Here is a 72,089-nt window from a genome sequence, read left to right as displayed (position 1 = left end):
TTGCCGAAACATATCAGATCCTGCCCTTCACGCTGTTGTGAGCCATGCTTCTCATCCGTGCGGATCCTTTCCAGAAGCAGCAATATCAAAGCCAGAGAACTCATTGAAGCGTTCTATATTGCCACGTATCATTGTAGTGTTTGTTCCATCGTGGAGGCCTCTTCTATGAATTCCGCCACGGTTTTCGGTGGGTTCCGTACGAGGCCGGCAAAGAGTTGTTCTTTAACTCCTCGCATAAGCAGCTTGACCTTTTCTTCTTCCTTCATGTTCGAGTCGGCACGCCAGAAGAGACGCTTCATCTCCTCAGTGTACACTGCAACGGTCTCGTTTGGGTGTTGTATGCGAGACTGTAGCAGCTGCTGGGCTCTCTCCTTTCTCACGACGTTTGTGAAAGTCTTGAGAAGCTGCTCTTTGAAGGTTTCCCAATTCGCGAGGCTGGCTTCCTCATTCTCAAACCAGACTCTTGCTGGTCCCTCCAGGGCAAAGAAGACGTACCTAAGTTTCGTGGCATCGTCCCAGTTGTTGAAGATAGCCACACGGTCGAACTGCTCCAGCCATTCCTCGGGGTCGGCGCCAGGCGAAGCGTCGAAGGTTGGTGGCACCCGGGGCTGGTGAAGAATGATTGGAGTCGTCGTCTGGGGCAAGCTCATGGTAGACGTTGCGGCTGGCTTCCGCTTCCGGGTAGGGTCCGGCAGATTCCCGAACTCTGGTGCGTCCCCTTGAAGGCGTCGGCTAGCGCGGTGGACTGGACTCAGGTCCTGCGGTTGATGACTCAGAGGGCTGGTGTCACGGCTTGTAGGGGGTGTCCGGAACATGGGAGGCTACCCAGCACCTCCACCAGATGTCACGTTGTAGTGACGGCAGTGTAGCGGTCAGGAAGACACCAGAAATACTTGCAAACGAAGCTCTTTATTTGGGCTGACTTGCGCCCGCAAAAGAACTGACTCACTCGGTGGCGGCGTAAGCAACAAGCGTGCTCGTCAATCGTCGAACTACGAATGCCCGCTGCTCGTGGCATCGTTCAATTTAAAGCCGGCTAGGAAACTTCGAGATAACAGGTCGAGATCATCTAGAGTAATCTAGAAACACGTAGGCGAAGCTGTTCATGGCTGTGAACAATCGAGATTAGTCCGGTCGCTTCTCGCGTCAGGAACAAAAATAATAACAGCCCTTTCCTGCAGTCTTGAGCGTGAACGAACAAACACTACAATGATACGTGGCAATATCAGTAAGAAAGGCAGTTCGTGTATCAGCGAAGCATCTGTATCTTTGTATCAGGCGGAAAAAAGCTTTTTGAGCGTTCGTTATCATGTAGACATTGATGCGTAAATTTGTTCCTTGCGCAGTCGTTGGTTAAGTGTATATATTCAACAGCCTAGCAAGAAAACAGCAGTTCGCTATTGATGGCACGGTGCTGGAAGTAGTAAGAGGATTGTCTATTTAGGGCAGGTAGTGACAGCTGATCCGGATCATGAGAGGGAAATAACTAGAAAAATAAGAATGGGGTAAAGCGCATATGTCAGGTTCTCTCAGATCATGAATGGCAGTTTACCAATATCCCTCAAGAGAAAAGTATACAACTGCTGTATCTTAGCGGCACTCACCTATGGGGCAGAAATATGGAGGCTAACAAAGAGGGTTCAGCTTAAGTTAAAGACAACGCAGCGAGCTATGGAAAGAAAAATGACAGGTGTAACGTTAAGAGATCGGAAGCAGGCGGAGTTGGTGACAGCACAAACGTGGGTTAATAACATCCTAGTTGAAATCTGGAGGAAGAAGTGGGCTTGAGCAGGGCATGTAATGCGAAGGCAAGATAACCGCTGGTCCTTAAGGGTAACGGAGTGGATTCCAAGAGACAGCAAGCGTAGCAGGGGGCGGCAGAAAGTTAGATGGGCGGATGAGATTGATAAATTTGCGGGAATACGGTGGCCACAACTGGCGGAGGACAGGGTTAATTGGAGAGACATGGGAGAGGCCTTTGCCCTGCAGTGGGCGTAGTCAGGCTGATTATGATGATGATGATGTATCTGGGCTCTGCAAAATAAACTAGTTGTGAGTGGCGCTCTGTCTCGTTCTCTTGTCTTGTGTGTGTGTGTGTGGGTTTTGGTGCCTTTACTTTACAATGAATTACCAACTAGCCCAGCAAGAAGTTCTCTTAAGTGTATGTTTACGAAGGAGGCACACATCGATGTAGAGCTACTCATCGTATGAATAGTTTTGAGGCGTGTGCGCTCGGTAATAAGCATTCAGTCATGGTTAAACGTCGAGGAGCTCCCACGAAGCGGCTACCTACAGCTCCTCAACAGCCCTGATATACCATTTCTGGTGTGCTGTAACTTTCAGGCCACTAGCTGAACTGTCAAGCAGCGAGAACTAGTCAAGAACCGGCGCTAACTTCCAGCGCGGCCATGAATTTGCATCCAGTGATTTTGGCGTTATTCTTAGCTGCCTGAAGCCGACTGATAGCTTTAGCATTCGCACATGTGACCTTAAAAAACCTGTAATACGCAATGCAGTGTCGTGAAGATAGGTTGCAGATGGGTTTTACACCAAATGAAGTTATTCTGCTTCCCTGACTCAAGAACGAGTTCTTCTGTGCAGGGCGCACGACGGACGTCACCTCCTCATCCTGGATGCTTGAGGTGTTTCCAGAAGTTGCTCACAGGGCGACGGTTGTGCTTTTTAATACTTTCCTTTGAGAAATTTTCAGTACCTGAGACTACTTTGTGAATCAATAAAAATAAGAACAGGCGTCCTCTTTGGACCACTTTGCCTATCTCTAGTTGCATTTTGTAAACAGTCACCGTGCTCAAGTTCTACTCCATGTACCACCGCCAGCACGCTTAACACGAACGCTTGAGTGCGTGTCTTCCACTGACATTAGCGCCGCTGGGCTTCGGCCGCTGGGTCTGAGACATCATTAAGGTGGAAGCAGGGCACGAGCTCTCTCCAACCGCCGCAGACACACCGTGCAGTATTGTATCGGATTCAGCGCTCAGCGCTCAGGGGCTGTAATATCAGTGCACGGCGCGCGGTCGAGCGTTCCTATTAAGCGTGGTGACGACGGTACGAGATTTTTTACATAGCACCATCAGCCTAGCATAAAAGTAAGCATTAACAAGTAACAGTAGTAATAGCAAGGACGAAGCTGGGAAGTTCAAGTTGATTTTATTGCGGAAGCAATACTACTTTCATTTTCAGCTGCTCGCGTGGCGAGGCCGTGGTAGCTACCATTGACCTTTAGCTTGACCTCTGATAAGACGTTATACCATCTGCCGCAAAAACCAGGGGCCCAACTTGTGCCGTCGCGAGGCGAGGCCGCGCGTGGTGGCTGCTGCCTAACTCCTGCGCCCACCGCGCGCGGCGCGCCTAGCGGTGTGGGTGGATTGGATTGGAATGGATTGGACTGGATTGGATTGGATTGCATTGGATTGGATTGGATTGAATTGCATTGGATTAGATTGTATAACCGATGCATCACCACAAGTCTAACCACAAGCACCACCACCAGTGTCCAGCTGAACCATGGAGTTGCTACGGATATTGCTTTCGCAATTACCCGGCTTAACCAAGCTGAGCCACGGCCATTTTTTTTCGTTTTTTCAGATTTTTTACAACTTTCAAATTTTTATTACATCTATGTTTGCACATACTATTTTTCTTCTATAGAGGTTTTGATACGATGCGCAGTGAGCCCCCAGAGAAAAAATGACGGACGATTTATCTTGGTTAGGCCAAATGCGTGTTACGTGGGCTACCACTTCGGTTGTCACTTTCGTTTCGGTTCTAGCCTCGGTTTTCAAGCTGGCTTCCGACAGTGTCGCTGAAATCAAAGGGGGGGGGGGCGTACTACTAGCGCACTCAGATATTATGGGGCAGCTTAACGCACCTCAGCAAGGCAATGCGATGGCGGTGTGTTTTTGCTCATTGCACAAGGAAGGAAGTTCATGAAGACAAAGATATCCAAAGCACAGCTTGAAAGACTGGCGGTTGAATACTCGGGGGGGGGGGGTTCGACTGCGGTGATTGCATAGCAGTCTAATGGAGTGGCCGGCGAAGGTGATCTGCTCGCGTTGCCGTAAGTTCAAACATGCTTGCGGTCACAAAGGGTGTTATTCAGGTCAAGCAGATTTCAGACAAAAATCAGTGAAATCAGTCACTGGGGCCGTTAGTCCTAGCGCACTAAATGACAGCACATCAATGCTTTCAACAGAAATCATGTTCCTGGGTTGGATATCAGCAAAAGAGTGATAATTACAGTTATTGAAACAGGCACAAAGAAGCGGCACAGATGCCAATATCGAACGGCGCACAGCAACAGGACAGCTTCACGTCTTCGTTTGTGCCTTGCATATGCTCGTCAGAACGAGATTGGCGAAGAATTCTTGTCTGGAGGGATTCTAAAATTTTCGACTGATAACTGAAGAAGATATTAGCAGCACCAAATGAAATCTTAAAGTGGAATGCGGGATAAGCGCCTAAGGACGTATATAACCGTATAGTTGCACACAGCAAAATTTGTATTGCTTCACAATTTTCGTAACTCCAATCTTCACGCTAATGCGGACGCCGATTAGTGAAGATTTGTTGTGGAATAATGAGCGAAAGTGACGGCGCCTTAAAGCAACACCACTTGCAAAATGATTCCTTCATGCCGCACGGCAGCTGAGTTTCCTGAAAGTCCTTGAGTTGAATCAGCTCTTTTTGGCACCTCAGGTACTTGCCACTACTTCTTATTTTCTTCGCTTATTTCAATGCTAGAATGTGTATACCAGAAGGATGAGAGTTTGGGCAAGTTACTAAAAGATTATCGTGGACGGAAGACAGCGCAAAGCAACTCGTTTTGAGGTGTCTAGTTTGGCGCTATTCCATCTGCGCTGCATATGTATAACACTTATTGGCTGATGTCCGTGGTAGAGAGAGGGTGTGGTAGATGGTCCTTGGCGATCACAAAATGAACAAGGGAGGGGAAAACCTCAGGTTGCTTGAGCCAACGTTTCGACAAGAGGACTTGTTTTCGTCTGGGCAAAGCTTTCATCATTGCCAGGGATTAAATACGGCCTTCGCTCCGAGGAGGAAGGCCCCGGGTGGGGGAAGGAAAGTGTTGTGAGAGGGGATGCGTGTCAGGAATGGGAGGGAGGTGAATCTTGATTCGTTAAGCTGCTATAGTGGAAAAACTTATATGCGGGGGGTGTGTAATGAACAAAGGCTTTAAAGGGGCTGCGACGGGGGGGAGGCGCTGGGTAGACCTGTAAAACTCAGATAAGAGTATTAGTCAGCGTGGCACAGGGAAATGAGAACAAGGCAAACCAAATAGGCTGGAACTGGAAGGAGAAAGAAAGGGGGGGGGGGCATTTCTAGGGAAGGACAAGGCAGAGGGGGGGGGGGGGGGTGAATGGCTCGACTTCAGAGAAAAACAAAAGGTGGGGGTGGAGGGAGTAACAGGAATGTCATGGTTTCCGAGAAATGATAGTTGGGAATTAGGGGAAAAGAAGAAAAAAAAAGGTGAACAAAGGGAGAGGGTGGCAAGGCCGGAAATGTGGCGGAAGATATGACGTGGGAAGGGTGCAAAGAGCGTTAATATACTTATTCGAGGTTCTAGGAAATGGTCTGACCACGTGCAAGACATTTGTTAATTTAAAATTATGCTAACCCTGGAATGTACCTGAGAGATTCCAGCTTTCCTCTGGACATGTTACTCCCTGTTGGTTGCAGTGTTTTAAATTTGTGGATTGGAAATGCTTCTCTGCATTTTCTGTCCCTAGTCGATTTGAAGCCTGACTGAAGAATGAACAATTTGAGTTCATCGAATTTGTGATGGCATTGATTGAAATGGGTTGAGACTGCCTTCTGTTCATTCCGTGTTGTGTCAGCCCGGTGCCCTTTCAATCTGGCACTCATCGTTTGCCCGGTTTCTCCGATATATTGTTTCTGGCAGAAGGAGCACTGGAGCATGTAGATAATATTGGACGATGTGCAGTCAAAACTGGTATTTATATCGAAATTGAAATCGCTTGCCGTACTTTTAACCGTAGTGTCCCTTTGTAAATGTTTGCATGTCTTGCATCTAGGTCGAGAGCATGAAGTTACTGTCGGTGGTGGTTTCTTACCGAGCCTAGCATGCACCAGAATGTCATTCAGGTTTGTGTTGCGTCTGTATGTTACCCTTGGTGCCTCGGCAAATATTTTCTTGAGACGGTCGTTACCAGTTAAAATGGGGTGGTATTTCCGCAGCATATTGTTTATGTTTGGAAGCGCGTTTGAGTATTTCGTTATAAGTGCAGGAGGTTGTTGACTGTTAGCTTTTGTTCGTTTTTTAAGAACTACATCTCCTTTAAAAGCGGTTGCTCGTTGGACCGCATTATTATGGGTTGTCTGTGGATGGTTTCTGGTGATTAGTGTGTTTTTTAGCGAGTGGAGGTGTTTCAGGTAGTCGTCGTCGTCGCTACATATTCTGCTTAGTCTCGTTGCCTGTCCTACGAATATACCTTGTTTGCAGTGTCTTGGATGATGGCTAGTGAAATCTAAGTATTCCGGTCGTACAGTAGGCTTCCTGTAAAGTGCGGTTTTGAGCTTGCTATTTTCTAAATGGACAGTGGTGTCAAAGAAATTGACTTGCGGTTTCGAGGAGTTGAAGGTGAATTTAATGTTGGAGTTGCATGAATTGAAATGTGTGACGAATGCCTTTAGGGTCTCAGCCGCATGCTCCCATATCATGAAAATGTCGTCTATGTAACGCAGGTATATAAGTGGTTTTTTTTAGAAATGAATTTAGAAGTTTAGATTCTAGTAGCCCCAGAAAAATGTTCGCGTAGGTGGGTGCGAAGGGAGTGCCCATTCTTGTTCCAAATACTTGAAGGTAGTAAGAAGAATCGAATTCAAAGTAGTTGAGTGTTAGTACCAATTCAAGTAGCGTGAGGTACACTTCAGTTTCGTGCGGGTGAGGACTTTGAGTTAGAATTTTGGAGAGCGCGTCGATACCTTCATTTATGGGAATATTTGTGTACAAAGCGGCGACGTCAAGTGTGACAAGTATGCTATCTGCTGGGATAATGGAAGCCTCATTCAGAGACTCTATTATGCGGAGAAAGTGCGGTGTATCCTCGACAAAGGAAGGGAGGTGGGTGGAGTAAAGTTCGGGTTCTTCTTCTTCTTTGCACCAGGGGTGCCCCGCCAGAGACGGTTTGTTCCAACTGGAAGACTGAAGCTTCTTTCTTCGCACCAGGGGTGCCCCGTCAGAGACGGTCTCTCGATGAATAGAGATGCAGGGATAAATGGAAAACTTATGTACAGTTTATGTACAGCAATTTACAATAGATACAAGTTCAGGCACTAGAGACAAATTAACGGCACAAAAATACAACACAACAAAAAGGCGGAACTGGCTAACACTAGGGGAGGCCCCTACTCGGCGTGGCCGAAGATGCGTAGCATCTCACCTTAGCGCAGAACCCCGCTTCCAGCTCCGAGGCCCAGTTTTAAAGCCCTAAAGGCCCGGCCCACATCTGGTAGCTTCCAATCATGTTGCACTGCTCACATGATTGGTTTACTGAGAGCATGGTCAGTCCTCCAGCTTCCGTAGGGCAAAACGCCCTTTCCACAAACACAAACGCACGGTCGTGCCAGCACGAGTGGAGTCGAACATTCTCTCCGCCACAAAATAAAATAAAAACAAACACAAATATACATTCGTGCCAGTACGTGCGTGAATCGGTACCGTGGGGCGGGGGACACCCGTACTTCCTGGCGCGTTCGCGAGCGGCCGCGGTCCGAGAAAGGAGACGCTTCGCTTTGAGTGCTCCCAGCCGCGTTCCGATGACCCCGCGTACACTAACGATCCCTTACACGCCCTTCCCAAGATTCTACAAAGGGCTCTAATGCCACTTTTAGAATTATAACAAAGGGATCGGTACGGGTCGCAAAACCACCCTGTGGGTGACATGCCGCAGCTACACCAGCACTGGCACCAACAAAACCAAAAACAAAAAAATGCACATGGGCACCAACACAACATTACGCAAAATGCACACTTAAATACACACAGTGGCATGCCTGCCGTCCGCCGTAACACGGCGTTCAAGTTGGTGGGTTGCACCCAGTTCACCACCTCCAAGAACACACTCGTCCTTGCGAATGGGCACACATAGACACAGACACTCGCGACTGGAGCGTTCACAGCACTCGCCTAATGTCCACGTGAGCCTCCTTAGTCGCATCGAGCGTCCTTGTGTGCGTTCGAGCCACTACGCGTCTCAACACAACGCCTAACTGCCACTCGGCTCATTAGGCTGGTGCCACAGCGGGGCAAGAATTCAAAAATTGCTGCCCTCCAGGATCGAAAACAACGTCCTGATCCTCGATAAGTCCAAATACTTCAGCACGCGACCCACTTGAGGGAAAGCTTTCTCCGGCGCGCCGGTTCGAAACGCGTACTGCGTGAGGAACATAGTCCCTGTCCAGCCTAATCATATCAGTGCGACCACTTTCCCACACGTTATGTGGCGTTCTGCAGCACGGGACGTACTGCTCCACGCTCTGACTTTCAACGTGAAGGCCACGCACCTGCCTCCAGCTACTCTGCCTCGCTTGGAGCCATTTGTACCTTTACTGCACGGGAAAACCTTGAAATTGCCTCTCCGTGCTTGATCGGCGCTTGCCGGCTTCGTGGCATAGTCTGAGGCTGCATGAGCTCTCTCGCAGCTGCTTGACCCTAATTTGCCTTGTGGCAAGTCGCCACGCATCTCCTTGTCCTCGAAGGACCTGGTGGGACACACGTCGGGTGCGTTCAGCAACTGCGCGGCGCTCGGTCCCGTCGGCCCATCAGGTCAACCTTCGTTCTTTGCCTCGGATGGAAGGTTCCTGTCATCAATAGCGCTACGGGACACTTTATGCCCTATACCCGACACGGTGTGCCGCTGCGGCAACGCTAGACTTCCTCCTTTCACTCGCTCGCCGATCTGGCGTCTGTCTTCACTGACCGTTTCCTGCTGAACGAAAAGCTCTTTTTCGTAGCTTGCTTGAGACCGAGCTTTTATTCCTGAACTCGCGCCCTCGTCCCTGGTCTCATTTGGGGTTGAGTTAACCTATGCAGCTGGATCGCCGGAGTGCGCGTTCACCGCCTCTGATACCGCGACGCTGCGTTCCGTCACGATATTTTCTTCAACTGCGATTCCAGCTTCGCAGAAATCTGGCTCACTTTGTACTTCTGCCTGGCTGTTTTCTTGACCTGTGCTTGACAAGCATAACGCTTTACCTTCCAGCACAGGTGGCCTCTCCTCTCGGGACTCGGAGTAGTTGTCCCTCGCTAGTTCACTAGCTCTCTTAGACTCCTTGAGCTCAGCGAGCTCCAGCGCTAGCTGCTGGCGCTTTGCTTCTAATTCCTCCAAGACGCACTTAACATCCTGAGGTTTCTCCTCGCACAGCGGCGCCTTTCCTCCATTCACTTTCGCAAGTTCAGCCTGAAAGTACGCTAAGCGCGCCTTCGCTAATTCCACTTGGTACCTCACATCAAGTGAGGGCAGGCTTGGATAGCTCTCCATACTGCCTTCCGTACCCCTCAGCTGTCCTACCGGCTCGAACACAGGGACGTGAACAATGCGACCAAGGAAACTCACGGTTTCGATGCGTCGATCCGCATTGCCAGCTCCTTGGCGTCTGAGTCCACCGCCACTTTCCCCGGACGCTGCGATGAGCTGTCGCACGCCGCTGGTCCGCCGCCGGTGACCGTCAAGTTATCGACGCGCTGCTTTTCTGGACCGTATGCAGTCCCGCGTCGCTTGACTACTGCCGTGGTCCTTGCATCCTTGCCGCTGTCTCTCCGCAGGTCCTTTCTCGAACGCTGCTGTTGCCTGACCGTCGCCTTTCTCCTTGCGTTCAATCTTCTTCCTGCGCCGTCTTCCGATGATGGCCGCAGGATCCTCGTCGACTGCGCCAGTAAAGTTCAGGTTCTTCTTCTTCTTTGCACCAGGGGTGCCCCGCCAGAGACGGTTTGTTCCAACTGGAAGACTGAAGCTTCTTTCTTCGCACCAGGGGTGCCCCGTCAGAGACGGTCTCTCGATGAATAGAGATGCAGGGATAAAGGGAAAACTTATGTACAGTTTATGTACAGCAATTTACAATAGATACAAGTTCAGGCACTAGAGACAAATTAACGACACAAATATACAACACAACAAAAAGGCGGAACTGGCTAACACTAGGGGAGGCCCCTACTCGGCGTGGCCGAAGATGCGTAGCATCTCACCTTAGCGCAGAACCCCGCTTCCGGCTCCTGGGCCCAGTTTTAAAGCCCTAAAGGCCCGGCCCACATCTGGTAGCTTCCAATCATGTTGCACTGCTCACATGATTGGTTTACCGAGAGCATGGCCAGTCCTCCAGCTTCCGTAGGGCAAAACGCCCTTTCCACAAACACAAACGCACGGTCGTGCCAGCACGAGTGGAGTCGAACATTCTCTCCGCCAGAAAATAAAATAAAAACACACAAATATACATTCGTGCCAGTACGTGCGTGAATCGGTACCGTGGGGCGGGGGACACCCGTACTTCCTGGCGCGTTCGCGAGCGGCCGCGGTCCGAGAAAGGAGACGCTTCGCTTTGAGCGCTCCCGGCCGCGTTCCGATGACCCCGCGTACACTAACGATCCCTTACAGTGGGAATATCTGCAAGATAGTTGTTCAGAAAAATTGATAAGTTCTCTGTGGGCGTGTTATTGTTTGAAACGATAGTTCTGCCGGGGATATTTGCGGTAAAAAAGTCTTGTGCGGAAACCTTATGGATTTTGGGAAGTAGGTAAAAGCGTCCTGCCTGTTTGTTTAGCGGATTTAAGAAGTGGTAGTCGGACTGCGTGATTAGTTCCCTTGAAAATAAGTTTGCCAGTTTGTTCAGAATCAATTTGCAGAACTCTGAAGTGGGATCTGAATCTAATTTCCTATAATGACAAGGGTTGTTGAGTTGCCTAAAAGCTGTTTGTTTGTATTTTTCGGCCGGCAGGATAACTATGCTACCTCCTTCGTCTGCAGGCTTAATAAGTATATCGGTTCTAGAAGCTAAGTGGTTCGGAGTAGCCTGTTCCGTTGGGGTAATGTTTTTGCGTTTTCGAGCTTGGTTTGTTTGGTCTATAATTTCTTTCGAGACAGATTTAATGTACGAGTCTAATTCGGGACTCTGCTCCCGAATTAGACTTGTCTCCGGCGTCCACGTGCTTTCGGCTTTGAGAGGGATGGGATTAAGGCTGGTTACTTCAGTAGGGTGAGCACGTGTTGACCACGTGTTACAGTTAAGAGCTAGGTTAGGAATCGGGGTGTTCGTTTTTTCGGTAAAGAATTCCTTAATTCGCAATCTTCGCGCAAATTCTGTGAGATCTCTGTGAAGTTCATACTCGTTAAAATTATTGTTAGTTGGACAAAATGTAAGGCCATGCTTCAGAATCTGTTTGCCGCTATCACTTAGGGATTTGGAAATATCGACAATGTTGCTGTCAGTGTCCTGCGGCGGGAAAGGCGTATCATTTGTCTGTATCGAAATTGGCGGGCGGTTGTTAAAATGTCCAGATGTATTCGTATCTAGCGGAAATTTATCTCTAATTCGTTTACGCTGTTGTTTACCGCGCAGCTTGCGTTCCTTTCTGGCTACAAAATCTGCTAGTGCCTGGCTTTCGTCCGAATTTAGTTCTATCTTACTATGTTGATCATCGAGGGAATTTAACTGCTCTTGACAACGTTCTTTTAAAATAGCTATGAATGAAAGGGATGCATCATTTGAAACCTTTTCCCATCGAGCGAGGAGTTGAGGCCTGAGCGCACCGAGGGAGCACCTAACATTAACTCGAAGTCCTTTGGGTATTGTCCTGTGCTGCGAATAGGATTTATAAGTGTGTTGGTGGAATCGGTAGTTAGTTTGTTTAGTGGCTAGTTTTCTGGCGACTAGAAAAATTGGTCTTTTGGGTTCGGGGCGATTGGTGCTGCCAGATGTAAGTCATCTGCGCTTGTGCCGAGTGGACCTCTTGACGGGTGTTGTGTGTTTAGGGGACTTCTGTTTGGGGGTGGTATCGGTGTCGAGGTCCAGGTTGGTGAAAATCTGAGTGCTAGTGTGCGTCACTAATCGCGTAGGTGTCTGTGTGAAGTGGTGGCTTCGTTGTTTAGTGGCTACTTCCGGTGGGATTCCTACGTGCTGTTCCGCTGGTGTGGGATCCACGGTTTCCGTCTGTGTGCCAGCGTCGCCAGTCTCTGGAGTGAACTGTGTGGAGCTGTCCTGGGTCCTAGCGGGGTGAGGCTGTGTTCGTTCCTGGGTGTTGTCGCTTTAGTGGGTGGTCTCTTTTTGAGTGTTGGCCAGAGTGGGAGAGGGAGCATGAGTGGGCTGTAGCGTCCGCTTAAATGTGTTTCTCAGCCGGTACTTTATGTTGTCTGCTATTACTTGGACGCCAAAAAAATTAGGGTTAAGTCCATCTCTGGCCAGGAGTGCCTCAGGGTCATGATGGATCTGAGCGTGGTGGATGATTTCAACGTCTATTTGGCAATGTTCCATGTCCAGCAAAAACATTTTGACCTTAAACGAGTCCTGTGCGTGAGCTGCGAGTTGGCGGGATTGTGGCATGTGTCTGTGGTGCAAGTTGACTACCCTAGGAAGCACGGTTGTCAGGTGCAGTTTCGTGTTTGGTCTGTTGGCATGGACCTCGTGTACCAGTGTATTCATGGCCTCAATGGTCTGTTCCGCACTGCTGTGTTTCAGGTAATTAGTCCCACAGTGAATGACGAAGTGCGTGATGTTATGTGCTGCTGCGGCTATCAGTTTCCTTATGTCATTGGTTTTGGCGCAGCTGTGAAAACTAATGTATGGTGCATGTTCTCCGGGAGTAAAGTGATGGTGGATGTGCTTGTATTGACTATCACCTATCAACGCTACCAGTGGCAATGAAAGAAGGGGGAGAGGCTTACCTTGTTTCGTCATCTTCCGTTGACTGGAGTCCATGGTAGAGAGAGAGTGTGGTAGATGGTCCTTGGCGATCACAAAATGAACAAGGCAGGGGAAAAACACACTAAAAAGCTCGCTAAAAACACACTAATTACCAGAAACCATCCACAGACAACCCTTAATAATGCGTTCCAACGAGCAACCACTTTGAAACGAGATGTAGTTCTTAAAAAACGACCAAAAGCTAACAGTCAACGACCTCCTGCACTTGTAACGAAATACTCAAACGCGCTTCCAAACATAAACAATATGCTGCGGAAATACCACCCCATTTTAACTGGTAACGACCGTCTCAAGAAAATATTTCCCGACGCACCAAGGGTAATATACAGACGCAACACAAACCTGAAGGACATTCTGGTGCATGCTAGGCTCGGTAAGAAACCTCCACCGACAGTAACTTCATGCTCTCGACCTAGACGCAAGACATGCAAACATTTGCAAAGGGACACTACGGTTAAAAGTACGGCAAGCGATTTCAGTTTCGATACAAAGACCAGTTTTGACTGCACATCGTCCAATATTATCTACATGCTCCAGTGCTCCTTCTGCCAGAAACAATATATCGGAGAAACCGGGCAAACGATGAGTGCAAGATTGAACGGGCACCGGGCTGACAAAACACGGAATGAACAGAAGGCAGTGTCGTCCCATTTTAATCAACGCCATCACAAATTCGATGAACTCAAATTGTTCATTCTTCAGTCAGGCTTCAAAATCGACTAGGGACAGAAAATACAGAGAAGCATTCCTAATCCACAAATATAAAACACTGCAACCAACAGGGATTAACATGTCTAGGGGAAACCTGGAATCTCTCAGGTACATTCCAGGGTTAGCATAATTTTAAATTAACAAATGTCTTTCACGTGGTCAGACCATTTCCTAGAACCTCGCACAGGTATATTATCGCTCTTTGCACCCTTCCCACGTCATAACTTCCCCCACATTTCCGGCCTTCGCACCCTCTCCCTTTGTTCACCTTTTTTTTTCTTCTTTTCCCCTAATCCCCTCCTATCAGTTCTCGGAAACCATGGCATTCCTGTTACCCCCTCCGCCCCCACCTTTTGGCTTTCTCTGAACTCGAGCCATCCCCCCCCCCTCCTGCCTTGTCCTTCCTTAGAAATGTCCCCCCTTTCTTTCTCCTTCCAGTGCCAGCCTATTTTGTTTGCCTTCCCTATCGAAAAATACAACATAAAACAAGCCTGTCGCAAAATGGGACCATGTTGTCTGTAGTGGTGTTGTGTGTCGTGGCGTTGTGTGTCGTGGCGTTGTGTGTCGTGGCGTTGTGTGTCGTGGCGTTGTGTGTCGTGGCATTGTGTGTAGTGGCGTTGTGTGTAGTGGCGTTGTGTGTCGTGGGGTTGTGTGTCGTGGCGTTGTGTGTTGTGGCGTTGTGTGTCGTGGCGTTGTGCGTCGCGGTGCCATGCATTATAGCGTCCTCTGCAGTGTTCTGTTATTACTTCAATGAACAAATTGTCTTGCAGTTTTGTCCTTTCATTAGATATGCTGCCACAGCAGTGCACACGTGCTTCTACAATGTCGCAAGCATAACTGCAATTAACTGAGACATATAAGAATGGCTACTTATTTATAATTTATTTACAGTACAGGCCTCAAAGCTCCCCGGAACCTGCATGAAAAGAAGGAATACAAAACATGAGAACCAAGACTTTTAAAAAAAATACAATTCACACTTATTCATAAATAGGTAGTTCATGCCCCATTTATCAGCAGAGATAATACATATGTATATATCTTTAACTGCGTAATATCTCTCCGGAGTTAAAGCTACTGAATATATACTGCTGAAAAAGACCGCGCATACAAAGGCAAGTCGCTATAAGGTTCAAACATCTGAATTGCTACTCCAAATAACTGAATGCGCTTGTTCCATGTTAGCACTATCTCAGGGCTGCAAAAGAGACTGACGCCACCAGTCAGCCGGCACATGACTGAACCATGGCCCTTTGAAGCTGGTCTGGCTCCTCTGCCTACACATGCCAGCAATACTAGTGCAAAAAGCGGGAAATTTGCATGCATGAGAGAGGCAGTGCAAAGTCTGACTGGCTAACACTGAGTGACATGACATCAAGAACCTCTATACAGTAAAACCTCGTTAATTCGAACTCTGTTTATTCGAAATCCCGTGTAATTCGAAGGTTTTCGGCGGTCCCAACAGTTTCCATGCAAAATTTGCCAGATAATTTGAACAGCCAGCGCGCTCCTATCCGGATAATACGTAGGTTTAAACCGTGGCCTCCGTGATTCGCGAGAAGAAATGTGCGCTGCCAGTCTCTGAGGCCAGTATAGTTGAGTTGCCGGAGTGGCAGCCAGGCGGCACTGTAAATCAATTTTTGGTTTCCGGTGGTTTGTTGTTCCTCAGCGATCTGCATAGTCGAGTACTAGTCTCGGAGGCTAGCTTTAGTTGACAAAGCAACAACCAGGTGACACTAGGTCACAATTTTTTTGGCTCTGTTTCCGTTGTTTGTCTAGCTCGTGGCAGGCGCTGCTCGTAGCGTTTTGATTGTTCGGTGCCACGATCAAACGTGTTCTGTGTTCAGCCGCATTTATACTCCGACGTAGCGTGCGCGCGCGCGGCACGGCGATGACCGCAGAGGTGTCCGGCGGCTTCGGCGCACTCTGACCGCACCGTGGAGCATGTCTCTATTTCGCGCCGAGCGCGCCGAAGCCGCCCACCCAGAATGCACTGCGCACGCCTCCCGCGCCACTCCTCCCCTCTACCCCCTTCGCCACTCACCTCCTCTCCCAGGCGGCGTGTCGAACGAAGAACGTTCTGCGCTCGCGTCGGAGCTCCGCTCTAAGCAGTGCCTCTAATCAAAGGGTGGCAGAAGAGCGAGCGCCCCCCTCCCCTCCCGTAGCCACAAGTAGTAGTCCCATCGGAGCACCTGGCGTCGCGTCGCCGATCTGACGTATCCGACCACAACCGGCTCTCGCCCGCGCGCCGAGAACGTAACTACCGCGCCAAGCAGTCGTGCATCGATGACTACTTCAAGTGACCGTTTTTCAGGCAAAATAAAGGTGCAGTGTTGATGCAGCCATGTTTCGTACGTTTATTTCTCATTTTTCGTCGATTTTTGGTAATTCGAAAACCCGGTTAATTCGATGATTTTTCGCGGTCGGACGGACTTCGAATTAACGAGGTTCTACTGTATTTTTCTTACGTTAACTGCATTAGCTGCACAGAACTAATCGGGACGGACGAACATGTACACCCTGCTGCCATATACATTTGTTCAGTGAGTGGGTATCCTGGCTTGGTAAAGCATCTCATTACCTGCTACTGCGACGAGCCCAAAAGCATAACATTTTCAAGATTTTGTGCTGAAACTGCAGTGCAACAAACAGCTCGTTTTACAATGAGTGCTGGGAATAGTCTGCATTGGCTTAATTGCCGAGAGTAAAACATTGTTCTTTAAATGAATTACATAGCGCAGTTGTCCACTGTTGTTTCTTACGTTTCATTTTGTGCACATTTTTGTTTTGACTTCACTGCAGGTTAGGGTTTTAGAAAATTTAAAAGCTGCAGACTCCACAGTGCTTTTTGCAGCTTTGAGTTATGATTTTTTTACCCTTGTGCTTGGGATTGCCAGCAGATTTAGCAGACTTAATGTGAAATTAAGCGGCCAGTTTAATTTACGACTGATATCGGTCGTAACCAATGCATTTTTTCAAAACTTTAGTTTGTGGCACAGTACTTTGCTTTAGCTTTTAACTCGTATATTACACCGGTTGCTTCAGGCCAAAGCTCACCTCAACGACGCAAGTCAGCACACTTCTGTGCAAGGTAGCGGCCAAGCATTTTGTGCCGCTTTGCCGCCTCCTCCCCCGTGCAGCCCTTTGACTTGAGGAAGTAGCAGAGCGCCGCTGCAGGGAACAATGTCAAGGCATGTGTAGGTAATAGGAAAAGAGTAAATGTCATTGGGTAGGCTAGAATAATGATGCTCATGCAGCTATGATTATAGCGTAATGGCAATCTGCACCACATCCAAAAACAAAATTGCATCCTTGCAGTTAATAAAACAGTGTTCATTAGATGACTTGCTTATTTGCTTATCAAGTCTTGGAGTGAAATGTGTTAATGTGCTAAATGTACTAATGTGATTTTTAAGCACAGTGACTTAACTGTGGTATAAGTACACTACAGCTAATTGCTGGCATAAACTAAATTGAGCAGTGCCAAGTAGCAGCCTTCACAATATTAACATTCCTATTTTTTATTCACCTATCTAATATATTTCGTTCTCGAAACAACTCAGGCTAAGAAGGGCACCACAGTGGAGGGCTGTAGATTAGTTTACGCCAAACATGCGCTGACATTACACAGCAGACAGAAACTTTTGTATGGCGCATCCATCAAAACACAGCTGCTGCACCTCAGACCAAACCCATAACCTTGTGATGAACAGCCGAACACCATAATCACAGCATGACAGCATCAAAAATATCAGGTGCAAATTACCCTCAGAGTCCGAGTGATCAGCACTAGCTGTTCTATGAATTGATTAGCAGTGGTGACGTTACACATGACGACTGCCACTGCAATGCAGTGACACTCGTTCACTGATGGTGCACTCATTCACTCACAGGCTACTCAGCTGTTTGATCACACTAGCCTGTGAGTGAATAGAATGCACCATGGTATGGGTCAGGACCTCATTTCGAATTTGGTAGACCGAGCTGCTCTTCATCGTTAGGTCCAACCAAGGCAGGCTGGACGTGCCCTTGAGAGTTTTGAACATATTTAGTCTCTGTTGATAAAGATGATGATGTTTTTTAAGATGCAATATATCGTCTGTGGACAAGGAACATCGTGGCACAAGGCGTTTTTCATCTACTTAACATACGCTCTCAAAAACCCATTTCCGAAACACTTCCCTCCAAAGAAGCCGAGCACCAGGCCAGGGGAGAGCTTGAACCCATCGCATCACCGGTGGGATGTACAGTCTTTGTCAAATGTAACCAAACAGCATGGTTTGCTTCTCGCTCGTATAGCAGAGCCTTTATGCCACCCTTAAGGGGGGACGAGGGTCTTAAAACTGACCTTTTTATTTGTGGCTAGAACCTGATGAAATTTTTCACACAGATGTGTGTTTCTCTTCTGATTTCAAAAATTTAGTCATAATTGAGCTTGTGGTCTTAGATCAAAAGTTATCTTAAATTTTAGAGTGTAATTAGGTAATTTCTTACGCAGCTTTAATGAACTTTCTCATTGCATTGTCTGATTTCAAAAATGTAGTCATAATTGAGCTTGTGGTCTTAGATCAAAAGTTATCTTAAATTCTAGAGTGTAATTAGGTAATTTCTTACGCAGCTTTAATGAACTTTCTCATTGCATTTTGTTGCTTTTAGTTACATGAATTGATAGCCAGAGGGTTCCCATACCCGATGACATTCTTACTTTTTTTGTTTAAGCCACATATAGCTAGCAATTTACAACTAGCTTAACGAGTTGCTGTGTGAAATACTGCGACCTTTTACTCTCGACTATTATATCAGGACGACTTGCCTTTAGAGAAAAACGAAGAATGTCATCGGGTATGGGAACTCTCTGGCTATCAATTCATGAAACTAAAAGCAACAAAATGCAGTGAGAAAGTTCACTAAAGCTGCGTAACAAATTACCTAATTACATTCTAGACTTTGTAAGATCTAAGACCACCAGCTCAATTATGACTACATATTTGGAATCAGAAGAGAAACACGCATCTGTGTGCAAAAGTTCATGAGATTCTAGCCATAAATAAAAAAGTTAGTTTTAAGAGACTCGTCCCACCTTAAATATCAAAAGGACTCAAAAGGTGAGGACAAGGTTTGTGCTTATATTACAGAGATTCAGAGTTTGACGGGGCACTCAAAAGCAAACCAGTCTGCCTGCCTACTTTGGCAAAGATGATACACACAGTCGTACCCTCTTACAACCGCTGCAATTATAATGATGACTTGCTTATTATAAAAGGGCAGGACTACCACGAAAAAGTTCTTGAACCATGGCATTGCGTCTCAGGAACAGTCTCGCACAACGTGCACGTCATTGCAATCGTTTGGGCCAAAAAGGACTACAAATTTTCCAGACACACCAGTTGCTTATTTTGTAACAAAAATAACTGTGCACGATAGAGGAACCCTTTGGTCAGCTATGTATTCCTTCCAACCCTCGTGAAAAACTGCATTACAGCAATGGAATCCCAATAATTAAAGCCTGATGTCATCACCTTTAAATCACATCACATTACAATGAACAACTCTGGTTGCACTACAAAGCTGAAGTGAACGAGGGTGTGCCATGAACAAGCCGCACACATATTACACATTTTAGAAAAGGAACACCACTTTTACATTTATTTCTGACAGCAATGTGGGAAGTCCACTTACTAAGAAATTCGCATACAGTGAATGCATATCGCGCAACCGTCAGGTTTGTTACCAGCGGGCTCGACTATGTGTCCTTCTGCTGAGAAACAGAGCGTTAACACCCATTCTAACAAGAAATTGGTTTGGTTTATGGGGTTTAACGTCCCAAAGCAACTCAGGTTATGAGAGACACCATAGTGAAGGACTCCAGAAATTTCGACCACTTGCGGTTCCTTAACATGCACTGATATCACATAGCACACAGGCCTCTAGAACTTTGCCTCCATCGAAATTCGACCGCCGCGGCTAATACAGCCAGCAATGTAATGAAGTGTGATTATCTATTCAGAACAAAGAAAGGCCTTTACTCACAGGACATACCCATCACCTTGGCAGGCGACAATGGAGGGAAGACTGCAGTCTTTCCTTTAGCGATATTTTTGTTGCACTGGGTGCCAGTGACACTGCGCTTTGCAAGCTCCTCGTTGCCCCACAAGGCGACAGCGAGGTGCTTGCAAAATGCAGAGTCGCCTGGCAGGCCCATCAACACTGCCCAGGTGTCGCTGCTGACTGCGACACCATCCGCAAGCTGCACCTGCAATTTTAATATGAGAGAGTAGGAGCACATTTTAGTTTTAGTGATAGTGCAGGAACCAAAACCCTTGCTATATGTGCATGTTCAGACAGCATTCAAGGTTGAAGGTTTATTTTTCAGTCAGGTACATGGCTGAGGAGAAGGGAAAAAAAGCCCCAATTGCGGCTTGCCCAAGATCCCAACTCCTATGTTGCTTCAGTAGCGTTGCTTGGGGAAAAAAAGCAGAAAAGAAGAGAAAGGAAAACGAGACATTGCGCAGCAAATACAATGGCCAGCACTTTTGGCTCCTTGCAATACACAAACTATAGGGCCTGACACAAACGATCTAATTACAAATGATTTGTAAGGAATCAACATCTAATCATGGATGAAAACAAAAGCATTTCGCATACTACGCTGTATGCACACGCAGAAACAACACACTAAAGAAACAGATTTCTTAGGTAGTTCACCGTTACAGAGCAAATGGCAGCATTTGTGAACCCAAACTTGTTCAGTAGAGAAGGAAGGAGGTATCATAGAGACTGCAGACCGCAATTAGTTCTCGGACGCGAACGTGCCAGTGTTCATGGTGTCTTGTTATCCGAGGCACTGTGTTGACGCTCAGATTAGTCATATTTCATAAATGATTGGACTGATCGTGAAGCTGTGGTTTATAACACAGCTATAATTCACGACTTAGCATTCAACTTAGTGACTTAGTAGCATTCAGACACGACAGACACCCGCAGTGACTCACAAACATTTCCAAACACATTAAAAAGCTTCAGCAATTTGCTCGCTGTATTGTAATGGTTCCCCTGCCATCGAGTTTCGCTTCTGTCTGCTCGCTCATTTCACGTGCGTACAACTGAGCAATGACGCGGTCGCTGAGTGAAAACTTCATGCCAATGAAGCAGCGGTGTGAATAATTGCGCTTGTCTCTAGCTTACCCGTATAAGAAAAAAGCAATACAAGTGGCTACATTTCAGATGTGCCCATCACAACACTCACCAGCAATAAACGCTTGCGAAATTCTTAAACTCTGATCGATGATGGCTTCCTTTAGTGAAAAGTAGACAGCGAGACCGCAGGGTTCGTGTGTGCAATTTCAGCAAGTTCGGAGGGGGAATTCACAAGTTTTAGCTAACGCAAATGGCCATCAAGTGTAGTTTCGACACCAGTGATTCGAAATCAGCCACAACTTACATCACAGGACAAGCATGCAAAACAAAGGAAAGTGCCGCTGTGACCTAGACTGCCATGCTTTAGGTGGCCAGCAGCAATTGCCATCGCTTGTGGATCACAAATTAGGCCATTTCAATTACCGGAAAAAACCACGTATAATACGAACCCGAATATAATATGAGGTGAAGTTTTAGAGACGCGGATTGCGAAAAAAAAGTTTTACCCGCGTATAATACGAGTGACGCAAGCTCATAGAAGACATTTATTCAAAACGCATCCTGCGCTTCACTTCAATCACTTTCTTCTTCAGCAGCGCTTTCTTCAGATATTTCTTTGTCCGACAAATCATCTCGAATGTACTCATCTTCCGTGCCATCGAGGGCGTTCGAGATGCCGCACTTCTTGAAAGACCGATGCACAAGATCTTCTGGGATGGCCGCCCACGCGTCCACGATGCTCCACGCGGCTCGGTGACTGCACTACGGCGCAGGCACCTAAACCACTCACTTTTGCGATGCAGATGACCATCCTGGGGTTTGCCAGCCTGCTGCTGCCGTCGCTGGCGTGCCTACCTATGGGGGCGTCATCGCCAAGCGTACTGCCATGCACTGGATATGGATACGGCTACTACAACCAAACACCCGTCAGCCGCACTCCCCCGCTGGATCTGCCGCTAGAGCAACTCCCGGAACTCACCAGACCATGGGCTACCGCATCATCATCGACATCACCATGTTTAAAAGGGCGTCATCCGCCGACACGGCTCTGTGGGCTCGGTGACTGCACTACGGCGCAGGCACCTAAACCACTCACTTTTGCGATGCAGATGACCATCCTTGGGTTTGCCAGCCTGCTGCTGCCGTCGCTGGCGTGCCTACCTATGGGGGCGTCATCGCCAAGCGTACTGCCATGCACTGGATATGGATACGGCTACTACAACCAAACACCCGTCAGCCGCACTCCCCCGCTGGATCTGCCGCTAGAGCAACTCCCGGAACTCACCAGACCATGGGCTACCGCATCATCATCGACATCACCATGTTTAAAAGGGCGTCATCCGCCGACACGGCTCTGTGGGCTCGGTGACTGCACTACGGCGCAGGCACCTAAACCACTCACTTTTGCGATGCAGGTCAGTAAACCGTATGTCCTCTTTGCTAAAAAATCAAGTAACTATATGCTAGTGCAGTTCCCGAGCCCCCAGTGCTGTGTTTCCATTGCTGTTGAGTGCGTTTGTGTAATTCATTCTTTGTTAATGCTATCAGGCGACGTCGAAACTAACCCTGGTCCCGAAGACACGGCTGCTGTACTGGCTGCATTAGAGAAATTAACCGCCGGCCAGACACAACTGATTGCCGAGATACAGGGCTTGAAAACCCAGCTAAGCAAGACGGATGAAACCATTACAGACTTAAACAAACGAATGGCTGAACTAGAAACACACTATCAAACACTTAATCTCTTAAGAACAGATATGGATGTCATGCAAGCAGACGCAATAGCCATGAATAATAAGATACACGAACTGGAAGCACACCTTGACGACGCAGAAAACAGATCTCGCAGGAATAATCTTATTTTCTATGGCATCCCCGACAATAGCACTGAATCATGGGCTGAGTCCGAAAAACTAGTTATTGATATTTGTCAGAATAATCTAGGTATACAGGTAGAACCTACCGACATAGAAAGAGCACATCGTCTTGGTAAACACTCAGCCGATCGAACTCGTCCCGTCATCGTCAAATTCTTATCGTACAAAACCAAAAACGCTCTTCTATCAAATGGCCGGAAATTGAAAAACACCGGTTACAGTATTGGTGAAGACTTTTCCCGCCCCGTTCAACACGCACGGAAGCAATTGCTAACATTCGCCAAAGCACACTCTGACAAGTACTCTTTACGCTTCAAAACACTGCATATAGGATCAAAACGCTACACTTTCGACGCATCGTCTGATACTGTTAGAGAAGTCGCGTAGCAGTTGCCTACTCACTGACCATCAACAAAACGTCGACCCACCACGCCCCGCAATGTTCTTTCGTTTTCCATAATATTCACTAACATCCGAAGCTTCCTTCCTAAACGTGAACTCGTATCAAACATCATCTCGTCATCCAGGAGCAACATACTCATATTAACAGAAACATGGCTAAATAGTGATGTAACAGATGCTGAACTCCTAACTGATTTGTCTGATTTTAATGTTTATAGAAATGATCGGAAAAATTCGCGGGGGGTGGTGTCCTTGCTGCAATTCATAGGGATATATCTTGCTCTGTTGTTGACGTCACTTCCGACATCGAATCATTATGGCTAATTTGTCGCACTGCCCCCGTAACAGTACTGCTCGGCGTTTGCTATAGACCTCCACAGACTAATCCTGACTTCCCACGTCATCTCAATAATACCATTCATAAACTTCGTTCCACATATTCAAATGCTTACATCCTTCTTTTTGGCGATTTTAACTACCCTGACATCGACTGGCAGAACTTATCTAGCTCTGAAATAACATGCCATGCAGAGGCAAAGAACTTTATCGAAATGTGTCTAAATTTTAACCTTACCCAATTAGTATCACAGCCAACCCGTGTGACACAAGAATCAGCAAACACACTCGACCTGATATTAACCAATAGCCCCGAAAAACTAACATCCATCAGTTTTCTTCCGGAAATCAGTGACCACAAAGTCATACATGCTCTATTTTCATTTCACTCTACTAAAAAACAGACATCTGAAAAAACAATACGTCTATACGATAAAGGAAACTACAACGCAATAACTGAAGATCTTAGCACTTTTTTTCCCGAATATGAATCCGCATTTCACACTCGCTCAATTCATGAAAACTGGTCAATCTTCAAGAACAAATTAAACAGTCTAACTGATACGTTTGTCCCGACGATTACTTTTCACACTAACCGCAATAAACCCTGGTTTACTCGGCCCTTAAAACGACTAGAAAACAAAAAGAAACGATTTTTTCGCTCCGCCAAACGCATAGACACACCTGCCGCATGGGAAAAATATTACCAAATCGAAAAATTATACTTACATTCCGTTCGTGATGCCAAGCACTCATTTTATCACCACGACTTACCAAACCTACTAATAAGCAACCCAAAGCAATTTTGGCAGGTCCTAAATCCTACGCACCGTTCCCATATTACGTTAACGAATGACTTGAATGAACCTGTTGCTGATAACAACTGTGCAGATGTTTTTAACAATGCATTCGCAACTGTCTTCACCACCGAGTTTGACGCGCCTCCACACTTATCATCCTTTAACTTGGAATCCTTCATGCCGGCTATCGCCTTTAGCGAAGAAGGCATCTCATCCATAATTCATAATATGAAACTGTCGTCTGCAGCTGGTACAGACCTAATTAATTCAAAACTTTTGAAGAACGTGAACACTATTTGCGCAGCCTATTTATGTCTTCTTTTTTCACAGTCACTGTCTTCAGGAATCATTCCAGCTGACTGGAAACAGGGCAAGGTCGTTCCAGTCTACAAATCGGGTAACAGAGACTCACCTTTGAATTACCGCCCCATTTCCTTAACTAGCGTACCGTGTAAAATAATGGAGCACGTCATATACTCACAAATCATGAACTTCCTTGACGCAAACGAATTTTTCCATCCTTCACAACACGGATTTCGCAAGGGCCTCTCATGCGAAACCCAACTAGCACTCTTCCTTCATGACTTACATGCTAATCTCGACCGTAACATGCAGACCGATGCTATTTTTTTAGATTTTGCGAAAGCCTTTGACAAGGTCCCTCACCGCCGACTATTACTAAAACTTTCGCAGCTCAACCTACACGCTAATATTTTAAAATGGATTGAAGAATTTCTAACCAATCGTTCGCAGTCTGTCTATGTTAACGGCCACCTGTCTAAGTCCGTCCCAGTAACATCCGGTGTCCCACAAGGATCTGTCCTTGGTCCCCTTTTATTCTTAATATATATTAACGACTTGCCGATGCATGTTTCCAGCAGCATTAGAATGTTCGCCGATGATTGTGTCATTTACCGTACCATTAACAATCGCGATGATCAACACACCCTTCAGGCAGATCTTAACAGTGTATTAAATTGGTGCAATAATTGGTTGATGTCCCTTAATCCTACTAAATGCAAACTCATGTCTTTTTCTCGTCGTCGCAACCCTTATCGTTTTTATTACTCTGTTTCTGATACACCGATTGAGCTAACAGAATCGTATAAATATCTGGGAATCACCGTCTCTCCTGATCTCTCATGGCGCGCTCATATCAGTAACATCATTTCAGCATCAAATAAAACACTAGGTTTCCTGAAGCGTCACCTCCGTCTTGCCCCACCTGAGGTAAAGCTGCTCGCGTACAAATCATTGGTAAGACCAAAATTAGAATATGCATCTGCCATCTGGAACCCACATCAAGTATATCTAATCACTGCATTGGAATCTGTTCAAAATCGTGCCGTCCGGTTCATTCATTCCTCATACTCGTACGACACCAGTGTTTCAACTTTGAAAGTGAAATCCGGATTGCCACTCCTTTCATTTCGTCGCCGCATCGCTAGCCTCGCTCTTTTTCACAAGTTTTTTTATTCTTCCCTGAATCAAGCACCGTACATCACAGCCGCAGCACGCATATCTCACCGCACCAGTCATCCACTGCAAGTTGCACGCCCATCGTCGCACACTACTACTTTTTCTGCATCGCTCTTTTCGCGAACAGCTTCAGACTGGAACGGCCTTCCCTATGACATCGTCGTCATCGCTTCGCCATCTGTTTTTCAAGCGCGTGTAACAAATCATCTTCAATGTTAATCATTGCTGTTTTTCAAGTGTATTCCCACCCCTTATGTAACACCCCCTGAAAAGGGGGCCTTTAAGGAATAAAACTGAACTGAACTGAACTGAACTGAACAGCATGGCTGGCAAAGCCTGCTTCAGCTGCCCGGTTGGCGTCACTGCAGGCTCACCTGAGCGCATCCACTCTGCGTAGCACCGCTTGACTGCGTCCTTGAACAGTTTGTTTACACAAACATCAAGGGGCTGTAGTTGTGACGTCATCTCGCCCGGAATCACAACGAGTTCTGTGTTGCAGTCACGTAGCAACCTCTTAACCAAGTCGGCCAAATGGCAGCGAAACACATCCAGCACAAGGATGGACGGCAGAGATAACAGTGCACCTGGTCACCTGCACCACACGGACTTTACCCAGTCCAAGACTAGATCCTCATTCATCCACCCTTTCTCGTGACATCTCACAATGACATTTTTCAGCAGCTCCTCTCCTTTTCGCATTATTTTCTTTCTGAAAATCACCTAAGGGGGGAGCTTGTGGCCATCTGCCGTGCACGATAACATGACTAACTCGCGTCCTCTCGTTGCCAGTGGACTGAACGCTAAATTGTTTAAACTCCTCGTGCACGGTGAGGAGCGATGGCATGTCGAGGTAAACCAGTGTCTGATCGGCATTGCCTATTTGGCCCAACAGAAAGTTCTTCGACTTGCACAAAGAAATAACGTGGTGCTGAAAACTCACAAGCAGCTCTTCAAACGCTCAGGCAGTTTCTGCGAAATCGAGGTCCGCCGGCGTAGGGAAAAGCCAGCACGGCACATGTAGCGATGGATCCAGTGCTTGCTCGCTTTGAAGGCAGAGTGCAGTATTCCTTTTTCTTTTGCCAGCTCTCTAGCTTTCGCCTGCATAAGGCCCACGCTCACAGCTAGATTCGCGGCTCGCTGTTGCCGTACAAACTCTGTCAGGTCAAGTTCAATCCCTGGGAATGCGCCATTCTTCGGGCCGCGAAAGCTTCATCACGTTCCGCTGCACGTGAAAAGGGCTTCTTGCTGTCGTCGCCATCCATAATTGCTTCCTTCGACAACACCAAACTGCCTCCTGGCTGCACTGTTGCCGATGTTCTCCGCAGCTAAAGTCACTTTTCGCTTAAAGCAGCCAAGTACTGTTTTCGAGACCCTGACATTGTGCTCCCCAAAAAAATATCCACTTCACGAAGCGTGGCTGACATGCGAGCACGTGCATTGTCAACAAGCACATGGCACACCACGAACCCCCAGCGCACCGAAGAGAAGATGACGTGACGAGTACGTGCGTTGTCAACAAGCACATGGCACACCACGAACCCCCAGCGCACCGAAGAGAAGATGACGTGACGTCGTTTGTCGAGAGTAATGAAGCCAAGCCGTAGCCACGCGCCAATAGCAAAGACAGGCTGTAGCCACGCCGCAATAACAAAACCAAAACTTCGAGCAACTTTGAAAATTTTTGTTCAGATCAGCAAATAGTACGAGGCGGAAATTTAGGATGTTAACTACGGGAAAAAAGCCTCGTATTATACGCGGGTTTTTACGGTATAGCAAACAGTCACCAAACATGCTTCTGGAGGAGTGAATATCAGATTTAATATCAAGAACTACTCGTATCGGAGAAAGCTGGCACAATTAGCAAGAAGCCCTAATTCCAACAACCCCGCTATCAAGTGCTTCCCAGGTGGGTATCACATGGGCGCTTCCGACCGAGTTGTCACAATGCATAAGCAAGCAAGGGTAAAACCCAGCGCAAAAAAAGAGGTTATTTAAAATAAGTAAAGCACAGCTTGTGTTTTATAACATGCAAACGAGCACTAGCTGCTTGTACAGAATGATGTATACAAAAGTATTCGAGTGCATTCCTGGGGAAATTAAAATAAATCCACTGCTTACCTGACCATGTTCATTGCATGTTCCAAAAGATGGGGACAGCTCAGGTGGCATTGCAACAGCTGAAAACACAACGATTATATGTTTGATCATTAGCTCAACATCTCACAAATTATTTGAAAAACAGGAAAAGTTGCATCTCCTTACAACCTTACATTTGCAGTTTTCTCAGCAACACTACCACCTTTCCGCATAAAAAAAAGTCCGTAGGGTTCCCAAGAAATAATATATCTCTCTTGCTTAATTCGATATTTCCCTTTAGTGTCACTTAATGAGGTACATCAGATGCAATTAAGAATCATTTACAAACCTATAACATTTCCTTCAAGAATATATCTTAAATAACAGCATATAGGAACATACCCTTGGAAGTGCGAGTACCGGAGCTCTGTGACCGCTGGCTCCCTGAGGTATGTCCAGCTGGAAGAAAAATAACCCACAAACAAAAAATTCAGGGGACACTTATGCTCCTTCTACCTCAAGGGTATGATGTGGTAAGAGTTAAATAAGTCCCTGCAGTGGCGTGGGGTCCTCTTTGTTTATCACCTTGCAGACACGGTGTCATTCTCTACTTCACATTCATAGATAATAGGGAGTCTTCGTATCAATCCTGGCACAGTGGTGTAACAGATAAGTGATGCATCACTGCCGCGATGCCACAGTGGCACAGTGGTTATGGCGCTCGGTTGCTGAGCCGAAAGATGCAGGTTCGATCCCAGCCGCGGCGGCCGAATTTCGATGGAGGAGAAATTCCAGAGGCCCGTGTGCTGTGCAATATCAGTGCATGTTAAAGAACCCCGGGTGATCAAAATTTCTCAAGCCCTTCACTACAGTGTCCCCCATAGCCCGAGTCGCTTTCGGATGTTAAACCCCCCTAACCCAAACCCGCACCACTGCAGAAAGAGGAATGCAGCCCGCAGTGGGGCTTGGGAAACCCAGGTCGATCTTCCCAAGCAACTTTTCACTACCAATCAAATTACCAGCCACGGTGGCAGAAAAGAGTGAGCAGAAAATGCACTACGCCCGAGCTGCTGTTGATAAGGCAGAGCACAAGGCTGATCAGAAAATTGCACCTATCCTTTAATGCCATTTTAAGGACAACACAGCAAGCAATGGAAAGGAAAATGATAGGTGTAACGTTAAGTTACAGGAAGAGGGCGGAGTGGGTGAGGGAACAAACGCAGGTTAATGACACTGCAGTCAAATTCAGGAGGAAGAAGTGGGCTTGTGCAGGGCATGTGATGCGAAGGCAAGACAACCACTGGTTCTTAAGAGTAAACGGAATGGATTGCAAGAGAAGGCAAGGGTAGCAGGGGGCGGCAGCAGAAAGTTAGGTGGGCGGATGAGATTAAGAAGACTGTGAAGATAGGGTGGCCGCAGCTGGCGAAGGACAGGGTTAATTGGAGAGACAAGGGAGAGGCCTTCGTCCTGCAGTGGGTGTAGGCAGGCTGATGATGATAAGGGAAACATGTGTATTACACTCAAAAGGTAAGCATAAAGAATGTTGATAAAGCTTACAGCACTGAGCGGCAGCCTGGTGCTGTAGTGGCTGCACAGGTGCTGCGTGGTCCAGGACATCCACAGTGCTGGCCATTAGATCTGGTGGTAGGACAGAAACATTTTCATTGTATATTAAGTCAATGACTACAGACACAAAAGTACAAAAGTTTGTACAAAATGAATAGCTATGACATGCTGCGCAGGTAATACACATACAGCGTTCTTTATCCTCTGTGCTGATGTGCCACAATGGATGCATTACATGATTGTCAAGCCGAAAATCCGGGAAATATACCTACCACTTGGGGCTGCAGTTGCATGCACTGGCATGTGTGGAGCTGGGCCCCCACAGCTTGGGAATGAAGCCGGGGCTACCATTGGCTCTGGAGTGGCACAAACAGCTGCTGTCGGCTCTGAGAAGACAAATATTTCAATAGTATCGAGCCAAGCGCTGCAAGCGTTGCAACACAGAGACAACAGTTTGCAAAAAATGGGGCCCAAGACAAGCTGTGCAGGCAATTTAATGCAAGCCATTTAGAAAACACAGCCAACAGTAAAATAGAGCGAGTTCGATGGAGAAAGACTAAAATTTATGAGTTGGTACATGATCACAGCACATGAAAGAGCAGACAAAATGGACTCAAACGCTGACTACCAACTGAATTTAATGAAGAAACAAAGCTATTTATACATATGCAGTGAAAACGAAAAAAGCAAAACACAGCCAGAACAATTGTGGCAAAAACGTGTGGGATGAGATACCCCACTAACCTGTCACACAAGGTGACAGAAGGCTTGCTGATACATGCTTCACCATTGTTATGAATACAGACAGCCTCCAGCATGTCGTGCGTCAACCTATATCTACTCAGAGAAGGTTGAACGTTTTCTTGCAAGAAGTGCACATGCGCTTCATATACGATTATTGCCACAATGATTGGCTCCAAAATTCCAGTTACGGAACTTTTTGTTGAACAAGTAAACTCGTAGGTGAATTTGAGCTAAGAAATACCGGCCTAGTGTTAAGCCCCTAAAATTCAAGAAAGAGATACGAGCATTTAAATACCATTATGCGATCACACAGTGTTAGCATTAAGTCTTCTCCTTGGTTGCATAGCTGTGGCTGGCACCTCAGTGCATTAATAAATGAAAGTCCAGCAAAAGTTCAGTGGCATTGGTTGATTGGCCCTACACCTTCCCGGGTTGCCTCACGCCTCGTTGTTCCCGTCCAACTGGCTGAAAAGACCGCTGGGACACAGGACCGCTCTGCCAGCCTCTAAAGCGGTGCCTTGTGCCTCCCCGGCCTGGTGCCGAGCGAGGTGGGGGAATGCCATTGGTGATGGATAGCAAAAGTTCTTTCCTCCTCCTCCTCCTTCTCCCACGGCAATCACTTGCACAACTCTTCGGCCACTTCAGGACCTCCTTCGTCCATGGCCACAACCCACTGGGTTCTTAACTTGACAGCCACCGTTTGGCCTCTCGCTCCTCTCCCTTGCAAGTGGAGAGGGAGACTTTCCTCACTACACTTTGTCACAAAACGAAGTAAACCCGAACAAAAACAGAAAACGGACAGCCCTAGATATACATCAACAACAGTAAAATCAACCTACCGTCCAAAGCTGCAGCTGCCTCGTATTCCAGCACTGGAGCTGATGCCGCATTGCTTGGCCAGGGTTCAAAGGTGGATGTCAGCTCTGGAAGCAGGCCAGAAACAATTTTAAGGGTATTTGTATTGATAGAGTAGTGACACAAACACAGAGCAGTCACCCAAAATGAGGGGTAATGACAAACTGCAGGTAATTTAAAAGGACACTAAGGGGGAATACTAAGCTATGCTAGGCTAGGTTGACAGGTAAGGGCCACATGATAGCAAATGTCATTTTTACTTGAAACAAGGTTTTTGTAAGCCATAAAAATGTATAAACATGAAGTGCACATGACACTACCACACGCAGATCCGTGCAACTGCAATAGTAATATGTCTACTCTCCTTTCTACACTTATCCATGCCATTGTGCCGTCAATTGGAAATTATTGCCAAAATACGAAGAAAGCATCGAAAGCATGACCAAGAACATGAACAGTTTCGTAATTGAAAGAGCGCTAAACATAAAGCACAGGGAAAGGCATATGGCAATTGTACACAGCAAGTTCAGAACCACGAACTCTCAATGGCATTCACACTCTATTGTGCTCCGAGGAGGCAGGCCTGCACTTGCACCTTACTGCCGTGAAGGTTGACTCGCAGGCTAGTTTATTTCCAGTCTACTAACTACGTTCCAATGCAAATGAGTCAAAGAAACGGCATCACTGTGCTGATTTTTGTGTGGTTTGAATGTGGAAGGGCTTTGAGACTTTCATTTGCAATTTTCTCAGCAATGCATACACCTGTCCGTGTAAAAAACGTTGGCAGCGCTCCCAAGAAATAATCTATCTGGCTTTCTTAATCTGATATTCCCCTTTAGCATCATTTAATGTAAAGAACTTTCAAATACAGGCAACTGCAAAAGAAAAGTGAGACTGAAGGACCCTTTAAGAGTTTCATCGCAAATATTAAGGCCATTGCCACTTGCAGTGGTCAGCTTCCGACATACATGCAGCATTCTTACAGCTCCTGCCATGATATGCTTGTAACGAATGTACTGGGTGTTCAGCAGGCATGAAAGGAGGGAGCATATATCCGAAGAATAGTAAATAAACTTACCATCTGAGACTGCAGCCACCTCGTTTCCCAGCAGCGGAATTGGTGCTGCACACCTCGAGCAGTGTAGAGATGCAGCTGTCCGTTCTGGTGGCAGGGCAGTAACATTTTAAAGGGCATTAAACCGATAAAGGGGCGACACACACAAGATTTTACATAAAAAAGCAACTGCTGCAACCAATGCAAATGTATACTCCAGCATTCTTGTACACAGATTTTTATACTCATCTCTACCTTTTTCTGAAATGGCTAGTAACAAAGTGCTGAAATTAGCAATGTTGTAAGGCATGTTCCTGTTACAGACTTGGAACTATAATTATAAATGTGGAACCAAGATGACACTTTCCGGATATTTTTTTCTTTTCACACCATAAATTTATTGAATGAAAAAAAAAAGACTAGAAAACATAGGTCTTGCTGGAGCCTTATAATTATAGTTTTATTTCTGCAACATAAATAACCTTTGCCCAGTGCTAATTTCAGCATTGTGTTACAAGCCAGTCTAGGGCAAAAGATGGGTTAAAGAATGAAACCAGTAACAGATTCTAGAACCGACTGGTTAATTCGAGCATTTTTTTTTGTAACTGCTACAATGCATTATTTCACTTCGTTACATTAATACAGTTTAGGAAATACCATTTCTAATGAAAAATTTATTATTAATTCTGTTAACGTCTCAAATAATCTTAGACACACTGAGGACAGGTTGAGGTACGCAAACCATCTCACTGAAAACAGAGCTTTTATACGCTAAAAAAGATCAAAAAATAAAAATCCAGAGTTGCCACCACAGACCGATTTCTCAAGTAATCTGAGTGCGTCAAGGGAGATTTTTTTTCACGGATCCCTGAGGCAGTTACACCGCCACTCACTTCAGAACGGCGGCAGGTAGTACTACTAGGTGTTCGTATCACTAGATTGAATCAAGAGGCGGAAAATTTTTAAAATCAATTTTTTCAGCCATAAATAAGTTTCTTGCTGCCAGACAAACATTAACATACCCTCAAAGGGCCACATAATCAATTTTTACTCAGAAGAATAATTGGGTACAGTTATCCTCAGTGTCCCTATAATTTTGACGTATTAAAAGCCTTGAACAGCATAAACTTATCTTAGACCGACATGGCAGGCACTGTGCTAGAACTTTGGCTGGCTCATTCAGCAGCAGCCAACACCACTGGTTAGGAAAAACCAGTTGCGCAGAGTTTGAACTGGTGCCATTGCATATTAACTCCTGGACAGGCTACAAAGAGAAAGCATTCTGGGCATTTAGCTGGTAATCAGATTTCTGTGCGTTTCACATTTCTACCACATCTGCCACACAATGGCAACAGCCCAGAGCACTAAACTAGGAAACACTAAGGTACTGCATTCTCAAAGGTGTATGGTTTCTCTTGGCATGAGAGACGATTGGTCATTTGGAGTATGGGACAACTATCGTCTGCTGAATCAATATAACACGGTTGTCCTATTCAGCAGAGGAGAAATGTGGTCAAGGCATATATGCATCACGGACAGAAACAGCCACTGCATGGCACAGGATCCATGCTGCGTACAGCACTTATTAGGAAAGGGACCTCGGGGCTTGAGAATAAACTACTAGCTTCAATTCGACATCCTGAATACCATAATGGGGGACCACACTCAGCTTTCAAAGTGCAAGCTAAAACAGGGGATGATTAGTGGATTATAGAAGTGCACAGGCTCCCACTATGTGCCCAGTTCACTGATGTGATGGCTGTTGAGATTCAGCGTAAAGCATGTATACTGCCAAAGCTGCAAGCGACGGAACTGTTCGAAAAAGCTTGACATTTCCAGCATGTCAGTGATTACGCACCACATTTAGTATACTAAACAATTTTTTGATGCTGTCTTGCACAAAATGCTGCTTATGATACCATGCTGCCATACAAAAACATGTGCATCCAGTTCCAACATGATAATTCACAACTGTAGTAAAAGAACACAATAATGACACAAATAATATTCAGTGCAAATTAGTACTGTTAAGCAAATCCTTTGGAAAAGTGATTTTGCACATACCAGCCTGAAAAATTTTGGCACAGAGTGCCTCTTGCAGGTTTTTGTTCAGTTTTCTCAGGGTCGTCAATTCGGCCTTCATCCAGAGGACTTTCTCTCGTAATTTACATATGAGGTTGTCTTTAATTGTGTCCTCGTTCTCGATGGCCGGAGCAAGCAGCTCCTCTTCAGCCTTGCGCTGCGAGACCGCTTTGGCTGATTTGTCCGATTTTGCCTGGGACATAAGCACCCAGCTTTCAACTAGTACATACACGCATCGAACACATTACAAGATGCACTGCTTAGTTCGCTGCTACCCTCACATAATCAGACCTTTCACACTTCTAGACAAGAAATTGCAGTAGCCTGTGCAGTGCAATCAGGAGGCAAACATGGGTTCACGAAACTAGTTCCAGATGTCAGTACACTACTTGACAGCACAACTGCTTGGCATGATTTGTGTGCACCAGAGGCTAGTAAAAGAAAAATCCTGTAGTGTAAGTCATAACTGAGTCAGTATACTTCCTCAAGTTAGTGCACAGCAGTTCAAACAATCATAAATATTTTACTTTTGTTTGTACCTAAGTGCACCATACTACCTCATTTGTTGAAATCTGTGGTATCGTTTTGTCCAGATAGCAGTGACTAACGATCGACCGAGTCGCGATAATATAACTGGCACCTGCCGTTACAGTCGACTCGAGATAACGGCTTCACTGCGAAGGAAGTACAGAGGTGAGCAGGCATACCTAGAGCGCTGAAGCATTCATACACAAAGGATAACAACATTAGCGCAGTGCCCGCAACAAAACAGCTGCGGTAAGGTTTCGCGTTTTTTGTTCCTGTACACCGTTAATGCGCTCTAGACAAACATGCTCACCCTTGCATGTATCAATGCAAATCTAAATGTTTCCCGACCACTTTGACATGCTGCTGTTCACAACGAGTTAAGAAACTCAAAAACCCTATTTTACAAAAATTGACGCTACTGAGTGTAATTAAATGCACACGTCAACCTCATGGCAATCTGTTCCCAAACCTTTTTTTTTGGCGGCTGATCCTCGGCGTGCTTGCGGGTTGGCTTGCCTCTGCTAGCACGCCATGCTGCCATTTCTTCCTCTGTTTCTGTAATTTTTGCGCAGAAAATCAATCATGCGATGCTCGATTCATGCAAAGAAAGTCAATTGCACAATACATGGTAGGGTCCCCTTACCTGTCATGTGAAGAATGCGGGCGTTATAATAGCCACCGCGCGTAGCCCCGTCCCCATCCCAATACGCTTCATAATAGCGGGCGCGGTCAAAATCCTCCACGTCTTTCGGACTAAAATTTGAGATGGAGAGGTGCTGCACGACGTGCTTCTCCGTCTCATTTTCATATTGGATCAAAAGATACATTTTTCTTGTAATAGATCCCACAAGAACAAAAAAAGCACGTTCGAGGTACACGAAGGAGCACAAAATGGATACTGGATACGATCGGCTATATATGGCATGAAAACGGCTCGATTAGGAATGAACGCACTTTGACATGAGAAAAATTTTTCTTTCCGCAATTTCTACCCGTGTATTCACCACGTACTGACTCCACGCCGGTGCTCAGGGAGTTATTATGAACAAAACTGTAGCACAGCGCTGTGGGCCGCAGCCTAAGGTGCGAAGCACTCGTAGAGCAGTTGCTTTTTGCACTACAGCTCATTCCGGCCTCCGAGATTCTCGAGTTCTCGGAGGCCATTTTATTTTCTATTATATTGATGCAAACTCATTAAACCGTACTATGCGGCCTAGAATATACTAGCCGTACATTTGAATGAGTGCCAACAGCGAATGGCAACCAATCACTGTTGTTCAATTTTGCAGGGACGTACAGTTAACAAGAGAGGAATTTCGCCGGGCTAGTTGGTTCATTACATAAAAATTAGCGAACGCTGCTGCCTGTGCCTCTCTTCTTGTGCCGTCTGTCGCGCTGCTAATTTTTATATACAGTTAACGTGACATGTTGATTACTGAAGAGCATTGCTTGCAGACATTAAAGCATGCTCGCCCCAGTGGATAAAATGAAACTTATTGAAAGCTGGACAATTAGCGAACATCTGAGCCAGTGAGTACGATATAAGAATGCCGTTAGATGCTTCTTCATACAGCACGCGACCTATTTTTAGGCTGATAAGAACGCTTAACAGCTTGTGGACATATCCAATACGAGTACAGTGTTCTGCAACTTTATCGTAGCAGCCTTTAAAAATTCTCTCGCCTCCACTGGCTCGTTCGCGGTGAAACCGCGTACCAAGATTGTGTATGGAGGCTAATTTTATCTCTTACCGTCATCGCTTGCGTCTGGATCGAGGAATGAAAACCTGCCGACCCCAAGTTTCCCTAAAATGCGATGGTGGTGCCATATCGAAGGACCAGCACACCTCCGAGCGCTCGCCTCAGTGCCTTTCGCATCTTGGCGCTTTTCCCTGTAGATATATCGCCACTACTGCCATTTGGGGTGTTGGCAGCTTTTATTTTCTTCACCTCGTCGCACACAATTCTGGTTTTGCATCATGCGCGGCCGAACCACGCACGTATCATTGTGAACCTTCATAGACCGCAAAGCTCCGTCCACGATTTCACATCGAACGAACCTCCGATTGAGTTGGAAGAATTTGTCAAAGCTGGTACTATGAAACTGCGGAATACAAGGGGATTGTTGCGACGTAAGCTGAAGACGTTAAAGGAACCAACAGTTGCAAACAACGTATTTCCCTCTGTATAAGCCGCACATTTATATAAGACGTGCCCCCATATATGCAGGCTTTCAACGACAAAATTTAGTATATAAGACGCACCTCAATTCACCAATTGTTACGGCAGTGAGACCTGCCTATACATGCATGCATACGCGACCATTGAAAAAAGCTCCGTGCCTATGAGAACATGGCACGAAATCACGATGCATCCTCAGCCTCATGCGAATTGTCACCAGGAATGTCACCAGGCCAAGGTTTGGTGGTTTAAACCCCAACCAGACCAAACCCCTTCTTTTTTAATGCGGAAACACGTGGGCCTCAGTGATTTTGTGCGTGTATATTGGTGCATTTCACCATAGCACGTAGCAGGCAATTGCTTTAAGCTGCGAAACCAATAGAGCAGGCGCTTGGAAAGCGGAGGGTAAAATTTGTAAATTGGTTTTTGAGGAAAGGAAATGGCGCAGTATCTGTCTCGCACATCTCGGTGGACACCTTGCAACAGTGGGCACCTCAATCGTGCTTTAAGCTGTGTGGCGGTAGTGACATATGTGTGCTGCATGCGTTGGCATTGACAACGTTGTGCCAGAAACGCGGCGCTGAAGCCATAGGCCGTCGGCATTCGTTGTGCTCATTGGCGTTGGCTTTAACAACGTTTTACACTTCCGAGCATTTTAAGGAAAGGAAATGCGCATAACTGGCTCCCTGGGACAGTGGACGCCTGAATCGCGCTTATAGGTACGTGTGGTGATGAGAGAGAGATGTGGGCTGCATGCGTCGCTGACAACTGTGAGCGAACTCTCGCGATCAACCATTAACTGTCACCTGCCTGGATGGCAGGGTGGGGGTCTTTTATGTAGATATAAAAGACACAGGAATTTCTTACCACAAATGGGGGGAGGAGGTGGTGACGATTCGCGGCTTCGGCCGCTTATCTGTTTTTTCAGCCAGGCGCGGTTGTTGCTGCGACGCGCGCATATTCTTTCCTTTTTCTCTTTCCTCTGATCTTTTAACTCTCCTCTATCTGCACGTGGCAGCGGTGGTGGCTCGGCTGGAACCAGTTGGCAGGCCCGTGTACTTTCCTTTTCATTCTTCTCTCAGTCGCAACATCATCTTACCACTTATGCGGGAAAACATCCCGTTCCTTTCGCTCGTAACGCCTCCAACGACTGTGACAGCCTCGCGAAATACTTGCGTAGACCTCGTCTTTGAGGCAGCAAGTCGAGCATATATCCGTCTATCTCCGACCACAAAGCTTCCTTCATGACAACCATGGTTCATGGTTCATCGGGGTTTAACGTCCCAAAGCAACTCAGGCTATGAGGGACGCCGTAGTGACGGGCTCCGGTTTAGAACTGTTAGTGGAGTGTTTCTGGAAGAAGGCATATGTGTGAAAAATAACAAGTTGTCTGTAATTGTATACGTACATGTCTTGCTTGAATTCTTTGCCTCAATCTATCGGAAAGCTGAAACAGCGGCTGCGCTCAAATTTCGCATTAGGAAGTAACGTAACCGTCGGCAATTTTTTCGGGAGGAGCCCGAAAAATACTCCAGGGCACGTAGGGCTACTTATGTACTGTGAATGCGAAAGCATTAATGCATCATCGTGAGCATTCGATCGACCTGAACGCAGGTTGCGCACTGAGAAAGGAAACGAAGATGCGCCTCCGAGCGTTCCGGTACGGATCCCTAAATCAAATCAAACCTTCCAAAATCGGTTCCAGATTTTGAATGTCCCGCCCCTACCATTGACTGAAGCGATGCCATGTTCAAGGAATGCGTGGTGTCAAGTCAATGATGTCAGATAAATTAAAAATTCCATGACATGGATCGAAGAATCATTGTATAATACCCGGCCTGGACCCGCCATTCTGTTTATGTTACGCAATAACGCAAAGCACGCTAAAATTTTAGAGGTGAATGCAACTAAATTCGAGCTCATCTTGTTTCTGACGGTGGCAGCACCTTCCATCGGGTAGTCTAGGTACACTACCGCGGGTCCTGCTCGAGTCTTTTTCCCTGAGGATTGCAGAGGAGCAACAAGTGCGCGTTTCTTTCGAGCTTCGCCCTTGACCTATTCTTCCTGCAATGAACACGCCACGTGCCAAGCGCTACCGCCGCTATCTGGAGCCCGGTGAAACGTGCCGGATTCCGAAGCAAACTGCGTATAATCAACGCCTGAAATTGGATCAGCAGCATGGAGTGGTGGACTTAGCCGCGGACAACTCGGAAAACGAAGCGGAACGCGCGAGCGCGTCAGGTGCAACCGACAGCGCTCTTGCTGGCCCAAGTGCGGCGAACGGTGCTGCTGTTCACCAAACCTCGCCTAGGAGTGCCAGCAATGCTGCAAATATTGCCGACAGTCCTCCTGCTGTCCCAAGTAATACTGCGCCTGAACAAACTTCGTCAGGGTGGGCTAGCAGCACAACGGTGGCTGAGGAATGCATCGGTGACGCAAGCACGGGTGGAGAAAGTTACGCCTACGAGAGCGACAACTCGGACTTGGGAGCCGAAGATTACTCGGATCCAGACGACAATTCAGTGAAAAGCTTCATGGAAAAATGTTCCAGGGAAACTTTGCGAAACCAGGCATTAACAAAAGCGCAAGCTCTCCTCCTTGTTCTGGCGTATGTCGTCAATTCAGGGCTGTCATGGACACAAGTGGAAGGACTACTCGTGCTAGTGAACACTCTTTGTGGCACTGAAGTAGTGCCAAGCAGTAAGTATATGTTCAGGAAGCTGTGGAAAGATAGGAAGCACTCCGTCGATATACATTTCTTCTGCTCCACATGCTTGGCTTCCCTTGGCAGAAAGGCTCTAAATGCAGCATCGCAAGTCTTTGCCTGTGTGACATGCCAGGTGACTTACACCACTCAACAGATGATGAGAAGCGGCAGCTTCTTTCTGATCTTTGATTTGAAGAGGCAGCTTCGTGATAAAATGGGGCGGCATGCACAGCAGTTGCATGAATGTTTAACAAAGCCTTTGTCACAAGCGTATGGTGTATATCGTGATGTCACGCATGGACGCATGTATAGAAGCATCAGGCGTCATTTAAACATGGACTGGTCTGACATCACAGTGACACTCAACAGTGATGGGTCCCCTGTGTTTAACTCCAGCAAGTGCAGTGTGTGGCCGATCCAGTTTTATATAAATGAACTTCCATTCAACATCCGCTTTCAAGATGTTCTCGTCGGTGCCTTGTGGTTTGGAAACCAGCATCCGCCATCAGTGCTGTTCATGAAGGCATTTGTCGAAGCCTTCAACAAAATTGGCTGCATAACTTGGGAGCACGCTGGACAGGCTATAACATCAAGAGTCTACGTAGTGTGCTGCTGTGTTGACTCTCCAGCAAGAGCTTCGTTATTAAATATGAAGCAGTTTAATGGTTATCATGGATGCTCCTGGTGTCTGGAAAAAGGGACTGTTGTGGAAGGTAAGTTACTGGTATTATTACTGGTATTAGAGCGATCGCCCTATTCAGTGCAAAAGTTGTTCACTTTGTCCAGTGCATATAATCCGGACCTTCAGCCATCCTCAAGGTCAAACTTGCAAAGTCAAGCCATAGTGACAAAACTATTATATTGTTGGATACATTATTTCGAGTACAATTCAGCTGTACTAATTATGTGTCATAAATAATTACAGTTCATTAGTTAGTTGTGGCTAAAAGTTTTACTTTACACTACAATGGCGAGCCATATATCGTTGGATAGCTGATATACGGGGTGTCCCAGCTAACTTGGACCAAGGTTTATAAAAAAAAACTAAGCGTTCTTCAGAACTGAAATCACGTGGATGTTGCTACGGTTTATCTAAAGTTATAGCACCATTTTTTCGCACCTCCTATCTGATTAATTAGTCGAGATAAATAAATTAACTTTTTAAATGTAGCTTGACATGTTCAGGCGACAATAGGAAAGTTGTGGAGCTCCACAAATATAGCCCAACCTAGGCACTTCCAACGAGGTAGACTTAGTGTGGCCGTTTTTATTCGGGAAAAACGAAAGCCCGCGGAGTTTAAAAAATACCACGTGACAGCGCGCTCCGTGCGCCCGCATTCGCCGCGATTGCAGCGGATTGCATCCGTGCTTTGTAAAAAGCATCACTTGCTTCGCGCCTTTCTTGCTGCCCAAGACGGCTTCGCGTTGAGCTTGGTTCCAAAATAAGCGCCAGTGAGCACGGGCGGCAGTTGAAAGAAAGCGCGGCTCTCGTTTCTGCGGGGATAATTGCGCTCTCACGTTAGCAGAATGCATGCGAAGGAACGATGACAATCTCATGAGTTCGAATTGGGGAGCAAGGTCCCAACACGCAAAGACGCATATAACAAGCTTGATAACGTCGTGTGAATCACGATGAAAGACGGAAGCCCCGCTTTCTTTCAATTGCCGCTCGAAATCACCGGCGCTTATCTTGGAACCAAGCACAACGCAAAGCCCTGTCTTGGGCAGCACGAAAGGCGCGAAGCGGGTAATGCTTTTTACAAAGCACGGATGAAAGCGCTGCAATCGCGGCGCATTCGGGTGCACGGAGCGCGCTGTCACGCGGTATTTTTTAAACTCCGCGGGCTTTCGTTTTCTACGAATAAAATCGGCCTCGCTAAGCCGATCTCGTTGGAAGTGCCTGGGTTGTACAGTATTTGTGAAGCTCCACAGCTTTCCTATTGACGCCTGGACATTTCAAGCTATATTTAAGAAGTTAATTTATCTCGACTAATTATTCAAATAGGAGGAGCGAAAAAATGGTACTGTAACTTTAGATAAACCCCAACAACATCCACGAGATTTCAGTTCTGAAGGAAGCTTAGTTCTTTTATAAATCTTGGTCCAAGTTAGCTGGGACACCCTGTATACAATTACACTGCACTAATTAGACGGCTTAATTAACATTATTAGGGTTGACTAAAAATTTAACTTTTTGTTTCAATATCAAGTCATATATCGTTGTATAGCTTATGTGAGTACAATTGCATTGTGCTATGTACTTGTCTTAATACCATTAATTAGTTAATTGTGACTAAAATTGAAATCTACACTACATTGTGAAGTCATCAATGGATAGCATATGCGGATAACAATAGAACTGCACTGATAAGACATCTTAATTACTGTTAATTAGTTGTGACCAAAATTGAACTTTACGCTACATTGTCAAGTCATATATGGTTACATAGTTTATGCTGAGTACAGCTGCATTGCACATATACATGTCTTAATTAATTACCAGTGTTAATTGTGACTAAAAATAAACTTTATGCTACAATGTCAAGTTAAGTATCGTTGGATAGCTTATATCAAGTACAATTACTTTGTACTAATTACACAAAGTAATTATAATTAATTAGTTAATTGGTACAAAAATTCTACTTTAGGCTAGTGTTCAGTCATATGCCGTTTAAAACGTCTCGACAAGTAGAATCTGCAAATATATGTCGTACAGCTATATCTCGATCTTGGATGTAACCAAGGTTAAACCAGTTATTTTTTTGCTAAGTGGAAGTGCGAAGTTTATCTTTTAACTTACACCTTAGCATATTCAAATTGTGCATGGCATTTTGGTGAAGACCGCAATGAAGATTTTAGTGCATTGATGTGCCACATTCTTAGGGGAAATTTTTGTTTAGGTTTAGGATACAGGCTCAATCTGGAAAATGTTGGAGAGCGTTATTATTATGTGCCAGTGTGATAAAAGTAATAGTAGGCATGTATTTCTGCAAAATAAATTTGAAATTTAATGACTTTTTTTCAGGGACCCTTCGGTACATTCCAAGCCGAACAGCAGCACCGTTGCGCACCCACAGAGGCATGCTTGAAGATATGAAGGAAGCGCACCGTCGAAATGGACCAGTGCAAGGTATTAAAGGGCCTTCACCACTCTGCCAGCTACAGGGCTTCAACCTTGTGTGGTGTATGGCACCTGATCTGATGCACTGCGTTCTAGAGGGAGTTGCTAAGCAACTCCTAGATCTGTGGTTGTCGGCAACTGGCCAGCCCTACTACATAGGGCGACACATTCGTGGACTGGACACAGTCATTAAGAAAATGAAGCCTCCCATTTCGTTCTGCCGGCTCCCACGACCCCTCAGTGACCGAGCCCATTGGAAGGCTACCGAGTGGCTATACTGGCTGCTGTACTATTCATTGCCATGTTTGATGGAGGCATTGCCAGTTGCACACATGAGTCACTTTTGTATGCTTTGCCAGGGAATTTTTTTTGCTATTGCAAGCCTCTGTCACCGATGCTGACCTACAGGAAGCAGAGAGCCTGTTGTCGTGTTTTGTCAGCAGAATGTATACGTTATACGGGCCTACTGCTGCAACCTATAATGTGCACCAATTGCTTCATCTTTCGAAGAGTGTCGAAATGCTAGGTCCTTTGTGGGGAACCACAACTTTCCCTTTTGAAAATGGGAATGGTCAGCTCCTTAAGCTTGTTAAGGCAGCAAAAGGTGTTCCACTGCAGATTTCAGAGCGTTGTGCCATGAAATCATGGCTGAGAACTGCCCTCAAATTTGTAGATATGTCTTCCAATTCTTCTAGCATGAACAAAATCATGAATACGCAATCTTCTCGAGCATCAAAAATTCGGATCCTTGGGGCACCTTTGCTTTCGGAACAAATAGACCCTTCAGTTGAACAACTTTTCATTGCAAGATATGAAACAGTCCCTACCATGACCCTATATTCTCGCCTTCAGCTAAACGGTTTCATCATTCATACCACCTCCTACTCCCGGGCTGTGAAGACATTTTCTTCATGTGTGAAGATGAATGATGGTGCCTACTGCCTAGTAGTTAATATATGCTCGATTCTGTTGGACACCCGAAAGATTGCCTTAGTTTGTGAGGAGCTTGTGACATCACATTGTAACTTCAGAGGGGTTAAGTACGTGCACAAGTGTAATCGCCCTCCTCCAGGGAGAAATTTGTGCCTTTATTCGCCCGATGATGTTTCATCTCAGTGCGCTTTTCTATGTGGTGCGGACGTCACCTATGTGTCTGATGTACCAAATAACTATAGGATTGACTAACGTAAGTTAGTCAACCTTGTAGCTATTTGTGCCAAGCAATTTTTTCAGCACAAAATGTACAGATGCATGCTTGTTTGTAAAGTTTGAAGGAATATCGTACTGTTTGCTGTGTGTTATAGCGGGACAATCTTTAGGGCCAAGCAACCCTGAGCCACCATGTGTCACGTGTTGGTGGCTTTCCCGCCAGTCTCTACCCTGCCACCAGCAAAAAGGACGTAACATAATTGGCGACGAGGTAAAAATGGCAACTGCGCTGGGCACGATTGGGGAATTCGTTCCAACAGAGGCGACGTCTTGGACCTTGTATTTGGAGCGCCTCGAATTTTTCTTTCAAGCAAACGACATCGACGGTAGCGAGAAGAAGCGACCAACTCTCTGCAGCGTTTGCGGCCCAGCAACGTATGCCATCGTTCGCTCCCTTTGTTCTCCGGATGCGCCGTCGGCCGTGGCCTACGATGAGATCGTCAGGCGTCTCTCAAACCACTTCTTGCCGCGACCGTCGGTGACAGTACAGCGTTTCAAGTTTGGCACACGTCAACAGCAGCCTGGTGAGTCAATTGCCGACTACATCGCAGAATTGCGACGTCTCTCGGAACATTGCAATTTCGGTGCGTCGCTCGATGACATGTTGCGCGACCGGCTAGTGTGCGGGGTGCGAAGCGAGACTCTTCAGCGTCGGTTGCTGGCGGAGCCGGAGCTTACGTTTGCGACAGCTCGGGAGAAAGCCAGTGCAATGGAATCTGCGCAGCGACAGACCGAGCAAATTCGCGGCAGTGCCGCATCGTGTGAAGTTGGCAGTGTGAGCGGGAAGCGTTTCGACCTGTGTGTTGCGAAGGTCTCTGCGCCAGTGACAGCCAAGGAGGGTACCCAGAAGCAGGCTGGTTCACCTGGGAGCACAAGCGTATGTTTCCGCTGCAAGGGTGCGCATTCGCCAAGCAGTTGCCCATTCATGAATATGTAGTGCCACTTCTGCAAGCAACGAGGGCACATAGTGAGAGCATGCAGGAGGAAGGCTGCAGCTCGCGCTTCGGCTGAACCCAACTCTCAGAACAAAGAACGGGCCTGTGGAGGCCGTCACAAGAATGCTGCGTCGGATGTTTACGACGTGTTCATGCTGTCTGGTGAAGAGCCAGCCGTGAGAGTGGAAGTGCGCGTCAACGGAAGTCCCCTAGAGATGGAGGTGGACTCTGGTGCAGTGTGTTCAGTCATCAACGACCGGACTATGCAGAAGCTGCGAATATCAAAAAGGGTGTTGCGCCCAAGTAATCTTCATCTCCGAGCTTACAATAACAAGGAACTACGAGTGTTGGGTGAACTGACCGTGAAGGTGGAATTCAAGGGGCAGGAACATCGCCTGCGATTGGTGGTGGTTAAGGGTGCTAGTATCGGACTTCTCGGTCAGGACTGGTTCAAGTCCTTGGGAATAAGTCTAAGTGGTGTTCACAGTGTGTACGAGCCGAGTCGAACTGGCAGTAGGGGAACAACAGCCTTGCTCAAGAAGTATTCTTCAGTCTTTGAGCCTGGACTTGGGACAAGTAAAGGGCCTCCTGTATGCATAGAGGTGAGCCCGGCAGCTCTGCCGCGATTTCTGAAGCCACGACAAGTACCGTTTGCATTGAGACCAAAGGTCGACGAAGCACTGGACAAGTTGGTGAGCCAAGGCATTTTTCAGCCTGTGCTGCACTCGAAGTGGGCAACACCTGTCGTTCCAGTTGTCAAAAAAGATGGATCGATAATGATCTGCGGGGACTACAAGAGCACAGTCGATCGTGTAGTGCGGTGGGAAACGTATCCCCTGCCGACACCAGAGCAGCTGTTTGCCAGGCTGGCAGGTTGCTCGAAGTTTTCAAGGCTAGACCTCGGACAGGCGTATCAACAGAAGACTGTTGATGAAGAAACAGCTGACTTGTTGACGGTTACAACACATCGGGGACTGTTCCGCGTAACCCGTCTTCAATTTGGCGTGGCAGTGGCTATTTTTCAGAGGTACATGGAAGAACTGTTGCATGGAAGTGATGGTGCTCTTGTGTTCTTGGATGACATCTTGATCGGTGGAAAGGATGAGGCGCAGCACAATGCTCGTTTACAAGAAGTGCTCAAAAGAATTCATGAAGACGGTCTGCGACTAAAGTTTGACAAATGTCAATTTTGTGTTGAGGAAGTGTGTTACTTGGGATTCCGTGTGAACTCTGCAGGTGTGCAGCCGACAGAAGACAAGGTGCGTGCTATTCACAAGGCCCCAGAGCCGACATGCAAAAAGGAACTTCAAGCCTTTTTAGGAGGTCTGAACTTTTACAAGTTTTTTACAAGTTTCATGCCTTGGAGCACTGTACCGGCTGTTGGACAAGGGTCGCGAGTGGTGTTGGATGGAAGCTGAGACAAAAGCATTTTGCCGGGCGAAAGATCTGCTGCAGTCATCACATGTTCTGGTGCACTATGATGTCAACAAGCCCCTAGTGCTGGCCTGTGACGCATCCCCGTACGGACTGGGTGCTGTGTTGAGTCATGTGTGGAAAGATGGCAGCGAGAGACCGGTTGCATATGCTTCGAAAACTATGAGTGCGGTAGAACGGAATTATGCCCAGACAGACCGAGAAGCGCTCGCCATCGGCTTTGGCATAAAGAAGTATCATCAGTTTCTATATGGGAGACATTTCAAAATTGTGACGGACCACAAACCTCTCTTAGGACTGTTGCACCATGCCAAGCCCATTCCCCAGGTGCTATCACCACGGATGCTGCGTTGTACTCTCATGTTATCGGCTTATGACTATGAAATTGAGTATCGAGCAGCGGAGAAGCTTTCCAGTGCTGATGCATTCAGTCGTTTACCACTGAGAGCCAGTAGGGCAGAGGAAGAGCAGCGTCTTTGGGAAGTAGGAATGCTGGAAATGGCTCCAGAAGTAGCATGGAACTCTAGGAAGGTGGCAAGATTCACGTCAAGGGATAAGCTGTTGGCTAGAGTCTGCAATTGGGTGCAGCATGGGTGGCCAGAAGGCAAGCTGCCAGAAGAGTTTGCAGCATTTGTGAGCCGCAAGCATGAACTGTCGGTGTACCAAGGTTGTTTGCTGTGGGGCAGTCGTGTGGTCATTCCAGAGCCAGCTTGACCGTGTGTCACGGACATCCAGAAATTGTCAAGATGAAGGGGCTTGCCAGAGGAGCCGTGTGGTGGCCAGGAATCGACAGAGATGTTGAGCAGAAGGTGAGAGACTGTGCACGTTGTCAGGAATCCAGGTCTGCGCCAGCAGCCAGAAATTGTCAAGATGAAGGGGCTTGCCAGAGGAGCCGTGTGGTGGCCAGGAATCGACAGAGATGTTGAGCAGAAGGTGAGAGACTGCACGTTGTCAGGAATCCAGGTCTGCGCCAGCAGCTGCAAAGATTCACCCTTTGGAATTCACCAAGCGTCCCTGGACAAGACTACACATCGATTTTGCTGGGCCCTTCCAAGGCAAAGTCTTCCTCATTGTGGTGGACTCTCACTCAAAGTGGTTGGAAGTGTGCCGGATGAATTCCATGTCGGCAGCTGCAGTTTGTGCGAAGCTTCATTTCCTTTTTGCTACCCATGGCATTCCAGAAACTGTTGTTTCTGATAATGGAACTGCCTTTTGTTCGGAGGAGTTCAGAGACTTCATGTGCCGAAATCAAATCCGACATGTGACCGTTGCCCCATATCACCCTTCTTCGAATGGTCAAGCAGAACGCATGGTGCACGAAACCATGGAAGTACTCAAGCGAATGGTTGGAGGCGACATCGACACACGTCTGGCTAGGTTTTTAATGACCCAGCATATCCTGCCTCATGCTACAACAGGCAAGAGCCCGGCCGAATTGCTAATGGGCAGGAAACTTTCAACTGTGTTAGAGCGTCTGCATTCTGACCTGCAGTCCGGTGTGCAGCAGGAACAAGAGCAGGTGATGCAGCGCCGGTGATGCATGATTATGATTACAAAGAGTACCTGCACTGAAATTGTATTAAGCCAGAAAAAGCATAAAATGGGACTACCAGTACTACAGCTGCATTTGTTTTCGCTAGCAAACTTTGGTGGTGGCGAATATTTTCTTTCTATCTTTGAGGTTAGAGCACATTGCTACATATGCTACTGTAAAAATCAGTTTATCATTCTAGCCACAGAATACTTATGCATTTAATGGGTGCTCATTCAGTCTGTCCAAAAGAGTGTACAGTTGTGCCTCGTTATTATTGACAATTTGGTTCACAAGCAAAAGTGTTGATAAGGTGAGTCGTCCATAATAATGAGTCATGAAGACAAGCAAGAAATACTTAAAAAATACTTACGATTATGGACTGCTTCTGTGCATAGTGGCAGCCAGTGAAGTGAAAATTTGGCAATTTAGAAGGTCAAGGTGCATTATTCTTGCTACTGTGCGATGTCAGTGCACGTTAAAGAATCCCTGGTGGTTGAAATTTCTGGAGCTCTTCAGTACGGCATCTCTCCTAGCCTGAGTCACTTTGGCACGTTAAACCCCATAAACCAAACCAAACCATTATCTTGAAAATCATTTGTTGTAGGCTGAAGCACATCTGAAGCTCCTAATGCCTCTTGTGATGTGATGAAATATCTGCTACTACAACTGTTCACATCCCAGAACTGTACTCACTCAGCTGACACCTGTTGAATATGGTTTTCAGCTGAGCATACAGATACTTTTGGGCAGCCAGTCATGCAATGTGGCAACGGTAAGGAGTGTCGACCAGGTGCCTTGCCACTATAAACCATGACACCACAAAAAGTAATTACAACAGCATTATCGCATTCAGCTGCCTTTTTCTGCGTTTTGCACTGAAATTATGAGGGGTACAACCTCTGGCAAGGAAATCGGGTTTTGGTTCTCATTGCTAGCGGTCCATATTATTGGGACAAAAATACGTAGATCCCAAAGGGGTTTCATGCATTTTCACCCTGTCCATTGTCCAGACAGCCAGCTTCGATATTAATGAGGCATAAATAAAAACTTTTTATCAGTCAAGTCATCCATATTAACGGGGTAACTGTACGGTCATATCTGTAGTTTGTTAATCCTTTGACATTTCCACTGGGGCTGTTATTGTCCTTTCATGAATTTGACCTTTAGCACAGTAGTGTGAAATGAGGCTGCATAGTGCGGGTTACGTTGCACTTTTTTGAGCAAATGAGTTCATTTGTTCATTTGCAACTTTCTAGCTGTACGGGAGAATTCCTAGCATTTGTGAAAACTGGATATTGCACTGGCTGTTGTTGCTGCTGCAGGAAGAACTTGAAGCCTGTCATTTGTTCCACCTTGAAATAAGACTGCAAACTTTGCTTTGAAATGCACAGGAAGGAACTCTTAATCTTAGCTCATGTCCTGTGTCAGTGTGCATTCCTGTACAAAATATCGGAAATGCATGGCGACAAAAGGCTGGTGTGTTATAGCATAGTCAATGAGCACCTTTCTCCACCTGTAAATATGCAAATCTTCCAGTGAAAACTGAAACATGACTCGTGTAGTTGGTATATTCTTCATGCGCTGCTGTATTTATACTTTGCTCATTTTATCTGACATTATGCTTTCCTGTTCTATTCGTAGGGTATTATAGTGTATGAATTCCTTTCTTTGGTTCGACACCTTATATTATGTATTTTTCATTGTGTGCTGTGCCCATGCTATTGTTCAATGCAAATTCTTGCTGTACCTTGTACTTTTGGTGTGATTTTGTTTCTTTCCTTGTTCATTAATTTGTCATTATTTTGCATACATTGTCTCCAGGATGTGTAACCAGCAGTTGATGAAATAACTTTATTTGCACCCGTCAAGGAATCAGAGGGCGAAAAAGACGAGTCTTGACCACGGTCATCTTCCTCCCCTTTCAGCAGGCTGGGATCCCTTGGGATTCAGCTGTGTCCAGGGCCAGACGGATGACTTCTTTTTGTTCTTCTTTCTGGCTGGCCATTAAAGCCTCCCAGGACTCTATATTCCTGTCTGGTTCGTTGTGGCTAGGGCATGTCCACACCATGTGGATCATGTCTGCTATTTCATTACACTGTTTACACCTCGGGTCTTGGATTGCCGGATGCCATCTGCTTAGTGCGAGTTGGTTCGGAAAAACTCCCGCCTGTAACTTTCTCCATATGATCTCTTCCTTTTTGCTGAGGCCCATGCATCCTCCAGGTAGTGTCTGTCTTCCTAATCTGCAATGGCTAAGAATATCTTGGTACGTGTTCAGCTCCTCGTCCCTCTGAAGGGGCTCTCTGCTCGACGAGACCGCATTGGGGTCCCGGTGTGTGAGTCCTCGGGCCAATGCGTGCGCTGTCTCGTTTCCCCGGAGACCCTCGTGGGCCGGAGTCTAAACAAGGTTAATTAGTTCGGCCGGTGTCGGGCCGGCAGTCAGAATTTTGACTGCTTCGACAGATACCCTGCCTGCGTTTTAGTTGCGGATAGCCGATTTTGAATCTGTTATAATCACCCTGACATTCCGTTGAGTTAAAGCCAGCGCAATGGCTACCTCCTCAGCCGCTGTTGCATCTCTCTGTTGGGTGCTGCAGCACGAGACTCGGTCTCCGCCCTCCCTGGTCGCTAGGGCTACGAAACCCGTTCTGCCTTCATATTCCGCCGCGTCCGTGTAAACCACGTCCTGTCTATTGGCTAATTTTTTCTGCACAGCTTTCGCTCTGTCCTTTCGCCTACCCTCATGGTGTACCGGATGCATATTCCTTGGGAGTGGTGGGACTCTGATTTTGTTCCTTATGTCTGTTGGGATATTCTCCGTGTGTTTGAGCCGCGCTCGAGGTTCGAAGCCTAGCTTTTCTAGTATTTTTAGCCCCGAATGGCTGCGTAGGAGTCGCTATTGTTGCGCTACTCTGGTAGCCTCAATGAGCTCGTCTAGTGTGTTTGAAATCCCCATGTTCAGAATTTTCTGGGTGGATGTGTACGGGGGGAGGCCCAGGGCGGTTTTGACGCCTTTCCTAATTAGGATTTCAATCTTGTTTTTTTCTGCATTGGCTAGCCGTAGGTATGGTGCCACGTATGTGATTCTGCTGATTACAAATGATTGAACTAGTCTTAAGAGATTTGTCTCCTTCATTCCCGCGTGTTTATTTGCTATTCTTTTGAGTAGCCTACACGTCTGGCCTACACTCGATTCGAGTTTTCGTATCGTTTCGGTGTTCTTACCGTTTGTCTGTATCCTAAGACCCAGTACTCTAATCATCTCCACTGAGGGTATTTTGTCCCCGTTTACCATTAGCATTATCCCATGTCCATGGGGCTTTCTTTGTCTCTTTTGTGGGCCGAGGAAGAGCGCTTCCGATTTCTCGGCAGAACATTTGAGTCCTACTTGTTTCAGGTACGACTCAATTTCCTCGATCGCTCTTTGGAGGGTACCTTCGATGTGCGCGTCACTTCCTCTGGTAACCCAGAGGGTGAGGTCGTCCGCGTATATTGTGTGGTTGAGTCCTTCTATACACGCCAATTTCTCTGGTAAGCCAATCATTGCAATGTTGAAGAGTGTTGGTGATAGGACCGAGCCTTGGGGAGTACCTTTGTTGCCCAGCCTTATGCCTTTCTCTTCCTTCCCTCCTAGGCTGATAGTAACTGTTCTGTTTGAAAGACAGTTCTTCACGTAGTTGTATACCTTGCCCCCTACATTTAGAGTTTCTAAGCGTTCTAGTATGGCTGCGTGGTCAACGTTGTCAAAAGCTTTGGCCATGTCTAGGCCGACTATTACTCTGGTATCAGCTGTTTCGTTGTCTAGCACTTGTTCTTTAAGTTGAAGCATAACATCGCATGCAGAAAGATGTGTCCTGAATCCGATCATCGTGTCGGGGTAAAGTTTTTGTTCTTCTAGGAATCTGTTTAGCCTCGTTTGAATAACGTGCTCCATTAGCTTACCTACACATGAGGTAAGCGAAATGGGCCTCAGGTTTTCGATACTTAGTTTCTTACCTGGTTTTGGAATAAGGACTAGGTTGGCCTCTTTCCACGCAGGTGGGATTCGACCCTTGTCCCAACATTCCTGCATGTACGTTGTTAGGTTTCTAATTGATGCATCATCCAAATTCCTCAGCATGCGATTGCTGATTCTGTCTGGACCTGCCGCAGTTTTAGTTCTGAGTATGCTCAACTCCGCCCTAACCTCTCCGATGGTGATGGGCCCATCTAGAAGAGGATTCTCTGCGCCCTTGTACTCGGGGAGGGGTGTGGGTGGTGTGCACCTCAAGTACCTGTCCCTCACTTCAGAGATTAGTTGATCGCTAGTGCCTTCGTATTTATATACGAGTTTCTGTAGTTGTTGTCGTGCCTCATACTTTGTCTTGTCCGGGTCTAAGAGATGTCTGAGCATTTCCACGTGTTGGCTTTGCTGATTCTGCGGTCCATCTGCTCGCAGATACTACCCCAGTTTTGTCTGGTTAAGTTCAGCGCGTGCTCCTCGATATCTCTGTTCTGTTTGGCTAGGAGCTTACGTATGTTTCTGTTCCCCTTGTTTTGAGCAAGTTTTTCTTCTAGCTCCCTTTTCTTGCGCCACACATACGCCTGTCCACCTCTTTTTGTGTTTCGTCTGCTTCCACCTCTTCGGTGGCTTCTTTAACTGCCGCGAGAATGTCTGTGCCCCAAGATTCTATGTCCCTGATTGCGTCTCGGGTATGAAGGTTCGCCCTGAATAGATCCCAATTTACCGCTGCGACCTTTTTGGGTTTCAGTGTGGGCAGTCCGTCTTCTACCACGATCTCAATAATTTTGTGGTCGCTTCCTAGGTCCTCCCCCGTGTTACACCACCTTGCCGTGATTTCGCCTCCGGTGAGTGTTAAGTCAGGTGTAGTGTCCCTACTCACGCTATTGCCCTGTCTTGTTGGTTTGATGGGGTCAGTGATCAAGATGAGCTCATTGTGGAGAATGCTGTCCCAGAGTTCTCTGCCCTTGATTTGCGTATATTTGTATCCCCATGCGGGATGATGAGCGTTAAAGTCCCCGACAATGACGATAGGGTTTTTGCCCGCTATCTGTTTCGTTTTTGCGAATAGCCTGTCGAAGCCGCAATCCTTTCTTTGTTTCGGAGAGCTGTTTGCAGCTCTGCTATTTGGCATAGTTGTAGTGGCTCAAACCAGTCATGGAGGTGGAAGTTGGACTCAGGTGCTGTCATGTGGCGATCAAATGAGGGCATGATAGGAGGTATAGAATATCCATAAATCATTCTTCATGTGTACTGGACAGTTATGTCCTTGACAGCAGATATTTATAGCCTGTTTTCTCGTGAGTCATTTTTGCTGCTGGTAATCCGTTTTAGCCTATTTGGTCCAGATTGTTCACCAGTCTACCTTCATCTGTGTCCATTTTTTCTTTTTATGTTTACCACCCAACCTCTGCCTTTGTGATACAACACCTAGGTCACTAAGATTAAATGATAGTGACAAGAGCAGCATACCTGCCATCCTGTTTTCGCTTCTTATTAGCCATTCGCTGCATGCTGTTTGACATCATGCAAACTGTAGTTGATGGCACAATGTGCAATTTTCATGATGCAACCTTGTATGACCTTCATCTTTGTGTAAATGTGTTATATTGTTTGTGTGATTCATTCACTGTCAATTCATTGAGTTATATACAGCACAATCATATTTGTTCTGAAATGTAGGCAGGCCTACACATGGCCTAAGTGTTCACTGCTAGTTACAATTAAGGGTGGCTGCCAAATGTATATTTGCTAAGTGTATCTTTGGACTCATTTTTGAGTGTGAGGAGAATAAAAAAAAACTCTTGGGTACCAGCAATGGCATCTATGTATTGTGTGTGTGCAGTCATGCAGTGATCTCTATTGCACAAGTGATGACTATAGTGTGGATTAACTGTGCTTCTTTGAGTGCGCTGACTCCTTACTGCATGGAGCTGTACGCCATTTTGACGAAGTTAGTTTATGAAGAAACCTTTAATGACACCTTGTTTTCTGCAAGTCATTGCTCACAATAGCAATGGAATAGTAGCTTATTCTGCAAGCTCAATTGCTTTATAGACATGAGATTGAGTGCATGCGACGTGGCCAGGCAATATGAAACACTTTTAACTGGGTGGGCCACAAGTCATTAAACCTGCTCACCATTCCAGTTGCCGTGGTAAAGAGGAAAATTTTGTTGTACATCTTTAGCAATGACATAACAGTCTGGGGTGTCATGCGGTTACTCTTTCGTGACAGAAGAGTATAGCCTGTTGTAACAATATCTGAACAACAGAATAGTCTGTTGTAACAACAGGGCAGCCTTGTGTTGTACAAAAGGGCAGTCTTTTACAACACATCTGCCTGTTGTACAAAAGGGTAGTGTGTCGTAACAACACGACAGTCTCCTGTTATACAACACGTTAGTGTGTTGTATAAAAGTATTGTGTTGGACAACACAGCTGTACAACACACATATCTGTTGTACAACACAAGTTTCTCTTCTACAACACAGTTTTGTGTCGTTACAACACGATAGTTCTGTTGTGTTTTTCGATAGGGTTGTTCTCATTTCCCTGTGCCACGCTTATTAATCCTCTTATCTGAGTTTTACAGGTCCACCCAGCGCCTCCCCCCCCCCCCCCCGTCGCAGCCCCTTAAGAGCCTTTGTTCATTACACACCCCCCGGATATAAGTTTTTCCACTACTGCAGCTTAACGAATCAAGATTCATCTCCCTCCCCTTCCTGACACGCATTCCCTCCCACACCACTTTCCTTCCTCCACCCGGGGCCTTCATCCTCGGAGCGAAGGCCCTATTTAACCCCTGCCGATGATGAACGCTTTGCCCAGACGAAGACAAGTCCCCTTGTCGAAACGTTGGCTCTAGCAACCTGAGGTTTTCTCTTCCCTTGTTCATTTTGTGATCACTTATTGTGTGATGTTTATTTATGCTTTCGATAGCCTGCGGTTATGATTGTGCACGCCATACATTCAGTAAAACGGCTAGTTGGGCGAGATTCTAGTCAGTTGCTAGTCAGCGCCTGTCCCGTCTTCTCTCTTGTCCCTTTTGCTGCGCTGTTTTCTTCAAGTATACACCACACATTATTCTTCTGGTGATTAACCAAATTCTGGACGCATAAGTCACGCTCATATGTCATTGACGTGCGAAAGGAAATATTAGCTGATGCTGCTGATTCATTCTAAACACTAATGATTATTTTTGAATACTGAGTCTTGCTTTGCCATAAACAACCGGGGTTGTGGTAATATGTGTGGAATGCAGCTGTAATACGCGAAGCCTTGAGAGTGGACAGGGTGGCATTACCAGGCGAGGTAAAGCATGAGTTGCTAATATTTTGAAGCTCATGCCTTCCGATTGCAGTGCTCTCATCACGACATGACGTCACGATGCAACAAGGGAAAACCACGGCTGAAGAAAAACACTCATAGGCTGATGAAAAAAATTATGGTTGAGCAGGTACTTTCTGTGCAGAAAGGCATAGAATATAACCAACCCCTCTATACCAGGCGTTTCAGCTAATGTGAAGCAGAATTTTTTTTTAATTGGCCTTTTCAGGAATGAAGATCGCTTCTGTGGCATAATAATACCTCTTTTGGCGGACCTCACAAAACAGATGATCAGCGTTAACTATTTAACCACATTACAAATTTATGATAATTGTCTTTTAAACTGTGACAGACAGGCACCTGGTTGAAAACAGAGGTTTGTAGCCACCAGTTAGGAGTAGCCATATCAGTTTTTTAGAAGTTAGAAAACGCGATTACCCTTAGAGTTGTGGCTCGAAAAAATTTGGATACTTTTACTATTTATACCACAAAAATCTTATTTTTAGAGGAGGAGGAGGAGGAAGAACATTTATTTCCGCCGAATATGGCGCGGCAGCCACCTCCGGGTCCGCACGCAGGCGTCTGGGGAGGAATTCTTGTTCCCCTTCACTACCGACAGAGACTCGCCTTGCGAGTCTGCAGAGCCAACTTAGTCCCCCAAGAAATAATCAATATAATTCTAATAAGGAAGGGTGTAAGGCAGGCAGACACTATCTCACCTATGCTATTCATCGCGTGTTTACAGGAGGTGTGCAGAGTCCTGGATTGGGAGCAGGTGGGGATAAGAAATAAAGAATACTCTAGTAATCTACGATTCGCTGATGGCACTGGCTTCTTAATACACACAGGAGATGAATTCTAAAGCATGATCATGTCTTATAGTCCTGTCAAACGCGCAAAATAAATTGCACTTACAAAGAGTGCCACTTGCTAAGAGTACACTCTATCCCAGCTAAATGGCACAACATAAGTGCACTCGCCGAAGTGCGCACTCAGGTCAGAGTATGTTCACAAAACACACTTTGTGGGCAGAGTATGTGGCCTTGACACACTCATTTTTGTGCATAATATGCAACATATAATTCAAATTTATTTTGTCTTCTACATATATTTTTTTATTTGTTCAGTGGTTTTATGATTGCGACTTGCAAAAACAAACATCACTGAAACACGCTGTAGTTCGCCATGGTGTTTGTTGCCTACATTCTGGAAGTCTTTGGAACTTGTCCTGACTTACTACACTATCATCATAAAAAAACAATTATGCGGTTATGGCTGAAAATTTACTTATATTCATTATTGTTGCTCTGCTCCTCTAAATGAGCATAATTCTGGAGGTTACGGTTGCAAACCGCCATTGCGAAAAATGTAGTTTTATTGCGAAAGCAATAGTACGCCAGGTCTAACCGCCCGTCGCGTGGTCCGTGGACCCCCCTGCTCTTCAAGGAGCCGCCACCGAGCCTAAAAGATGGTGTGATGTCAGCCTCTCTGTTGCTATGGCGACGCATGACGTCAGTTTGTTTATTGTTGCGAAAGCAACACTACTGGAGCCCAGCTCGGCTCGTCGCGTATGCTCGTGGCGAAGCGGCTACAAAACGACCTTAGCCGCTGTTGCCTAAGAACCCGGGTAGATACTCGCGTAGTAACTCGGGTAAGTACGCACTAGCGTCGTGCCATCTCTGAGAGGTTGCTCGGAAGAGCAACATGGGCCGCAAAATCTCTACGGGTGGCTGGGATAGAAACAGCCACCCGTGGGATAGGAAAGTAGGAATCACCAATTCAGCATACATGGGCATTAACCCACTAAAGATATTGCCACGTAACATTGCAGCGTCCGTTCGTTCGCGCAAGGCCGCAAAAAAGGGGTGTTATCATTTTTGTTCGTGACGCGAGAAGCAACCGGACTTATCTCGATTGTTCACAGCCATGAACAGCTGCATCTACGTGTTTCTAGATTACTCTAGATGATCTCGACCTGTTATCTCGAAGTTTCCTTGCCGGCTTTAAATTGAACGATGCCGCGAGCAGCGGGTATTCGTAGTTCGACGACTGACGAGCACGCTTGTTGCTTACGCCGCCGCCGAGTGATTAAGTTCTTTTGCGGGCGCAAGTCAGCCCAAATAAAGAGCTTTGTTTGTAAGACTTGTTAGTGTCTTCCTGACCGCTGGACTGCCGTCACTACAACGTGACAATATCATGCCACACCTCTAACGCGGAGTATAAGTGCCCACTCCAATTGAAGAATGAACACCTGCTTTCGCAGGTCTCCTCGGTTTAACTGCGTTAAACCCTTATTTCTTTTTACCAGGCCGCCATTCTCAAATTGCGAACACATTCCACTTTCTCGTTTAGTGCCGCGTACAGTAAAGTGCACTCGAGGTGCTGAAGCGCACTGTGCGTAAGTGCACTTTATTTTGCGCGCTGGACAGCGGTATTAGACGGGCAGAGCAGAACGGTGGGTCTGAATTTCACATGCAGAGAACCAAAGTGGTGTTCGACAGTCTCGGAAGGGAACAGCAGTTTACAGTTGGTTGCGAGGCGCTCGAAATGGTAAGGGAATACGACTACTTAGGGCAGGTAGCGACATAGATTCGGATCACGTCAGTGAAATAACTAGAAAAATATGAATGATGTGGAGTGCATTTGGCAGGTTCTCTCAGAATGGCAGTTTATCCTTATCCCGCCAAAGAAGAGTGCATAACCGCTCTATCTCACCGGCACTCACCAATCGGGCAGATACGTGGAGGCTAACGAAAAGGGTTCAACTTAAACTGAGGATAACGCAGCGCGCTATGAAAAGGAAAATTATAGCTGTAACGTTAAGCGCAGAGCGGGCCCGGCAACAAACGCGAGTTAATGATATCCCAGTCAGAATCACGCAGAATAAAAGGCAAGATAACCGTTAGTCCTTAATAATAACGGAATATATTACAAGAGAAGGCAAGCGTAGCAGGGGGCGGAGGAATGTTACGTAGACGGATTAGATTAGGGATGGTATTCTCCCGTGGCGACATTTCGCATTAGGGCGGGGCCTAAAAAAGTGCGTACAGTTGCTCGAAGAAACGCAAAACGCCGCCGGCACTTTCGTCGGCGGTGCTTTCATTCACTCCGAGAAGCGACAATTTACCACTGCTGATTCACTAGCAGCAGTAGTTTCGTATCTTTGACAGCAAGAATATTTCCCATCACATGACGTCTAATGTTCAAAAAATATTTGCAGATTTAATATAAACTCCCTTTACTTCATTTAAGTCTATAAAACACCGCGAATAACCTCCAAATCTATTTTTGTTTCGTTCCGGACGGTTGTGCTAGGTTTCGGCTGCGTTTCGGGCAGTTGCAGACAGTAGCAGTGTAGCTGGAGGTTTCATTAGGCTTTCGCGCTCCAGAATCGAGAGCGTATCTCAAAAACTAGGCTGAATTGCAGCTTAAACTTTATCGTCGAAGCAAGGTAAGTCACAGCGAAAAGCAACAACACCAGTAGTTGCCGGTAAACATGCCGACCGGAATCGCAAGGACTGCTGAATTGGCTGAAGCGGGCGGCTCTTGCTTGGAAGGACGCCGCCTTGTTTTCACGCTAAGGGCGCAAAAGCCGAAACTGCCGATTGCGTTCGTACGCTAACGCTATTTCCCCATTACCCTTACAAAAATTTTTAGTAACATTCTTTAGAAAGTCTTTCGACAATTGTTAATAGAACCTATCAACATTGAATAGAAAGTCTTTTAAACGCCTTTGTACATTGTAGTAACAACCTATCAACCGTCTTCCGACAATTGGCCACCGATATCCAAAAGACTCAAGTACATAGAAAGTCTTTATACTTCCTATCATCCCCTTATCGAGTTTGTATACACTTCCTACTGACCCCTTACCGACAATGTCTACCAACACCCTATTAACGGTCTTCCGACAATTGGCCACCGTCATCCAAAAGACTCAAGTACATAGAAAGTCTTTATACTTCCTATCATCCCCTTATCGAGTTTGTATACACTTCCTACTGACCCCTTACCGACAATGTCTACCAACACCCTATTGACGGTCTTCCGACAATTGGCCACCGTTATCCAAAAGACTCAAGTACATAGAAAGTCTTTACACTTCTTATCAACCACATACCGACAATGTCTACCAATGCCCTATCAACGGTCTTCCGACAATTGGCCACCGTTATTCAAAAGACTCAAGTACGAAGAAAGTATAATTCCTACATCAACTTTTGGAAAAGTGTATGTTAACTACACAGTACAACACTTTTACCAACATAGTTTTATCACTTCAAAATCATTTTGTGAACACTATCCTGGAGTGCTTAAAGAATAATAGAAGCAAAATGCAAATTATTACATTTATTGTGCACAAGTGTACATACGCGCTACAACACATGCATGATGCATCAAAATATTTTATGGAGAACAATAGAGAAACAGAATATTGCCTTCGGCACGCTTCCCCTCAGTTCCCTCTGAGTAACAATGACTGACACACAGCAATTGAAAAACATAACAGGTTTTAATTCACGATGTTTCGGCTGGAGGACCAGCCTTTTTCGAGTATAGTATAGCATTCGAAACAAAAGCTGTGCGCTTCAAATGCTGTAGTACACTTGAAAACGACTGGCCCTCCAACCAAAACATCGTCAATTAAATCCCGTTAGGTTTTTCTTACATATATACGAGGTGTTTCAGGGAAGACTAAGTAATTTTCAAAAAACAGGTATTTTGAGATGAATGTATGGCTTTTTCAGCATAGTATTACCAGTGTTGGCAGGCACCAGAAAACTTGTGAAGAGTCTTACGTAATAAGCTGGTTAGCTAATTTTTATTAATGAACCTTTTCACTATCAGAAACTTTGTTAAAACATTAAGTTGGGCTAGTTGGTAACGGCTTGAAGGAATCATACTCTTAGCGGTAAGAACTCACACAACACCAAGACACACACACACACAGGACACCCGCTAGACTTCAACTATCTTTACTGGACACTTGTACGACATAAATATGTATCACTGAGCACACGCAGGTGCCTCGTCATCGGCATCAGGTCTAACTACGCCCTCCCCTCTCCTCCAAGGCATACGGTTGCGCCGATAAACAATCCCTTTTTCTGCCAATGCCAGAGAGGGAGTGCTTACACACATGTCACCCGCCTCTTGAATACGAAAGGCCTGGGAGCCGAGAAAAAAGAAAGAAAAATTATCGAAGTCTTTCGTATTCAAGAGGCGGGTGACATGTGTAAGCACTCCCTCCCTGGTGTTGGCAGAAAAAGAGATTGTTTATCGGCGCAACCGTATGCCTTGCAGGAGAGGGCAGGGCGTAGTTAGACCTGTTGCGGATGACGAGGCACCTGCGTGTGCTCAGTGATACATATTTATGTTGTACAAGTGTCCAGTAAAGATAGTTGAAGTCTAGCGGGTGTCCTGTGTGTGTGTGTCTTGGTGTTGTGTGTGTTTCTTACTGCTAAGAATATGATTCCTTCACTATCAGAGTTAGGCGTCTAGTTGCCATTAGAGATTTGTAGCAGTTACATGCACTGGAGGGGTTTCTTTCCCTGTGTGCTTTCAAAAGCGCATGTATTTTCGCACGATGCAGCCAAATTTTGTCGAGCCACAGCGGCGAAAGTAATCATGTTTTGTACATTCCAGAAACTGATATGGCTACTACGAACAACTGGCTAAAAGTCTCTAACTGCAACCAGTTGCAAACCTGTGTTAGTTAAAAAGTTAATTATCAGAAATTAGTTAATCAGCTTACTAAATACACCTCACCGGCTTTCTGGTGTCTGCTAACACTGGTAATATTATGCAGCAAAAGCCATATTTTTGAAAACTACTTATTCTTCCCTGAAACACATGGTGCATATAAATACTGCTCACTTTCCTGTACAACACAGAAACGAAATAATTTCTTCTGTAACATGAAAGTTCCATGAGCCACATAACAAACCCGTGGAAAAAAACTGCATGCATACACACACATCTCTCCAAAACAGCTAAAAAATCCCACACAGTGAAACAATGCTTACACTGTCTTAAGACGAACATTAAAGGCTGCAAACACTAGCGAATTAAAAGTCAAACAAATGCCAAACATATGCTAAATGTCCCCATGGATGTAGATATTAAGCTATGAGCTGATTTTAATAAAAATGCATCAGCACAGAAATGCTTAAGAGACTTTGTTGGTGCACTATCCTGACACTTGTCCTCAATATCAGGCAGCCTGCTTGTTGTTCATCATCATCATCAGCCTGACTATGCCCACTGCAGGGCAAAGGCCTCTCCCATGCCTCTCCAATTAACCCTGTCGTTACTTGTCTGCATCACCAGTGGAAGAGGTAGCGTCCTAGTGATGAGACGTGTGCACGAACAGGTAGCCTTCTCCATGGCAGAATGCAGCAGCAAGAGAACTGCACAAGAAAACATTCAAAGTATACAGTTATAGTAACTTCTAATAGAATCAAACACGGAGCAGCAACAATCAGTTAAATGTGCACTAAAATGCAGCACTCCGAGTGAGTTTGATAAGGCTGCTGAGTAATAGCATAAGCAGCAGTCACAAGACTAGAACTAAATGTAATGCGTCCTTGAACAAGAAAAAGCTATAACATGCTGTTGTGTTCAATTCTGCCCCCACATTCGAAGACTGAATGATATTCACAGGAACTGACATTAACGTGTTACACCTAATTAGGCAGGCTCGAGACAAGGCGGTAGGTGACTATAGGTTCTAGGAACAGTAGGGGAGAGTTATTAGTAGAGTTCGCAGATAGAAATAGTTTACGGATTATGAATACCTTCTTCCGCAAACGAGCAAACAGGAAGTGGACATGGAAGAGCCCCAATGGTGAGACTAAACATGAAATAGACTTCATACTGTGTGCACACCCTGGCATCGTAGATGATGTGGAGGTCCTCGGTAAGGTCCGTTGTAGCGACCACAGAATGGTAAGGTCTCGTGTTAGCTTAGATTTGAAGAGGGAACGGAGGAAACTGGTGAAGCGAAAGGCTATTAACGAGTTAGCATTAAGAGGGAAGGTAGAGGAATTCAGACTGTCGCTGCAAAACAGATTTTCCGCTTTAACTGAAGAAGACGACCGCAGTGTTGAAACAATGAATGATAATCTTACAGCTATCGTTACAGAGTGCGCCGCAGAAGTAGGTGGTAGGATGGTTCGACAGGATACCAGCAAGCTATCTCAGGAGACTAAAGATCTGATTAAGAAACGCCAAAGCATGAGGACTTCTAACTCCACAGACAGGATAGAACTAGCAGATCTATCGAAGTTAATAAATAAGCGCAAGGTAGCCGACATAAGAAAGTTTAACGTGGAGAAAATCAAGCATGCTCTAAGGAACGGAGGTAGCCTAAAATCAGTGAGGAGAAAACTGGGCATAGGTAAAAACCAGATGTATGCGCTAAAAGACAAACAGGGCAATGTCATCAGCAATATGGATAAGATAGTTGAATTAGCCGAAGAATTCTACACAAATCTATACAGTAGCGAATGTAATCATCAAGTTACTGAGGGAGGCAGTCGAGCACAGCAATGGGACATCCTGCCAGTAACGAAGGAGGAAGTAAAGAAAGCCTTAGGAGCAATGCAAAGAGGGAAAGCAGCTGGTGAGGATCAGGTAACAGCAGATTTGTTGAAGTATGGAGGAGAGATTGTGCTACAAAAACTAGCCACCCTGTATACGCAGTGCCTTGTGACCTCGAGAGTACCAGAAGCTTGGAAGAACACTAACATTATCTTAATTCATAAGAAAGGAGACGTCAAGGACTTGAAGAATTACAGACCAATCAGCTTATTGTCCGTTGCCTACAAGGTATTTACTAAGGTAATCGCTAATAGAGTCAGGAAAACCTTGGACTTTAGTCAACCAAATGATCAGGCAGGCTTTCGTAAAGGATACTCGACAATAGACCACATTCACACTACCAATCAGGTGATAGAAAAATGCGCGGAATATAACCAACCCCTATATATAGCCTTCATTGATTACGAGAAAGCATTTGACTCAGTGGAAACCTCAGCTGTCATGCAGGCATTGCGGAATCAGGGTGTGGAAGAGTGTTATGTGAAAATATTGGAAGATATTTATAACGATTGCACAGCTACTATAGTTCTCCATAAAGTCAGCAATAAAATTCCAATACGGAAAGGTGTCAGGCAGGGAGACATGATCTCGCCAATGCTCTTCAATGCCTGCTTACAGGAGGTATTCCGGGGACTGGAATGGGAACAGTTAGGGATAAGAGTTAATGGAGAATACCTGAGTAATTTGCGATTCGCTGATGACATTGCCTTGCTAAGCCACTCAGGACAAGAACTGCAAAGCACGATCAACCAGTTAGACAGGCAGAGCAGAACGGTGGGGCTAAGAATTAACATGCAGAAAACCAAAGTAATGTTCAACAGCCTAGCAAGGGAACAGCAGTTCGCAATTGGTAGCGAGGTGCTGGAAGTAGTAAGAGAATATGTCTACTTAGGGCAGGTAGTGACCGCAGATCCGGATCATGAGAGGGAAATAACTAGAAGAATAAGAATGGGGTGGAGCGCATATAGCAGATTCTCTCAGATCATGATTGGTAGCTTACCAATATCCCTGAAGAGAAAAGTATACAACAGCTGTATCCTACCGGTACTCACCTATGGGGCAGAAACGTGAAGGCTAACAAAGAGGGTTCAGCTTAAGTTAAGAACAACGCAGCGATCTATGGAAAGGAAAATGATAGGTGTAACGTTAAGAGATCGGAAGAGGGCGGAGTGGGTGAGGGAACAAACGCGGGTTAATGACATCTTAGTTGAAATCAAGAAGAAGAAATGGGCTTGGGCAGGGCATGTAATGCGAAGGCAAGATAACCGCTGGTCCTTAAGGGTAACGGAGTGGATTCCAAGAGAAAGCAAACGCAGCAGGGGACGGCAGAAAGTTAGGTGGTCGGATGAGATTAAGAAGTTTGCGGGGATACAGTGGCGGCAAGTCACAAAGGACAGGGTTAATTGGAGAGACATGGGACAGGCCTTTGCCCTGCAGTGGGTGTAGTCAGGCTGATGATGATGATGACCAAATTAGGCTACCACGAAGAGATATTTAGCCATTCCAGTCATATGAAGATAACATGCAGGCCATAAAATATAAAAATTATTTTGTGTTTCTGATTTGTCTGCACAAAAATTCAGGCAGCTTTTGTTTTCAAAAGTGATGGCACAAAGACATTGCAATATAATGCACATGTTGCTGTAGATAATGTATCATTTGGAGCTATACCAGGTGTTAGGGGAAAATGTATGAACAAAGAGTACAAAGGTGAGCAAGTTCGTCAGGGCAAGAGTGGCACACTCTAAAGCAAATGAATCAAAATATTAAGGCACACACTGCGTCAGATACAATACTTGTAAGTAAAGCTGCATAGAACTACAAGCGATAAAAGCCTCAGAAACGTGCCCCTAAGGGAGCAGCTGGACTGGTAGTCTTTTATTTGTCCCGCAGCACATCCCTCTAGTGCTGAGGCCTGCTCATATCTGTTTAAGTTAAGAATACAAGGGAAACAAGCAAACAAGTGTTCCAAAGAAGATAAAAATGTGCACTTAGGTTGTTCTTTAGGAAATTACCTGTCACTAATTGCAGCACTAAATACCTCGAGAAAGAAAAGTTGTTTACACAGCTTATTACAAACCTTGATGGCACGGGAGAAAGGCAACATCAAATGCATCGGTTCAAGTAAAGCCAGGGGTCTTGTTAAGGTCACAGCAATATTTGTTGACTTAGGTTCAGCTAGTGTAATGCAATCAGTAACTGAACGTCGGCATGAATAAAAAAAACAATGCACCAATACTCAATTCCAAATGCATTTCAACTGTACAGTGCAGTCAGTTGTGACAAAGGGAGTGTGAAAGAAAACCTCAGCAATGCTCATGACATCGAATAAGCACCTTTCTTCTGTACAGCTAAAATATAAGCTTTGCAGGGTTTCATGTAATGCAAGGATAACCTGGTAAGGTATCAATTATTGATGCTAGCAACAAATATGCTTCTAAAGCAGAGTGCTCCACTTGAACGCCAATATTCAATTATGCATTGCCCGTTAGGCCATGCCTATCACATCACTGGTTCACTTCAAACATGCCATACCTTGTAAGAGGTAGGTACTGCTGAAGTAAACCTATAAAATTTATTTGCTGCTTTTAGACTGCTGTATAAAGGTCATGAAGCAGATAATTGTTTTAATTTGGTCTATACAGTGGTCAAGATTTCCAAGCACGAGAGGCATGAGGGAAAAAACTATAGAAAGCATTTCACACTATAACACAATGCACTTGACTAGGGGAGTGCTTTCATGACGCCCGCAATATCTTTTCCCTTTCTCTTGGTCCTCTTTTAAAAGAAAAAAAAACGAAAGAGAGAGGGAGCCTGGACCAGAAGATTTTTGGCAGGCTAAAAAAGACAAGGAAAATATACCCACTTGTCTACCTATCCTTTTACAAGTGGCACATGCTTGATATCCAGTGTCAATGGCTGATAGGCTGAACCAGCAGGTCTTGATGTCATTTGCCTCTGGTTGAGGTAGCATTGGCTCGATGACAGATGAAAGCTGGTGCAAAAGTAGCGTGATGATACCGGTGGAGCAGCTGTACAGGGCTTTACTGCGGGTGCATTTGAAGAAAGGCTGCATTAGAGCCATGCTTTCATAAACATCACAGAAGCCACATCCCATTAAAACCTCTAGCTGTTCAGTCCAATGTGTTCATGAGTGGAGGCTAATTATTAATTACCTATGCCTCCAATAGTTAGCAAAAAAATGGTTTACAAAGCTTGTCATACTTTTCTTAAAGCTATTATTCGTGAATCACGTTATACTTTTATCGCTTCAGACTGAAAATGGGGGAATGACATAAATGTAGTGAACGTAAAAAAATAAAATGACAACAAACCTTCCATTGTGCGATTACCTCAGCTGCACTGCAATGGAATGGTTCTGCTATTTTTAATCGTCGTTTCGTTGACCAGAACTATCAAGAAACACAGCACTTGATGTGACTGCGACGTAGAACGGGCAATGCTCCTTATCCAGTAAACACTCAGGCAGCAGAATCAAAAGACGCACGCCGCTACAAGCACTTTTCGTTCTTATGGTCTCCTTTTCACGCGCTGCTCCTGTTCAGTCGGAATAACGAATCAAGCAGCACCCCATAGTTCTCGGCGTGCAACCAAATTCTATCACATAACTCCTGCGCCGAGGAGCTGACGCAAACAGCGTGAGGCGGCGGGTTAAAAGTTGCATAGTTGGCAAGCGAGCGTGTCAGAACACCTTCTCTCTGCAAACGATCGCGTGGTGCCCGCATTTTGCACCTCACTGCGAACAAGACGTGAAGACCAACCCAAATGCATTCGCAGCCCTCAATCATACCCCCGACACATCGCAGAAGTCATTTTCCAGTTCTGTACTTACATTTGTCAACGTTCACGGCAAGCCGTTTCTTCTATCGGGCATCGGGCGCCGGCCGCTCTCGGCGTGGTTGCGTGCAGTACGTCAGAGCAGTTTTTGAGCACTGCGTGCGCGTAAGAACGTCTTCCGCAGCACTGGAGCCATCTGTCACCTTCCGAGTTCAGTCACACTACCACAACACTAACGAGGCCGCACATTTAACACAAACAAACTGAAGAAACGCAACCACACCACAACCGTCGCACCCCGCCAACAAAGAGTCGTTTCAGCGTCCTAAAAAAGATAGTGTAGCGCGCGGCCAACATGAGACTCGCAATCCGCCGCCACCGAACGGAAAAGTGGCGCTAATGTCGCCTAACTTTACACGCGTTAAAAAAAGAATTGATAAAGCCCTTTTTGCCACAAACTTGTTGCATTAAACGACAAAATATTTTGTTTCAATTACAAAGTCAGCAAATTGGAATGATTGCGGTGAAAAAATGCGACTACTCACAAGCATCTGTTTCTGGCGGCGCTGCGAACGAAAGCTTGGAAAACCGGGCAGCATGCCGGGCAGCTACAGGCGACGCATCTGGGGCCAGGAAAGCCGCAGCCGCTGCACGGCTGCACTGTCTGCCTAGTTCTAAGGCTATAACTCAGCTCCCCGTAACTGCGTCGCAGAATAAGGAATGATGATGATGTTGCCAAACGCTACTGGTTTCGGTTTTTATTTTCGCATATTGTGTGGCTTAGCGTACTCTACACAGCTTGGCTCATGCGATTTAGTGTACGTGTGTGTACCTAGGGAACACGAGCGTTCGCACGCCGCTCTAGCGTGACGCGCGAAACTTTCAAGGCTGCGCTGCAGCATCGCCTCTGTTTTGTGTGTGTTTATATCACGTCATTGGACACCTTGCACGCTCTTTGCTCGAGCTAGCCCCGCCGACAGTCACGCTACCGTAGTCTTTTTGTGTGCTTCCTTGATTGCTTTTTGCCTCTGCCTTATGCGGTCCTCGGCTCGGCCTCACGTCCGCTGATGGCAGTAAGAAAAGGCGAAGACTGAACACATGCTTTCGCGCGTCTACTCCGTATGACTACGTTAAAACCCAACACTTTATTCCAGGATTCCTTAGTCATTGCATTACGGGAAGATAGAAAATACAGCTCTCACCACGTTTTCCCTCGCCACAGCTTCGTACCGTGTTTGCGTTGAAGGAGATGCAAGTGAAGATGCGGAAGAGGCACTGCGCCTGTGTTTTAGCGGTGCTCAAAGTGGGGGCTGCTCTCACCCTAGCTTTTTCCATACTGGAAGCTCCTCTGTGGCTCAGTACTACCGAAAAATGTAACATGTCAAGAATGAGGGCTTATAGTGCTCCAAATGCCGTGCACCTTCCTCATGCAAAGCCCTTGTTACCGCAGTTGAGTACAGCGGGCCGCTGTTACCTGTTTTGTTTCTCTATACTTCTCTTTATAGTATCGGCCGCCGAACATGAATAAAAATTAATATTGCCTTGCCTGAAATTTCGCATGTACAGTCGCTGAGGAACGAAGCAACTTGAGTTCTCGAAGCTGTAAGCCTGCACACGTTACACAGAATTTACTCAGAGCGCGAAGCGGTGCGGCCCTTTTCGCGCGGGGTTCTTCAGTCCCGTGCGATCAGCCATTGCTGGTCGCTCGAGGAGGAGGGTAGTGCGAGGGTTTAAATTGGGCGCTCCCACGTGGAGTGGCATAGTGTACCGGGCACTTTTGCATGGCGGGCAGTGTGCAGGGAAAGTGTGCTTGCGGTGCAGGTTCAGGAAGCTGGTGATATAATTTGGGCGCCATTTGGGCTAGCGAGAACGTGTCATTCAATGAGTGTGGAAACACATCGGTGCAATGCTAAACTTGAATTTTTTTGTAGCTCGCAACAATAATCCCTCTGAAACCTCAGAGCGAAACGCTCTTAATGCTAGTGTGTTTTAGCACCGTCGTACGGTACATCACTGTTCAACTGCACGTTAAAATATGACCTATCAAGAATTACAACAATATCAACACCAACGTGTTTCGAATTGGCAGAGTTGTACAGCTCTGCTGAAATTCTTTGTTAGTTCTGAAATGTTAAATCTGTTTAATGACTGCCTGAGTACAGAATTTAAGGACGAATACGCAGCAGAAAGCATTGTTTTCGTGTAGAATGAGCCATCAGCGAAACTGATTCGCTGTAACGAAGTGATCATTGCGCTTATGTAACACAATATGTCACTAGCTCCTATTTTTTCTTAAAGTTCTTTTAATTTCCTTGAAGTGCAAGGCAATAATACTTGAGTATTCTATGAATTCATTCACTTTGTACCAAAATTATTTCGTTTGCTGGTAACTTTTTTCGTAGACTTTATACAATCAAAAATTGTCACTAAATGTCTTCAATTCAAGGCACGTTTCTCAATTTCGGGATAAATGTTCTGTTATGAACTTAGCCCTTTTCCCCGCACTCGAAAATGCGAAAGCAGTAAATCTAGTATTGAGAAAATTGAACTGAAATTTCTAAAAATCCACAGCGTGCTCGGCTATGGGAATGTGATTGCAAATTTTTGTTTCGTCTTCAAGTTTAGTTAAGTTGCCGGTTTGAAGTTGTCGGCTACAGTACTTGATTATTTTTGGCTTTTATTTGTTTATTCGCATCACCAAAATGCTTTCTCGGTTCGTAGTATATTTCTATTGACAGCAGTATATAAGCAGTAAGAAAATTGTATGAACTTTCTATCAACAAATGTTGATAAAATATGCCCTAAGAAAATGTGACTGCAAATGTTTGTTCCGTGTTCAAGGTTGCTTTAGTTGCATTGACATGTTAGGCTAGAGTACTTAATTAATTTAGGCATTTATTCTCATTATAAAACGTTCTGTCGGTGTCTATAGTATGTTTCTACTGACAGCAGTACATAGAAAGCAGTAAGGAAATTGTATGAACTTCCTATCAACGAATGTTAATAGAATATGCTTGGCTAAGGGAATGTGAGTGTAATGTTTGTTTCGTGTTCAAGGTTGTTTTCATAGCTTTGAAGTGTTCACCTACAGTACATGATTTGAGGCATCTATTCGCATGACCAAAAATGTTTTGTCACTTTCTAGAGTATTTCTGCTCACAGCAGTCCGTAAAGAACATAAAGTATTAAAATGGAATATATCTTCTGTTTTAAAACGTTTTCCCATATCTTGATTACATTCCAAACGCATTTGCTGCGAATAATGTTGGTCGCTTTTCGATATAGTGAAATTGTTGACTAGCTGCAACAGATTCCACCATGCAATCAGGTAAGATGTCGTCACGATTATGCGAACAAGATAGCGTTAATCACCTCGAACACCATGCAGTTTGTTCATTTACTTCTCTCAACGTGTCAAACTGCACCCAGCTTTTCTAGTAACTTTCTATTGACAGGAGTAAATACAAAGAAGTAACAGTCTACCAACATTGTATTGACAAAGGTACATAGAATGTAAAAATTATTTTCTAGTAACTTTCTATTGACAGGAGTACATACAAAGAAGTAACTTCTATCAACGTTGTATGAACAATTGTTGATAGAATGTAAAAGTTACTACAAGGTTACTAGAGTCAATAGAATGTTAATACAAATTCTAAAGAAAGTTGATATCCATTTTTGTAAGGGTAGCGTTCTGCGCATGCGCACTCTGGACCCGCTATTCCGCTATGCACGCAATTACGCAAAGCGCGCAATACTAAAACTCTCTAATGTTCAGTTGTAGGTTTGTAAAAGTCGTCCCATTGCTTTAAATCCTCTTTGGCTCGTGCAGACACTGTTTCGTTGCACTAACGTGCATTAAAACGCGTTGAAGGGTCATGTAGATGCGAGCGCAAGCGCTGCCAAGGCCATCTTGTCGCAGCGGGCAACGTCTGATTCGTCCTCTGTTTACGACGGTGCAAAGTAGTAGTAGTAGAAAACTTTTATTGAGATCTTTTAAGAGATTCGCGGATTCGAAGCCTCCGTCGTCTTTCGTGGCGCCGGCGACTTGAGGCTTCTCTTCAGCAAGGTTGGGCCCCTAGTCCAGGGCTCCACTGAGTCGCGCTGCATCAGTAGCGTGCTGCACTAAGGCCCTTTGGGCCGCGAGCTCGCTGCTGGTGAGCCGGCTCTCCCATTGCTCCGCACTCGGGAATTCGTGTTGGTGGAATGCTTTATTTCGTTCGCACTCCCATGTGATGTGGTATAGTGTGGGTGTGTCGCCGCACCAGGGGCAGTTTGCTCTGTATTGTGTTGGTGACATCTTGTTATAGATGTACAAGTTGGGGAAGGAGTTTGTTTGTAGCCGACGCCAGCCGACTGCTTCCTCCCTCGTGAGGGCTTTGTGTGGTGGTGGGTACTTGAATCTAGTCCCCCTGTATAGTTGTAATGTCTCGGTGTATCCCCCCTTGCATGCTAGTAGCTGAAGCTCCAGAACATCTGACATGCCTGCTCGGTATGTAAGCCCTCGAGCTAGGCTGTCTGCTCTTTCGTTCCCCGCCACGCCTGCGTGGCCTGGGACCCAGATTATGTGTTGTATGGGTGTCTTCTCAGCAGAGGCTGCTGCCCCACTGATTATCCTGAGGGCCATGCCGCTAATTCTGCCCTTCGTATAGTTTTTACACGTGTCTTTCGAGTCTGTTAAGATGTTTAGGGATCGGCCTTTCCTATAGCCTTCTGCTACCGCCAGCGCGACGGCAATTTCCTCGGCCTCCGTTATGCCCACGACCTCCACTGAGGCGCATGTGGCCATGTCTCCTGTGCTATTAACTACCACCGTAGCGGCTAAGCGCTTACCTGCATGTACGTACATGGAGGCGTCCGTATAGACTTTGTTCTCTGATCGGCCTAGCCTCCTTTCTATCTGCTCGGCCCTTGCTTTTCGTCTGTCCTCGTGTAGGTTAGGATCCATGTTTTTAGGCAGGGGTCCTACATTAAAGGTCTTTCTAAGGTCGTCCGGTACGTCCGCGTATCTGTCCACCAGTCCGCACGTGTTCCGACCCAACCTTCTCAGGAGCGCCCTTCCCGTAGAGGAGCCTCTGAGTCTGATGAGTTGTGCCCCCAGTTGAGCCTCGGCAAGCTCATCGAAGGTATTGCTGATTCCGAGTTGGAGTAGCTTCTCGTTTGATGCGTTTCTGGGCAGGTGTAGAGCAATCTTGTATGCCTTCCTGAGAATACAGTCGGCTTGCTCTCGCTCCGCCTTTGTTGTTGCGTGGTAGGGCAAGGAGTACATAACTCTGCTAACGATTAGGCTGTTGTCGAGTTTGAGGGTATCTTCTTCTTTTCTTTCATCCCGTACCTTCTCTGAGAGACTCTGCTGATCATTCTGCCAACCTGCTCCGCGGCTCTTCTCAACAGGCTGATGGTATGGCTGCATTTTCGGCTGCTCTGCAGCCACATGCCTAGGATTCGTACCATGTTCTGTTCTTGGATCAGTTGCCCCTCTAGAACTACTTCCAGCGAGGCTTTGGTAGGATTTCTTCCGATCCTGATGATTTCCGACTTCTCCGTCGAACATCTGAGGCCTCTCTCCCTGACGTAGGTCTCTACGCAGGTCGCAGCTTCTTGTAGTCTGTCTTGCTTCT

The 72,089-nt window shown here is 46.0% G+C and overlaps 2 protein-coding genes and 1 long non-coding RNA gene across 3 annotated transcripts; 1 reads left to right on the top strand and 2 right to left on the bottom strand.

Moving 5' to 3' along the window:
* Positions 1-16,741: 16,741 nt before the first annotated feature.
* On the bottom strand, positions 16,742-28,229 carry LOC149355740 (BEN domain-containing protein 5-like). The gene is made up of 4 exons (XM_089576177.1): positions 28,193-28,229; positions 27,833-27,891; positions 19,723-19,936; positions 16,742-16,854 (listed from the first exon to the last, which is right to left on the bottom strand). Exons 2-4 carry the CDS (start codon positions 27,881-27,883, stop codon positions 16,742-16,744), a joined length of 378 nt encoding a protein of 125 aa, XP_089432303.1. The 5' UTR covers positions 27,884-27,891; positions 28,193-28,229.
* Positions 21,618-23,084, top strand: LOC149355741 (uncharacterized). Its single transcript, XM_089583993.1, has one exon. The coding sequence runs from the start codon at positions 21,618-21,620 to the stop codon at positions 23,082-23,084; it is 1,467 nt and encodes a 488-aa protein (XP_089440119.1).
* Positions 28,230-60,496: 32,267 nt separating the features above from the next.
* Positions 60,497-66,744, bottom strand: LOC149355739 (uncharacterized). Its single transcript, XR_016291572.1, has 3 exons — positions 66,524-66,744; positions 65,537-65,717; positions 60,497-61,478 (listed from the first exon to the last, which is right to left on the bottom strand). It is a non-coding gene; the product is annotated as an uncharacterized LOC149355739 (long non-coding RNA).
* Positions 66,745-72,089: the final 5,345 nt, after the last annotated feature.

This window comes from Amblyomma mixtum, chromosome 3 (genome assembly GCF_055824585.1).
Source record: "Amblyomma mixtum isolate Tamu chromosome 3, ASM5582458v1, whole genome shotgun sequence".
Taxonomy (NCBI): domain Eukaryota; kingdom Metazoa; phylum Arthropoda; class Arachnida; order Ixodida; family Ixodidae; genus Amblyomma; species Amblyomma mixtum.
Note: the sequence above shows the minus strand (reverse complement) of the source record. Positions and strands in the feature narration are given on the sequence as shown.

What these genes read in the sequence shown, in the direction of transcription:
- LOC149355740 (XM_089576177.1), bottom strand. Translation starts at nt 27,883, where the DNA reads ATGCCACCTGAGCTGTCCCCATCTTTTGGAACATGCAATGAACATGGT. An exon ending in CATGCAATGAACATGGTCAG is followed by an intron (nt 19,937 to 27,832) that starts GTAAGCAGTGGA and finishes TTAAAATTGCAG; the next exon opens with GTGCAGCTTGCGGATGGTGT. An exon ending in GTCGCCTGCCAAGGTGATGG is followed by an intron (nt 16,855 to 19,722) that starts GTATGTCCTGTG and finishes TGTTCCCTGCAG; the next exon opens with CGGCGCTCTGCTACTTCCTC.
- LOC149355741 (XM_089583993.1), top strand. Translation starts at nt 21,618, where the DNA reads ATGCAGATGACCATCCTGGGGTTTGCCAGCCTGCTGCTGCCGTCGCTG.